General features: G+C 46.8%; 2 protein-coding genes across 2 annotated transcripts in view; one reads left to right on the forward strand and one right to left on the reverse strand.

Moving 5' to 3' along the window:
- The window catches only part of Cog3 (component of oligomeric golgi complex 3), a 53,781-nt gene extending 48,948 nt beyond the window's left edge, over positions 1 to 4,833 (forward strand). Inside the window, exon 23 of the mRNA XM_052190934.1 lies at positions 3,143 to 4,833. Within this exon, the coding sequence (XP_052046894.1) occupies positions 3,143 to 3,172 (30 nt within the window). The 3' untranslated portion in view covers positions 3,173 to 4,833. The remainder of the gene's footprint in view (positions 1 to 3,142) is intronic.
- Positions 4,834 to 10,318: 5,485 nt separating this feature from the next.
- Erich6b (glutamate rich 6B) lies at positions 10,319 to 50,673 on the reverse strand. Its single transcript, XM_052190256.1, has 12 exons — positions 50,325 to 50,673; positions 46,303 to 46,348; positions 43,871 to 44,037; positions 37,547 to 37,621; positions 32,243 to 32,319; positions 26,357 to 26,493; positions 25,381 to 25,442; positions 22,056 to 22,210; positions 17,659 to 17,744; positions 17,344 to 17,496; positions 15,466 to 15,694; positions 10,319 to 10,528 (listed from the first exon to the last, which is right to left on the reverse strand). Exons 1-12 carry the CDS (start codon positions 50,671 to 50,673, stop codon positions 10,319 to 10,321), a joined length of 1,746 nt encoding a protein of 581 aa, XP_052046216.1.
- Positions 50,674 to 71,439: the final 20,766 nt, after the last annotated feature.

The following is a 71,439-nucleotide window of genomic DNA, read 5'->3' on the forward strand; positions in this document are numbered from 1 at the left end:
GTTGTAGCGTATGCTTTTTTTAAAAAGATTTATTTATTATGATATGTAAGTACACACACTGTAGCTGTCTTCAGACACACCAGAGAGGGCGCTAGATCTCCTTACGGATGGTTGTGAGCCACCATGTGGTTGCTGGGATTTGAACTCAGGACCTTCAGAAGAGCAGTCAGTGCTCTTAACCGCTGAGCCATCTTACCAGCCCCGCAGCATATGCTTTTTAACCCTTTGTCTTAGACTTAAGTTTTGAAAATTTTAAATTATTTGTATATGTCTGGGTCTTTCCCTCCCCCTCTCTTCCTCTCTCCTTCCCTCTCCCCTTCTTTCTCTCTCCCCTTTCCCCTTTTCCCTCTCCTTCTCTCTCTCTCTCTGTATGTTTGTGTGTGTGTGTGTGTGTGTGTGTGTGTGTGTGTGTGTGTGTGTGTGTAGGTGTCTGTGGAGGCCAGAAGAGGGTGACTAGATTTGCTGGAGCTGGAGTGGTGTTGTAAACTGCAGGATGGGGTGCTGGGAACTGAACTTGGGTTGTCTATAAGAGTAGCAAGAATGCTTAGCCGCTGAGCCATCTCCCCAGTCTGTCCTCCCTCCCTCCCTCCCTCCCTCCCTCCCTCCCTCCCTCCCTTCCTTTCTTATAGCTGTGTATGTGTGGATAGTTGGGATCATATTGGTAAAAGATTTTAGAATGCTTCTTCTAGTGTTCTTCAGTTTTTGAGACAGGGTTTCTCTGTGTAGCCCTGGCTGTCCTGGAACTCACTCTGTAGACCAGACTGGCCTTGAACTCAGAAATCCGCCTGCCTCTGCTTCTCAGGTTCTCAGATTAAAGGCAGGTGCCACCACTGCCAAGCTAAATCTTTTAAATTTTTAAAAAATTGTTTAAAATTGTGTGTGTGTGTGTGTGTGTGTGTGTGTGTGTGTGTACATGAGTCCCTATAGAGGCCATAGGTGTTAGATCCCTTGAAGCTGGAATTACAGTTGTTGTGAACCACCTGATGTGGGTGCTAGGATAGAACTCAGAAATTCTAGAAGAGCAGTCTGTGTTGTTAGCCACTGAGCTTCTCTCTAGCCTCTAAATGTTTATAAAAATAATTCATTTGAGGTGATCATTTTCTGTGTGAGTATACCACTAAACTTAGACTTTAGTAGTTAGAAAGCTTCCCCACTTTAAGTTTGCTTATTTTTATAATATTTTTATTACATTTATTGTGTATTTTGTGTGTGTGTGTGTCACAGCATGTATGTGGAGGTCAGAGGACAACCTAGGCAAGGTGATCCTTTTATTGTGTGGTCTCTGGGGTCAAACCTTGGTCGTCAGGTTTGAGGACAGGCACCTACTGAGCCATCTCGATGGCCTTAATTTTGCCTTTGAATTATATAAAGTATCTTGTGGTTTCCAGGTGAGACTGATAGAACGTGGAATTCCTGTTCTGCTTTTTAGAGCTGTCAGGGGGTGTTACGTAGAGACTGTCTCAGAAGCAGTCCGAGTAGTGTGGCTCATAGTCGTAGATGTCAAGGAAGCGCAGCAGTGTGAGGGATGCCCGAGTGGGTGGCACAGGTTGGGGTACTGAGCTGATGGCTCATGGAGGTGCTCAGCCCACTGCTACTTCCTGTTTCTGAGTAAAGAAGTAGTCATGGTGGGGAGGCTGTGAGAGCTATGAGGATGAAGGCTCAGTTAACTGCAGTGATTAGGAGTCTGAACGGAGCTCTCTACCTGTGTTTGTTCTGTAGTCATTGTTGATTGCATGGACGTAGGTGTGGTCAGTCCTCCGTCGCTTTGACAAAGCAAAGCCTGTTTGCCATGGTTTGTGGGCTGTGGTCCGTGGGTGTCTGGCCTCATTGCTTTTGGACAGTTGGCGCAGCTGTGGGGGAAGCATGTGGGGCAGTTAGGCTGCTTTTGTTGTGGCCAGTGATGGAAAAGGAAGAGGAAGAGGCTGGCCACTTCAGAACTGAGGGGCTGGGACCAAGCTTTGAACACACAGGCCTTTGGGGGAACATTCCAGACAATCTGCAGCTCCAACATGTAGCAGGAAAGATGCAGGAATGGTGGAAGAGACTCCTTTGCATTCTTTACCCCATTCCTGTCTTCTCTGTAGGTTTTAACTTCACACTTTTAGCTTCCCTCCAGTCCTTTCTTTGAGAGGAAGTAGAGAGATGCCTGCTTGGTACTCCTGAAGACAGAAGGAAGCCTCCTAGGCCCCTTCCTGTCAGTCTGCAGAGGCTCTCGGGCCGGCGGCATTGGCATTCCCAGCAGGAGTGGCGGGTGATTTGTCTTCTTTCTCCTGGAAGCGCAGAGAGGAGGTGACTAACAGCAGAGCAGCTGTCTGTGTGGAAGGGAGTCAGCTGCTCACCACTGGGCTCCAGGCCTGCGGAGCTCCTCCCTCTGAGTTGCCACCAGGGCCTGGCTCTGGGGTCTCAGGCCTCCATTGCCTATTGGCTCATTGCCTCCTTGACAAGTAGGATTCGCACTGTGAGGAGAAAGTTACTTCATACGCCACAGCCCACCTAGCATGCCTGCTTCAGGCATTTACAAAGCCCGGGAGGACTGCGACGCTCACTTGGTAGGGTGCTTTCCTCAGGTGCAGAAGGCCTTGGGTTCAATCTCCTGTACCCTGTAGTGCAGAGGCCTTGGGTTCGATCTCCTGTACCCTGTAAACTGTGACCTGCCTAGTGCATGCCTGTAACCTGAGCACCTGGGAGAGGAAGGTCAGAAAGTAAAGGTCGCCTTCAGCTAAGTGGGTCTGCACCTAACGGAAACTACCTGACTCCATCTTGAAAAAGACAAAACATGCCATTTACATTCTAACACTAAGGAACTTGAAATGGAGGGTGTTGAGTTTAGGGCTAGCCTGGGCTATACCTTAAATAAACAAAACAAAATCATCATTGAAAGGATTCAGCTTACAATGGTGCTTTCCAAAATACTGGGTAGAAAGGGTGGCCTGGATGGTGTGGTGCATTTGTTTATTATGATTATTGCTTTGCTGTCACCATCATTGTACTGTGAATGACTTGCGGCTTGGCTTTGGCCGTGGAGTGCAGGACCTCCAGTGGCTGTAAACAGCTCAGGCTTTTCTCCCGTCATGCTTTTGAGACTGGAGAGTTCCGGAAAGTCCACAGTGCAACTAACCCAGGCCTCCCCATTGCCTTTCAGCTGAACCTCCTGCTGTCAGTTTCTAAGTAGTCCTGGTGGAGCACAGTCGGGGCTGTCCCACGGGAGAGGCCTGAGGAGACCTGCAGCCACGGAGCCTGAGGAACATGGGCGTGTGCCTGCAGAAGGAAACCTGGGGAAGCAGGAGAAGATCAAAGATTGACAGCAGGGTAGCTGCCTCAGTGAACTGCTCTCTAGTGATGGAGAGACTGGACAGGGAGCCACGATTCCCAGGGACTTTTCCCTCACACAGATTGTGCAATAAAGTCGGTTACTGTAGTAAACAGTGCAGCGCACTTCACAGGAACGCAGCCAGCCAGGAAGCTGCTGGCCCCAGCCGCTCCAAAGCACCCTGCACGGCATTTACCCGGGCATTCCACAGCCGCTGTTACTTGGAGAACTCTTACTTCTGTATCCGGATGCAGGCTCCGCCTGCTGGATCAAGGCTGAGTTGGAATAGAAGGGTTGCTGCCAAGAAGGCGTCTGACTTTTCCTGAACTCAGGCTGCCATCTTCCTGTGGGCTGATAGGAGGCAGAGGCAGTTGCAAGACGCCAAGGTCTCCTGTAAGGTCCTCTCCTTGATCTGCCTCCTCCTCACCAGATGGGTGTGTCTTCACCATGGGGGTCTTCACAGTACCGGCACGGCACCAGTGTGTGAGTGGGAGTTGCCCGTGAAGTGAAGGTGTTTTAGCCTGGCACAGCCTGGAGAGGGAGGGGCCTGGGGCAGTGGCTCTCATGGGCGGAGCTTAGTTGCGGACATTCTTTATAAAGTGAACACTCTTTGGTCGCCTGTGTTGTACTAGACACTAGCCTTCCGGGTGTCCCCAGTCCTGCCATAGCTGAGCACCTGGGTATGGCGAACTCTTTCCACACCTTACATATGACACCAGTGGAAAGGAAAGGACTTTGAGCATCTGCATTTTCCTACAAATTCCCCTTGAGTTTGGGATAGGAGTGGCTTTGACCCTGGTGTTGCAGTAAATGTAGCCCGTTTCTTGGTTCAGTTACTGAGACCTTCATCTGGAGGGTGGGATAGTGCTGAGGGCCCTGAAATAGGGCGGGTGACCCCTGGTGCAGGCGGAGGGCCGGGAGCAGCCTCTTGCACAGTGTGCACGTGGGTGACCCATCCTCATGCAACAGGCCCCTTGTTTCTTTGTTCAGTTTAAATTGGGGTGGCCGTTGCTTGGTAGAGCATATTACTCTATATTTTGGGAAACTCAAAGGTAAGAGGGTCCATATTTTTTCTTTGAAATGAATGAGTTAAGAAGATTGTACTTACTATTTTAAATACATGTCTTATGTGATAAACTATAATATCCAGTTCTGTGTATTATATGTACATTGGTTGTTCAGATAGCCTTTCCAAAGAAATGAGGGCGTAACCGTTGGACAGCACTGTGGCTCAGCAGTCTGATGTACAGAGCAGGACTTGTTTGGGGACTCTGGTTGTGCTTTGATTTTTTTTGTTTCTGAAAACACTCACATACCTTACCAACTGCTGGGAGGGTGATACTGATCCAATTTGTTTGCTGAATGAATATTTGTTTAAATCTGTACAGTTTCACGTGTTTACTTATACAGAGTGTACATACTTTGAAATAATTAATTTAAAATGCTTTATATTATTTAGCTAGAAATTGCTGTTTTTAATAAATAGATTTTTTAAAAAAATAAAGATCTTTGCTTCCTACTTTGCCGCGGTGTCTGTTTTATATGTGGATTCTTTAAAAATATTTTAATTGAGAACTTTATTGGGACAAGTTGTAGACAAGTTGAGTTTTTATAAGAAATAGTACCTGAGTTCCTTTATCCGGCTCTGCCCAGTGTTAACATTTACAAGCTGTGGTGTGTACTGTAACCAGGATTCTGACATCACAACGCTTGGCTAACCTTACCTTTCCCTTGCTTGATTGTGTAATAATTAATTGTGAAAAGAAGGACATTTTTGATATCTTCTCTCCCAGTCTCTGTCTCTGTCTCTCTCTGTCTTTGTTTCTTTTTAGTTTTTTTGAGACAAGGTTTCTCTGTGTAGCCCTGACTGTCCTGGAACTTGCTTTGGAGACCAGGTTGGCCTCAAACTCAGGTCTGCTAGCTTTGGCCTCCCAAATGCTGGGAGATGCGTGCTACCACCTCTAGCTTCTGGGATATTACGGTGCTTCACTAGTTAAAAGGGTGTTAATTTTCTGATACTGCAGTAAATACCTAAGATAGTCAACTTACAAGCTCACTTGGCTCTCAGATGATTTATTGATTGGAGACCGATAAATCTGATTTGTAGTCTGGAGAATGACCTATCATAGCCATTCTTGGTTTTGAGTGAGCAAGTTTATTAACTCTATAGCAAACACAAATAGAATAAGTAGCAAGTAGCAGATTAGGAGCCTCCGAAAGCAAAGCATCCTCAAATCAGGCATTCATAATATCTAGAACAAATTGGATCATCCTGATTGAGAACAAACAAAGGAAACATCATCAGTCGGGGTTCCAACACTGAGCAGAAATCAAGTAAAAGATGCTAATCTGAACTTCCTCTTCTTGGACTAGCTTTTGGCTTCCCCTTCCTGGGGAGACATTTTTAACATGGGACAAACAATAGTAACCTCTGCTGGAAGAGGTTCACCCCCTTGTTTTTCTCTGTCCTAGTCACAGAGCCAGAGGGACCAACCTGACTGGGCCAGCCAGACGCAGGACAGAGCCTTGGGGACTCTTGACATAAACAGGAGTCTGTGGGATGGCTTGCACGACACAGGACAGTTTACCATTAAAGTGTATATTCTAGTCCGCATTGCTTTGGGGCCTGTGGTAGAGCTGTACAGGCCATGGGCATGGGAAGAACGGTAAGCAAAGCTGTCCCCGCATGGCTGGGAACCAGATAAGGAACACAAGGGTGTGTGGATGTTACAACCCCTTCCAAGGCCCGCCTCCAACAGCAGTGCACACCTTTGAGTAGCAATGCGGGCTGGAGAACAAGCCTAAACGCGGCCATTTGGGAGACAGTTCAGATCCAAACTAGAATGAAAGGGGTTTTTCCTTTAAACCGTCAAAGTCAATTTCCCAGTACTGTCAGCACAGATGGTTTCATTGAAATTAAGTAGTGCTGTAATAATAATGCAAACGAATTTGTATTTCCCCTCTGATCTAACACCCTACATTTTAAAACTCTCTTCTGCTAGTGCCTTTTAAATAGAGCCTATAGTCAGTCTTTTAAAGGGGGTATCAGTTAAAGCAGTGATTTTCAACCTGTAGATCATGACTCTTTGGCAAACCTCTGTCTTACTGGATTAAAGGATAGACCCTATTCAGGACAGAGGGATTTGATCTTTGATCCCCCACCCCACCCCCCACCCTGGGTGCTTCCTGTTTTCTAGTTTGTCCTTTGTCTTTGATAGAGCCAGGGTTTCACTGTGTAGCCTAGGCTGGCCTTCAGCTCAGCAGTCATCTGCCTCAGCTCAGGCAGAGGTGGTGTTGCTGGTGTGTGTGCTGCACACCTTGCTGCAATGTGGTGTTCTGGAAAGGATAGGGCCGACAGCCACCAGTGCAGTGACAGCTATTACAGTTGTCTAACAAATGTCTATTCCCTTTAAAAAATAAAAATTAGAAAAAATTCAATTATACAAATATGTTCACTACTAGTCAGCTGTAGTGTTTGAATTTTGGAACAAAACATGAAAGGCTCATGAACGAGCTGTCTACCCTAAAGCCAGCCATTACGTGTTTAGGCATTGAACTTCAGATTTTTCTGTGTCTATCATAAGATAATTTTTCTTACCAGATTGAGCTCTTTTACACAGTTGAGTTTTAATTGGTGTGTAGTACCACACAGTTATTTACTGAAATGTTTTCAAGTTATAATTAAAACATTTTGCTCCTAAATACTTTAGCCTCAGTCTCTTAGAGAATAATATTCTTTTGCAAGTCCCAGTAGTAATATCACATCTAAAAAACAAATTCAGTTTCTAATATGTTATATATCCTCTTATTGTCCCTCTACTGCCTTACAGATTTTTCAGAGTCTGGATTTATGTTTTACTTGGTGGTCAAATCTCTTCAATCCATCCTCCCTCACTGTACACGCCTGTGTGTGGTAAAGTACCCATGCATGTGTATGCAGATACTTGTGTATAGGTGTGGGGGGGGCCCACACTTGACACTAGAAGCCTTCCTCAATCGCTGTCTGTCTTACATGCTGAGGCAGGGTCTCCTGCTTTAGCTCAGAGCTCCCTGATGTGGGCAGTCTAGCCACCAGCCTGCCTCAGGAATGCCCTCCCTGCCTCCTGAGTGCTGGGCATAGAGTCAGGCCACAACATCTGCTCAGCATTATTTGAGTGGTGGAGATCTGAACTTGGTTCCTCGTGCTTGCCAGTAAGCACTTTGCCTACCGGACCCCTCCCTGCCCCTCTTTAGTGCCTAATGATTTGACCATTCTCACCAGCTCTTCCAACCCCCTCAGGATTTTGTTTTTAAAGAAGCTAGCTTACATAATGAACCAAAGCCTGAATTTTCCTGAGTTTTCCCAATAGCAAATTGGATACTCTATAGAGTATATATGGTCTTCCCAAATGCATGAGATGTTTTTCAAGGCAGACATGCACTTGGCCATCACAAACGAAACAGTACCCCCTTCTCCACAGAACAAGCTGCCAGGGTGTCTACGGCACTAGCGTGAGTGGTGGTAATGGCTCCCTCCATCCATACCCCTCGTCTTCATCAGAGACAGAGGCAGCGCATGAATAGCTTTAGGCTGTCCTGACAAGTGTGTGTGGTCCAATGTAAAGGAGGAATTCTTTTGGTTCCCGGCTTCAGTTCATGCTTGCGCTGTCCCGTGTCTCTGGGGCTGAGTGTTATGGTGGCACATGAATGCTGAAGCAAAGGAAGCTACTTACTTTATACATCGAGGAAGGAAGAGGAGCAGCCAGGGTCTTCAGAGGATCTACCCCAGTTACCCAGCTTCCTTGGGCTGCGCCCACCTTTGGAAAGTTCCTCTCCCTTCCAATAGCGCCTCAGCCTGGGGACCTGGCCTTCTGTATACATGGAGCAGAGGCATAGTGTCATGAGGTCACTAAACCTTTGATGTTGTGCAAGGGATGTCAGCACGGTGCCACGTTTGTCCCAGCTCATTACTCTGCAACAGCGTTCTGATTCTACACTGACACCACTCACCAATAAGATGTGACAGCCCCACAGAAGTGACCCTGTGGCACCTCTGAGAGCCTTCTCTCTGGCTGAAGAGCTTCCCTTCAGCTGCTCAGGTGATGGTTTGGGGTTGGTGGCATTTGATGAGGATGGGTGGGAGCCAGTGGGAAATTATTAGGGGAGTAGGCCACAGGTGGCATTTGGGTATCATTGTTCACACTAGAGAATGGCTAACTCTTGGGCTGGACTGAGAAGGTGTTAGTTTTTTGTTTGTTTCTTTGTTTTGGTTAAGGCTTGGGTTAGGGTCATCCTGGGAAGAACAGGTACCCCATGTCTCTATAAAAGGCACCTTGTGGAAGGGCTGGGCAGCAAGCTCGACTCCTCCTTTTCTACAAACTACTCTGCCTGAAGACTGGGTTATCATGAAGCTTTGTTTACTACATAACTCCTTCCTCCCGAGCCACACTGGACTGGACCAAAAGCATCTAATGAAATAAGGGCGGATGAGAGACCACTAGGACCTTCAAGAGTGCTCAGGAGACGGACACCTGTGAACCGAGACATTACAGAAAGTCTCTAGGCCAGGCTGGGCATCCCAGGATGGGGCCTCCTGGGCTCTGGGCTCCTGAGCTCTGATCCAGAAGACACCACCACTTCTTTGGCTAAGGGTTTTAGCTAGGTGACCACACATTTACTGCTTTGGTCCTGCTAGCCAGTTGGTGATTGTTACTAGTGACCCAAAGAGCCACAGCTATCTGAGGAGTGAGCCTTGGGTCCTCCAGGACTTAGCTCATCTTCTGTCTTAGGGACCTAAGTGTGGGCTAGAGCTGGGATTCTGTCTAGGTTTGCTTTTGCTGTGACAGAGCTGGGCGGGCAATTGGCCATCTGTGATAGCTAGTGTTAGTGACAGCCTTGAAGGCAATGCAGAAACAGTGGGGGTCCTCAAGCGAGGGTTTTCTGATGCAATCCCAGCCTGGCATGAGCAAGAGTGTTCTGTACTGTTCCTCAGATGTGCCAAAACCTAGCGTAGAGCAAGACTTGTACAATGTCAGCGGCAGCCTAGTGGCTGAGAGTCTTCCGGAGGCCTCAGGATGAACTGCGATTGGTGTGAGTCTTGCGACAAAGTGCATGGGGGACAGAAGGGTTTGGGGGTAACCTTGGGGTTTGGAGATACTCTAAGGTGGGGATTCATACAAATAATAACCACGTAGTTATAAAGGTGATGTCTCTCAGTAGGCAGGTAGCTTATAGGATGTCCTGGAAGTCACTGTGCCTCTCTTGGACTCTGTGTCTTCAAGAAAAATACTACCTGTGTCACAGAACCCCATGAGATGGAGCGTGAACTGCCCTTAGCACAAGGCCAAACTAGCTCATGGCTCGGGCTTGGTAAATGGTGGTTAGAATCATGACAAAAAAGACCTAGAACAGAGGACGGGACTGATCCCATAAACCAAGGCAAATACAGCCAGCCGGCCTTAACTTAGGGGAGCACACTCATGGCGGGGCCGACAACTGGTAACTTCAGTGATGCTCGCCATATGGGTTCACTGTTTAAAGATACAACCTGCATGAATGAATTCAATAGTCTTGACTCTGTCATGGCAGGAACCATTTCCAGGCCCATTTTATAGATGGCAAAGCTGAGGCATATAGCCACTTGCCTAGAAACACACCGATAATGAAGGACAGAGCTTGGTGGTCTATGTCTTGAGTAAAAGCCAAGTGCTGGTACTGACAGTCATAGAAGACTCTCTGTACCACAGGGATGAGAGCAGGGGGACAGATAAATGTTGGCTAGGTTTACTTCATGAGATGATAATGTGTCTCTATGTGGTTAGGTCAGGGATAACCACTAAGCCCTCTCTGTGCCCAGCCTCAGATTCAGTTTAACTCCCCATCACAAACCTATTTTTTACCCCTAGGATGGAAGCTACGTTAGATCTGGGCTACAAGCTGACTGACTCTCAGTCTTTGTGTGTGACCTGCCCCGAGGTTTCTCCTTTCCCAAGCCATGCAGTGGAGGCCCGAGACCATTCGGAGGCTGCCTTAAGACCAGATTCGAGATTTCTTTGCACTGAGGTCCCTGAGCACCACCTGGACCACTGCTATGAAGTCTTCCAAATCAGACAGTGTCAGGAAACTCAGAGTCCTGGTTATTTTCTCCAGAAGGAACTGGATCTTCCATAATGTTGGGCGGGGGTCTGTCTCCAGGACCACCCTCTGCATCAAGGCTTCACGCACTTTTGAGTTAATATGCTGTGGGACAAGTAGAAGGCCGGGTGAGGATCAGTGCTGCTCCAGTGTGGTGTCCCACCCATGACTTAGCCCCACCGTAGCCATCATGCATGGCTCTAGAATGTCACCCTCGAGGGCAGATCTGATTCGGCAGCTCTGCCACCTGCAGCCTTCTCGCTGTGTCCCAGATGCTCACTTGGCCTTCTCCTGTGGTCACGTGATCTGCTGGTACACTCTGATACTGCTTTCCAACAAAACTAGTGTGTATGGGAGACTACTGTTCGGGAAGGACCTTGCATCTTGCCTTGACTGCTGACAGAGCTAAGCTCTTTGGGGCATTGGTTTCCCTGGTGTGCAAGCCTGAGGTGCTAGCATGTTACACAAATGCAAGTGAGGAAAAGAAAGGCAATATGGTTGTGGTGGTGGTTTGAATAAAAATGGCCCCCATAGGCTCACAGGAAGTGGCGTTATTAGGAAGTGTGGCCTTGTTGGAGTAGGTGTGGCCTTGTTGGAGTGGGTGTGGCCTTGTTGGAATAGGCGTGGCCTTGTTGGAGTGGGTGTGGCCTTGTTGGAGTAGGTGTGGCCTTGTTGGAATAGGCGTGGCCTTGTTGGAGTAGGCGTGGCCTTGTTGGAGTAGGTGTGGCCTTGTTGGAGTGGGTGTGGCCTTGTTGAAGTAGGTGTGGCCTTTTTGGAGGAAGTATGTCACTGAGAGTGGACTTCAAGGTTTCAGATGCTCAAGCCGGGCCTAGTGGCTCACTCTCTTCCTGCTGCCTGCCAAATCTTGATGTAGAAATCCTGGTTTCTCCAGCATCATGTCTGCACTAGTGCTGCCTTGCTTCCTGCCATGACTACGATGGACTAAACCTCTGAAAGTGGAAGCCAGTGCCCACTAAATGTTTTTGTTTTTGAGTTGCAATGTAAGAGCACTGACGGCTCTTCCAGAGGTCCCGAATTCAATTCCCAGAAACTACATGGCGGCTCACAACCATCTGTAATGGGATCCAATGTCCTTTTCTGATGTGCCTGAAGACAGTGACAGTGCAAACAAATCTTATTTTTAAAAAAATCTCGTGGTTCCTTTAAAAGCCCTTGCCTCTCCCCAGAGTTTGGTTTGTTGTTTTCTTTCCCTTCCTTTTCTCTTGAATCTCAGCACCCATGTAAATCGTGCTTCCAACCTTGTGTAGGTGTTGTCAGCTTGCCCAGAAGTGAGACCACTATCTGAGTGAGTGAGTGTGGAGTCCGCTGTGCGGCAGGATCCCAGCTCTAGAGCTGCAGGGCTGCCCTGTGGGGCGGTTCCTAAACTGATTTGGAACTCTGGGCTTTCTCCTTCAGGTTGTGTTGTTTAGTTTCCTTCTCCCCTTCTCTTCCTCTGTTGTAAAGGCGATTTACCAGACCCAGGACGGACCCTTCGGTTATATACGGTGGTTTTATGGAACGTGGTAGCTCCCGGTCGTGCTTTTTCTTACTCTTTGGACTGGTACCCGCAACTGAAGGACTCGTGTAATTGGCGGGCTGGAAGGGCCTGAGCAGTGCCTTGGTTTCACTTGTTTTATTTTATTTTTAAACTAAAGCTATATAGACTTTGTGGATTAAACAATACATTTCTAAATTAAAAAAAAAAAAAGGAGTTGCAGTGTTCATGGGATCTCTTCACAGCAATAAAAACCCTAAGACAACCTTGCTGGCTGTGCTGGGTGGTTTTGTGTCAGCACAGGCTGAAGTCTCTGAGAGGACGGAACCACAGTTGAGAAAATTGCCTCTGTATGAATAGGCTGTAGGCAAACCTGTAGGACATTTTCTTTTTTTCTTTTTAGAAAAGCAAGTTCTTTAATTGAAAAAGGAAGTAAAAACATTTTATGATAACATTGAAGAATTACATGGAAAATATTTCTGGTAAAATAGAAGAGATATATAGGAAAAACATGTTAAAATTAACAATTTTCATGGAAAATTAAAGAGTAAAATGGTAGACATAAAAACATTGCTAAATTAATTGAAAAGGAAGTAGAAACATTTTATGATAGAATTGAAGATTTACATGGAAAATATTTCTGATAAAATTTTAGAAAAATGTAGAAAAACATGTTAAAATTGAAGATTATCATGGAAATTTTATATAGATATTGTAAGCATAAAAGTATTTCTAAGTTGATTGAAAGTGGATTTATAAACATTTTCTGATAAAGTTGAAGATTTACATGGAAAATATTTCTGATAAAATTGAAGAAATATATAGAAAAACATGTTAAAATTGAAGATTATCATGAAAAATTATACAGATAAAATGGTAGGCATAAAAATAATTCTAAGTTGATTGAAAGTGGAATTATGAACATTTTCAGGTAAAATTGAAGATTTACATGGAAAACATTTCTGATAAAATTCAGGAAATATATAGAAAAACACATTAAAATGGACTATTTCATGGAAAATATACAGATAAAATGGTAGACATAAAAACCTTTCTAAATTAATTGAAGGTGGAATTAAAAACATTTTGTGATAAAATTAGAGATTTACATGGAAAATATTTCTGATAAAATAGAAGAAATATATAGAAAAACATGTTAAAATTGAAGATGATCATGAAAAAATAATGCAGATAAAATGGTAGACAAAAAACCCCTACTAAATTAATTGAAAGAGGAATTACAAACATTTTCTGATAAAACTGAAAATTTACATGAAAAATATTTCTGTTAATCTATATCTTTTTATTGGGGAATTGAGTCCATTGATGTTAAGAGATATTAAGGAATAGTGATTGTTGCTTCCTGTTATTTTTGATGTTATTTTTATGTTAGTGTGGTTATCTTCTTTTGGGTTTGTTGGAAGATTTCTTTCTTGCTTTTTCTTTGGTGTAGTTTCCCTCCTTGTGTTGGTGTTTTCCATTTATTATCCTTTGTAGGGCTGGATTGGTAGGAAGATATTGTGTAAATTTGGTTTTATCATGGAATATCTTAGTTTCTCCATCTATGATGATTGAGAGTTTTGCTGGGTATAGTAGCCTGAGCTGGCATTTGTGTTCTCTTAGGGTCTGTATGAGGTTTGTCCAGGATCTTCTAGCTTTCATGTTCTCTGATGAGAAGTCTGGTGTAATTCTGATAGCTTACCTTTATAAGTTACGCCCTTTCCCCCGTACTGCTTTTAATATTCTTTCTTTGTTTAGTGCATTTGGTGTTTTGATTATTGTGTGCCTGGAGGACTTTCTGTTCTGGTCCAGTCTGTTTGGAGTCCTGTAGGCTTCTTGTATGTTCGTGGGCATCTCTTTCTCTAGGCTAGGGAAGTTTTCTTTAATAATTTGTTGAAGATATTTACTGGCCCTTTAAGTTATAAATCTTCGCTCTCTTCTATACCTATAATCCTTAGGTTTGGTCTTCTCATTGTGTCCTGGAGTTCCTGGATGTTTTGGGCTATAAACTTTTTGCATTTTGCATTTTCTTTGACTGTTGGGTCAATGTTTTCTATGGTATCTTCAGCACCTGAGATTCTTTCTTCTATCTCTTGTATTCTGTTGTTGATGCTTGCATCTATGACTCCTGAATTCTTTCCAAGTTTTTCTATCTTCAGAGTTGTCTCCCTTTGTGATTTCTTCATTGTTTCTACTTCCACTTTTAGATCCTGGATGGTTTTGTTCAGTTCCTTCACTTGATTGTGTTTTCCTGTAATTCTTTAAGGTATATTTGTGTTTCTTCTTTAAGGGCTTTTACCTGTTGACCCATGTTCTCCTGTATTTCTTTTTGTTTTGTTTTGTTTTGTTTTGTTTTGTTTTCCGAGACAGGGTTTCTCTGTGTAGCCCTGGCTATCCTGGAACTCATTCTGTAGACCAGGCTGGCCTCGAACTCAGAAATCCGCCTGCCTCTGCTTCCTCTCCTGTATTTCTTTAAGGGAATTATTTATGTCCTTCTTGAAGTTCTGTTTCAGCATCATGAAATGCGATTTTAAATCCAACTCTTGCTTTTCCAGTGTGTTGAGGTATCCAGGACTTGCTGTGGTGGGAGAACTGAATTCTGATGTTGCCAAGTCGCCTTGGTTTCTGTTGGTAGTGTTCTTGTGCTTGCCTTTCACCATCTGGTTATATCTGGTGTTAGTTCGTCTTGTTGTCTCTGGCTGGAGCCTGTTCCTCCTGTGGGCCTGTAAGCCTGTGTCTGTACTTTTGGGAGACCAACTCTCTTCTGGCAGAGTCTGCGCACAGAAGGCTGTGGAGCTGCCTGGCTCCCTGGTGCAAATAGCGGCCTGAAAACTCGGGACATTTTCTTAATTAGTGATTGATGGGGGAGGACCCAATCCTCTGTGGATGGTGCCATCCCTGGGCTGGTGATCCTGGGTTCTACAAGAAAGCAGGCTGAGCAAACATGGAGAGGGATCCAGCAGCACCCCTCCATGACCTCTGCATCAGCTCTGGCCTCCATGTTCCTGCCCTGTTTGAGTTCCTGTCCTGTCCTGTTTTGTTTTGTTTTGTTTTGTTTTGTTTTGTTTTGTTTTGTTTTGTTTTTTCCGAGACAGGGTTTCTCTGTGTAGCCCTGGCTATCCTGGAACTCACTCTGTAGACCAGGCTGGCCTTGAACTCAGAAATCCACCTGCCTCTGCTTCAATAGTGATATGGAAATGTAAGTTGAATGAACCTTTTTCCTCTTCAACTTGCTTTGGTCATGGTATTTTGTTCCAGCAATAGAAACCCTAACCAAGACAATTGCCTGTCCTTATTGGAGTAAGAATCATCTTAGAGATCACTTAAGCACACTTCTATGTGTGGCAGTGTTTTTAGATGTAGGTTAATCCCTTGATAGATTCTGAATACAATGGCATTATTGTTGGGGACAATGGAAAATAGGAGGTACAGCCTAGCTAGAGGAGGTAGGTGATGTAGAGTGGGTCCTTGGGGCAATATATTCCACCCCCACTCCCATCTTATATTCCCTTTGTCTGATTTTTGGTGAGGGGAGTAAAGACTTTACCTTGAACTTGGTGCCCATGTTTAAACAAATCCGCCTCTGTTTGGGGGCAAAGAAGCAGAAGATGACCTTGTCCTGGCTCCTTATTTGTACATGGATGTACTTGTTGAGTTTCAGGGTGATGCACATGAAAGGGGGCGCATGCACGTGTACGCTCATGTCCCACCAGTTCCAGGCCTTCTGCCGCTTGCCTTTGGGGAAGTAATAGCCCAGGAGTTTGCTCAGGCTCAACCTAGGAGAAGGAGATGTGTCAGACACTACCATGCTGGAGCCAGGCTACAACCCTTTGGCTCCTCTCTGACCCTCCCGCTTCCCGTTCTCCTCCTGGACCCACAAAGTTTTGGTGGGACTGCTAGACCAACATGATGTAAGCTAAAGTCATCAAAGAGGAAGAATTAAGAAATTTAAAAAATGCCACCATAAGATCCAGCTTTGGGCATTTTCTTAACGAGTGATTGATGGGGGAGAGCCCAGCCTGCTCCAGATGGTGTCATCCCCTATGGGTTCCATAAGAAAGCAGGCTGAGCAGGCTGTGAGGAGAAACCCAGTAGCAGCACCCTCCATGGCCTCTGCCTCCAGGTTCCTCCCCTGCTTGAGTCCCTGTCCTGGACTTGCTTCCATGATAAACAGTGATGTGGAGATGTAAGCCTAATAAACCCTTCCCTCCTCAACTTGTTTTTTGGTCACTGAAGCATAGTAACCCTAAGATAGTGGGATAGAGAGGTTCCAACAAGGAATGTCCACCTAAGGGCAGGTTTTGTCTTCAGACTCAGGCATGGCCTCCCTTAGCCTCCCACAGCACAGCCTCCTCTCCCGTGCCTCTCTCCAGAGCTTCACGCTGTTCTTCTCTTCCCAATGGATCTAAGACCCAAAGAGCAGAAGCCTTGGGATGGGGCCAGCTCTCGCCTCTGCTCTGACCATCTCCCTGCCCTTTGGTTGTTGACAGACCTTGGGATTATAGCTACTATTTGATGACTTTTAGACCTTTTATATCAAGGAGAATAAATGCCCTAAGATCCCATGACTCTAATTTCATGCACAACTCAGGGCAAGTGACTGTCACCTTTGAGTCTGAGTTTCTTCATATATTTCTCTGAGTTCTCTTCTGGACTTACAACTTTAGAGAGAAGAGACCCTACCATATGTCACCAGACAAGAGTTCTGATCATTAACTACATTCCTGGCCTCAAGACCATGAGCTTCCTGTATCTGGGGCGTGACTCCTGCAGACAGCACATTCTACACACATGACCTTCAAGGCACAGTGGTTCGTACTCAGAGTAAAGAAGCCAACCGGGAAGTGATGTCTGAAAGCCAAGGCAAACTGGGTGAGAGGAGACTTTTAGAATTAAAAGTGAATTTGGTTTTGATGAAAATAAGTTAACTAACCCAAGCTAATATGCGTCTCCCACACCGTAGCCACTTCGTCTGGAACAGGAACTATTGAGGGATAGTTCTAAGGGGACCTAGTTACACTGAACTGTAAATGGAGGGCTTTCCCTATCACCAGAACTAGAGATTTAAGAAACAAGTTTGATTTTAATGAAATATTTAGAATATGCCTTTTGACTCTGAATTTCTTTATACGGCATGTCTCTAAAGCCCTACTCCAAAGCTTCTGGGACAGTGGGACCCAGGGCCTTCTGGGTCAGATCTCACAAGGTTGGACTTTGGGGAGGTGTTTGGAGGTGAAGCCAGTAGCCTGTGGTCTCAGAGGCCATGATTGCTCTTTTGCACTGGGGAATGCTAAGGCACCTGCTCTGAGGGCAGGGTCTACCCTAGTCCTTTGTGGGTGCCCCTCTCATGTTCCCAACATGTACAAACTTCCACCATACAGTTTCCGTGTGGTTCAGGTGTTGGGGTTTAAAGACCCAAACTTACCAGATCTCTCCATCCTCATTGTAGAAGGTGGCATGGCCAGAGTTAGTAACAAGGCCTCGGATCTTTCTACGTGCAGAGTCTTCCAGAACAATGTAAGTAAGTTTCTCCACTCCTTTGCAGGAGATGAGCAGAGCCAGGTTCCCTGATGGATAGCTGCAAGTTGGTTAAGACACAATCGGCTTTTTGAGACAGCCCCTTCCCATGGAAAGGTTAGACCCCGAAGAGGACACAGTTCCCAGTCAAAGCCCACATCCCATGCCAGAGTCCCAAACGTTTTAGGTATTAATATGAACACCCCTCTTCTTCAGTGGATACTATATCTGGCCTGTGCCATTAGGAAAGAAAATATGGAAGCTCTTCCCACTGTGGTAGGCAGTTATTTTTCCATCACTTTGATGTACCTGGGAGGAAGAAACAAGGAAAGCAGGCAGGTGACAGCTGTCTTCAAAGACAGGTGGAGTTATAGCATCCTCAGTTCCTGCATCTTTGCTCTGAGCACCCCATGCTGCCTGGCCTGTGACTCCTACCAACTCCATTTACTTGTTCATATGAACTGGATCCATGGTACACGTGTGTGCAGCTGGGGCATGCACAGGGAGATATAAACAATTAATTTAATCACCCTACCATCTCGTTCTAAAGAACTATTCTCGGGGCTGGAGAGGTGCCTTAGAAGTCAAGAGTACTAGTTGCTTTTGCAGAGGGCTGGGGTTTATTCCCAACACCCACACGATGGCTTACAACTATTTGTAACTCCAGTTCCAGGGCATCTAGTGTCCTCTTTTAACCTCCACAGGCACTTGACATGCACAAGGTACACATATGTACATATACGCGAACCACCCATACACATGAATAATCTCAAAAAAGAGAAATATATCCTCCCCCTTGAAGAGGCACCCTGTGTGAAATGAAGGTGTGGGTCTTTCAAACCTGGCTCCTGTTTCCCCTGAGTGCTTGGTGATGGGGCACCATCCTTGGCATGCCCAGGCTCTGCCTCTGTTTCCCTGTGTTAATCTGCATCCTCTGGCTTGAAAGTGGGTAGGGTGTGTTATCTTAGCCTTCCCTTCTCCAGTCTTCCCTCATCTGTGACTCATTATGTCCCTAGGGATGCTCTTTCCAGATGAGGCCACACTCTACAGTACTGGAGTTAGGACCTTAGCATGCCCTTGTACAGGAAGACAGCTCAACACATAACACTGGTAAATTTAGGATTTCAAAGCCTTGTTCTTGATTTCCCTTTAGTAAATTATATTTTTTCTAGGAAATTATCATTTTATGTAAATCTTTGCATTTATTGCCATACAAAGCAGCTTGCATATGGTGTTAAAAAAGTCTTGGCTTCCTCTGTTCATATGTCTTCCTTCCTTGTATTTATAACTTAAAAACGTTTTTACTCCCTTGGATCAGTGTTGCCAGGAGCCAGCTTGCTTTACTAGTTTTTCTGTAGACTGGTTTATGTTTTATTTATTCTATTTTTTTTTTCTGTCTTGTAAGTTTCTTTCCTAGCTCTGGATGCTAATTTACTCTTTGGATTTCCACCTTTCTTCTTTGTGATTTCCTCGTCTCCCTGTATTTCACGAGCAGATGAAACAGTGAGGTCCAATATTGTTTTAGCTGTTCCGTGAGAGTGAAGGTATCTTATTTTTGTCTTTAGTTCATTCTTAATACTTTCAAGGACTAATATGATTTCTTCTTTGACATGGAAATTATGTAAGTGTGCTGATATCTGGCAATGGTTGATACCTTTGGTGGCACCATCATCTTTACTCATATTAAATGCGCTGGAGGACATATTTTAAGTGATGTTGGCTGAGGTTTGTTTAGTGGGCTGGTGTGTGCCGTATCATCACAGAGGCCCCATGGGTGTTTAGAAAAGCTATGTGTCTCTAGTTGGTGAGGCTAGCTGGAGAATGTTTCCTTTAGTTTATTGGAAGTGAGGAAGGGTAAAGGTGGGGGTGGAGGTGGGGGTGATGTGACAGAGCCGAAATCTAGTGATGCTTCTAACCCTTACCATGATCTGTGTGACCTGGACCGCCCTTCCCTCTGTTTGCAGGGGTTTAGCTGGGTTGACTTGTCTTGATTTCCCATCTACACATAGGACTGAGAGATGGAGGGCGCTGAGCATATATAGAGACCAGAAGATCCATTGTGGTGACAGTGCTGGTTTCCTAATCTGTTCCACCTCACTGGAAACAAAGCCACTGGGGTCATCTGGGCACGGCTAGTTGATTTTCTTCTGAAGGCAAACTGATGCTATTCCTCCCAGGACACAACAGCTGGAGTCTTGCAGTCTTAGCTCCCTTGCAGCTAAGTGGGTGGTCATGGGCATTGCCCTCATTGAGTTTAAATGTGGCTTCCAGCTTTGTGGATTCTGTGCAGGCGAGCAGACAGCAGAACTCTGGGATGATAAAGAGCTCTGATAGAAGAGCTGAGATCTCTGAGATCCATCTCATAGGAAAACCACTCAAAAGAGCTTCGAGATTGAAGTAAGTGGACATAATGTGTTTGTTAAGGTCTTTACTTTCGGTAGCTAGGGAGCATTGTCCTGACTACCATGCCTTAGTGTCCTGGAGAAAGTGGCTCTGTGCGACCAGTGGATGCTAAGGTTTGGATCTTCCTCCCTCAGAAAGCTTACACACTGCAGGTGTGGTCCCCAAGGGATGGCACTGCTGGGAGCTGGTGGAGGCTTTGGGAGGTGTGGCCTTAACTGGAAGGAGTCATTCATGGAACTCAGGACCTTGGAGGTCAAATTGAGAGCCTGGCCCTTTCTGTGGCGTTTCTGCTTCCTGCTCACTGTGCAGAGGACGCTTTGCTCGGTCACAGACTTTCCACTGTGCCATGCACTCTCGCCACAGGCCTGGAGGCTCAGGGCCAAGCAACTGGAGACTGAGACCTCTGAGACTGTGAATCAAAAGAAACCTCCCGGGTTCTTAAGTTAAAGATCACAGTCTTTCAGTGTGGTGGCAGGAAATGGTCAGAGCAGATTCGCTGTTTGTGTCTCCCTGATTTATAGATGTTCTGGGGAAGAGATGCGGACCCTTTTGTGCTTGTTTGGATTGCATTTGCTGTTTGCCCCCCCCCAAACCCCACAAATCCCCCTGATACTGTCCCTACTCCAGACATGCTTTTGCTTGCAGGATGCTTGGTCCAAGAACCTTTCCCATTTGCCTTCGAGAGACAGGAGCATCCCTTCTTTCAGGCCCTCAACCCTGCTTTCTCCCAGTGACAAAGCACCAGATAGTATTTCTGTGGACCAGTTCTCTCAACTGGATCACAGTCTTACAGGAGTGGGGCCTGTTGTCTTGCACATCTCAGGAATTCTGGCAACAGGGGCACGTGTGTGCTCTGGGCACACGTTCACTAAAGGTGTAAAATCCATCTTTCAGGCCTCTGCTCAATGCCTCATTTTTTGAACTTCTGGGAGCACACTCGGTGACTGACATTTCAAGCACAGTTTCCATTCAGGGTTCAACGTCCCTCAGGTCCTGAGTAAGATGTCCTATCAGGATTCAAAAACACACTGTGTGCGGTCACTGTGTGCGGTGGAGCAGGCCAAAGCGAAGCTGGGTGGAAATGTGTCATTTCCAAGCCCCGGCCTTCCTGTCGGCGTCTCTCCTGAAGACCATCCATGAAGCTATGCTGGCACCACAGACTTCCTGCTTCCACAGTTCACACTGGGATCCGTTTTGGGGCCGCACCTTCTGTGGGTTTAGACACATGTACAATGGCATGTGTCTTGTCACTGTGGTGTCAGATAGAAGTCACTACAGAGCAGCTTCGTGACCCTGAAGACCGTCTGTTCTGTCTACTCCTTCCTCTGCATAGCCTCTGCGGACACCACAGTGTCACTGTGAGATGGGACAGATGTGAGAGAGCTGGACCATACAGTCTGCTGCCTTGCCAGCAAGGTGAACTCAAGTTTCTTTCACGTCTCGTCGCGGCTTGACAACTTTTCTCTTTTTCTCTTTTTCCTTCCTTTTCCTTTCCTTTCCCTTCCTCTCCCCTCTTTCCCTCCTTCCTCTCTTCCATCTTTCATTTCTTCCATCTCTCCTTCCCTCTTTTTCCTCCCATTGCCCCTCATTCTTTCTGTCAGGTCTTGATATATAAACCAGGCTGATTTCTTACAGATGATCCTCCTGCCTCAGCCTTCTAGCTCCAATCTATGCTTGTCCCATAGTTTATGTATCTATTCATGCGTGTAACTGATTTTTAAAGTATTGATTCTAATTTATCACCAAGGAAACTGTTAACAATATGTAGTTTATTGTTAAAGATTATTTATTTTAAAGTGTGTGTGTGTCATATGTGTGGTTGCCTAACACACCGCCAGAGGTGCCAGATCCCCAGAATTGGAGTTACAGGTGTTATAGCTGCCTAACAGGAGTACTGGGATTTGAACTCAGGTCCTGTAGAAGAGCCCTACATTCTCTGTCATGTTTCTAGCCCTGCTATGCAGGTTTTTGTGTGTTTGTTTGTTTTTTATTCTTTTCCCCCACATTACTTAATACAGGCCCTACAGGGAGAAGACTCAACTAAAGCCCTAATCACTGTTCCAACAACCCACACTGGCAGCTGTGTCTTGACGTATTGAGAGCACTTTTCTTGGCGTCCATTTCTTACATTGACCCTGGCAGCGTTCCTCACCTGACCCAAAAGCAAAGACGGAAAGCCCCCTCACAGTGGACTCACCCACACACGGCCATCTTTACCTTCATCCTTGCCTGTGTCCATTTGTGGTCTAGATGTAATCTCCACGTGAGGGAATGACGGCTTACGACTATCTTTTCCTCAGGCTTCTCGGGTGGTTGCAGAGTGGATATTAAGTATGTAATGGTGATGGCCCTCTCTGGGATCCTCTGGCCAGCTGTTTTCAACAAGTGATGATAACTGTTTTCAGTAGGGCGACTGCGCCAGTTGTGACATGGTGGGGAATTAAGCTACACTCCATCTGTCAAGGTGCTACAGGGTTTTGAGGACTCAGCTGCAATCCAGGTAAGGGGAAGGGATGGGGGGGAGGGGAGCAAGACCTCTGGAAATGGAAAAGAGGGGGCTGAACTCCCAGATGGCTGTCCTGTCTGTTTTTCATTGATTCATTCAACAAATATCCTTAAATGCCTGTCGTGTGCCAGCCCAGCGCTGGCCCAGAGGCAGAGGCGAGCCTCGGCCAGCACAGCCTTGAGAATGCAGGGGTGCGGCTGCGTGCTCGCTCACTGAGAGCACAGACACTGCGCTCAGCACAGTGCATGGCTGCTAAGTGAAAACTCGGGCTAACTCAAGGCCTAGCTTTTCAAAACAAAGGAAACGTACCTTGGACATGTTATTTTAATTTAAAATATAAATGATACTGTGTTATTTAAGATGTAGGAGAAAGCTTTTCTTTTGAGGTCTGATGACTGGGGCTCTGTGATCACTTCTATATATTTATTCATTTTTTGAGCTAGGATCTCATGTAGATCAGGCTGGCATTGGTCCCCTGATTCTCCCTCCACCCCCCCCCCCCCCCCCGCCCCGACTCTCTCTGGACGGCTACAATTACAGGCGCAGGCTTTAGCTCCTGGTTCATGCAGTGCTGGGGTTTGAACCTAGGACCTAGTATGTGTGAAGCTAGGACTCTGCCAACTGAGCTGTCACCAGCTCCACAGTTTATTTCTTCCTCTTCAGTTTTGGCAGTTTCTAAATAGATTAAACGCAGATTCACATAATCTTTAAAAAATGTCCTACCCGGGCTCTGGATCTTTTGTACATTTGATTCAGATTGTATCAAAATTAAGTTTTTTAAAAGTTATTTTCTTTTTGAGCATCGCAAAGACCATTTAACTTAGTTCTCATTGAAATGCAGTTCTATATTAATTGTTTTGCCTGTTTTTCTAACAGCAGAGCTGCAGGGTCAAGCTCTCTCCCATGCTTCGAGGTGAGCTGAACACAGTACTAGAGACTGCAGTGAGGACCTGCTGCTGTCTGTGACATCTTTCATGATGCTCTTGGTGGTGGCAAGGAGCCTGGCTTACTTGGCACCTTGGTCGGGGGAGGTCAGTATAGTCTGCCAGGAGCGTTCACAGGAGAACATAATCCAGGCTTTCAAGCCCAAGTGCCTTCTTCAGGAAGACATGCTGTAGGCAATGCATGATGGGGCTCTGGCATAAGTATTGGGTGTCTGAAGGTTTGAGTGGGAATGAGTTAGCAGAGACTTGGGAGAGGCAGGCGCTGCTGGGCCATTAGTCTGTTTGCATTCTCAGTAAACATCCCCAGTACAAGGAACTGTTCTAAACATCCAGGGGGCTACGGTCCCTGTTGTCTCTTGTAATATGCCAGATGGTTACAAGTACTATGAAGAGCTACTATGTGGAGAAAGAGGGACGCCTAGTGGTGTGTGCAAACACTGCTTTGTAAAGGGTAGCAAAGTGGTGTGTGCAAACACTGCATTGTAAAGGGTAGCCTAGGAAGATATTTCTGAGAAGGGAACATTTAAGCAGAGTCCCAGTTGAAGGGAGGGAGGGAGCCACTGGACATTGGAGACAAGAGTGTCCCAATCATAAGCAGCAGAAAATAATAAGGCTCTACAGCAGGGGGGCCTTGGCTGAGGTCATGACATAACAAAAAGCCAGTGCAGCTGGAGAAGGGAAATCGAGGGCCTTGTAAATTATATGAAGAAGGTAGACGTCTCCTTAGAGACCATGGGGGTCTAGGGAAGAGTTTTAAGATTAATATGTGAAAATAATGTGAAGGAACAACCAAGAGACGGAAGGGAAACCTGAATCTCAAGGAAAAGATGAAGGAATCCCAGATTCCTTAAAACAGAAAAAAAGGTGCCTCTGACTATGTCAACCATGGCACTGCCACGAGACAGGGCGTGCATGGTGCCATCCAGCAGACGCCAGCTTTGTGGGTTGACTGGGTGTGTAGCTCAGCGGCAGATGCACAAAACTCTGGGGTTAAGCCCCAGTACTACAAAGGAAACCAAGAGCTTTCATGGCCTTTTGATGGCTTATAATGTAAGTTGTGTCATGTTTTTGTGTGTCTCTCCCTCCTCTTCTGCTTCCTCCTCTTCCTCCCCCACCCTCTCCTTTTTGGTTTTTTGAGATAGAATTTCTTTGTGTAGCTCTCTGCCTGTTCTGGAACTCATTCTGTAGCTGAGGCTGGCCTCGAACTCACAGAGTTCTGCCTGCCTCTGCCTCCCGAATGCTAGGACTAAAGATGTGTGCTACTGCTGCTGCCACCTCTTGTAGCCTATTCATTGCAAAAGATGGTTTTTGGATAGGAGACGCTATTTCATTTAATGATGCAAAATAAAACCACAAAGACTCTTGTTCTAAAATTACTGAGAATTTTGAGACAATGCCAGTAGGGCTTTAAAACAGGCACAGAGCCAATCTTGGTGTGACTCCCTCTATGATGGTGCATTAACTCAACTTTAGCTTGGAAATCAGTGTGTTCAGAGATATAGGCAGTCCATCAGGAAGGAATATGGGACAAAAGGTCACACAGAGGAAGCAAGTGAGTAGCTTCTCAAAGGAGCCTGCAGGCTTTCTTAGAACTGGCTACATCAGAACCACAGAGGGGAAGCGGCTCTTGAATTAGAACCATTGCTTTTCTGTGTCGATGGACCAAACCCTTTAGGCTTCCAAGAGAGACAGGGTGTAGGTAGGCATGATGGTGGTGCATTATGGTAAACTCAGCCTTATATTATTTTGTTTTCAAGTTACAAGTTGTACTCGTTTGTTTTAATGGTAAACTTGGCACAACTGAGGATCACATGGGAAGAGAGTCTTCATGAGAAATTATCCAGATCGGGTTGGCCTGTGGGCATGTCTGTGGGTCAGTCTTGATTGTGGGAATTGTCCTGAAGTTAACTGATGGCCTGGCATTGTGGGTGGCACTATTCCCTAGGCATTTCCTAGGTCCTGAATAGTAAGTATTAGAGAGGAGAAACCTAGCTGGAAGCAGGCAGGCAGGCAGGCAGGCAGGCAGAGAGCAGATGAAGGTAGAGACCAGAAGGCTGGTGACATGGGCGGAAATCAGAAGAATGGTTCTTACCTTCACGTTGTTTCATAATCCACATAATTGTTTCTCTGTACTTTTCAAAATTTTTCTTCAACCTGAATGGAATGTAAATCATCTTTAAAAGTCAAGCTTAATTCATGTTTGCATCTCACACTACGTGGCACTGTGGGGCTAGAGACTGTGAAATCTTACACCAGGGAAAGCGAGACAGAGGACTCTGCTGTGTGACCCAGATTCCCTTTCGGTCAGTGCGCTCAAGAATTAAGGATGGCACATGACATCTGCTCAGTGTTTCCCACATGGCTTGTAACTGATCAGTGTGGGTACTTGAATGGATCCAAAGTCTTTCAAAATGAGTCCAGTGAGGGTCATCTTGGGCCCAAGCGCAGACCAGGAGGTCCGGCTGCCAGGGTAGCTGGATGAGTTAAGTTGTTGCAACCATATTTTCTATGGCTTCCCTGAATCACATGGGGGTTACATGTGGACATTGCTTATAAAATAACATTGTCCACAAACTGGGCAGAGCTATTTGGAACCCCTTCAAACTCAAAATAACAAGATGCATTCATTCAGATTGCTAGATCCAACCAAATAAATATGACACTGATACCCAAGGAAGACGACAGAAAATCAGTCATGGTAGGAAAAATTTCAAGCAGGCTTAGCCAATGTGATTTATCTTGAAAGTTCAACCACGTACCACCTCCCACAATGGTCAACGCCTTTTACCCGCATCCACATCAACACACAAAGCGAAGACATTGTTTGCCTTTGTTCTTGTTTTGTGCTTTGCATCCATATGATTCCCTTCCTTTGGAACTTTGGGTCTTGTGTGCATGTGACTCCCGAGTGTTATCCATGTCCTTGCGCCTGGCCGGGGCTTGCTTCCTGACTCCGGGCTCCAGCCTGACCCTAGTTCAGTTCTCTTCCCCGCGCTGTGATGTTTACACCCAATTCCACGTCTGGCTTTCTGGAACCCACTGAGCAGCCACCCTTGTCGGTTACTTACAAAGCTCCCAGCTTCTTCTTGTTGTCACCTTCCATCAGCTTACTCAGGGGTATGTCCACGTCATCTTCCAGTTCACCCTGGATTGCCAGCTCCCGGAGTATCTCCCTAAACACAGACTGGTAGGTGCTGGGAAGAGACTACAAAAGGATCACAGAATGAAATGGCCCAGAAGCAGGATCAGTGATGCTGTCAGTCAATAACTTCCCTGATTCCATCTGTGCCAGGTGACATTTTCATATATGACTAAGAAATGCCCACTGTGTGTGTGTGTGTGTGTGTGTGTGTGTGTGAGAGAGAGAGAGAGAGAGAGAGAGAGAGAGAGAGAGAGAGAGAGAGAGAGACTGCAGAGGAGCTGGAAGGATTCTCTTAAAGAAATCTCCCAGAACGAGGGTGATGACTACCTGAGTCCAATGACCCCAGTTTGTCTCCTAAAACTCGTATAAAAAGCCAGATGTGGCAACATGCACCTGTAATCCCAGCGTTCATATGGTGAGACAGGGGAATTACCCAGAAGCTTGAGACCACGAGCCTGGAGGATGCAGTGTGTCAGCAGCAAAGCAAGAGAGGGGACTGGAGAGATGGCTCAGCAGTTACGAGCACTGACTGCTCTTCCAGAGGTCCTGAGTTCAATTCCCAACTATATACACATGTGTAATTATATAATATGCATTAAAATATATAAAAAGATGTACAGAGCCATATTGGGAGTCATGCCACATGGTAGGAACTTGACATTGGCCAAGGATAATCCCTGGCTTCGGGCAGGAATCTGACATTAAGGCACCATAGGGAAGTAGGTTACAGCAGGAATTTTTATCCTAGGGTGGAGAAGCTCAGAGTGAAGGTTAAGCTCATTGTTCCTCCAGGTCTAGGAATTCCTGAATTAAGCCGGTGACCCACCCAGCTGCCTGAGCAGTAGAGCCAAGGACCACCAGGCGAAGCTAGACGACTTCTGCAGGAACTCAGCCTGGAGTCTGGGGGGAAGGCCTTGCCCAAACTGTTAAAAGGTCTGACTGACATTAAAGTTGGGGCCTCGATCGGTAAAATATCATCCTGGCCTTCTTTCTTTCTACCCCTTCTCCATCTATCTCTCAGCTTCTGTTCCACCAACCCAGTTCATAGTAGCTGCAGGCAGCTACGGAATACAACAAAAAGAAAAGTAAGAGAGACTCTGCTTTAATAAGTTAAGCAAGAAGACATGTCCTCTGACTTCTACACACATGTAGCATGAATGTATTCATGCACACGTGCACATGTACATGCTACATAAAAATACAAAAGGATAAAAATTAAAAAAATCTCCTATTACGGGGTAACCATAGCTGAGTCTCACAGCACTGGGGATATGGAACCTGAAGAGGTCACCTCCTGTAGCCAGGCAGGAACCCCAGCGATAGGGACACTAACCCACCCACAAAACTTTTGACCCAAATTTTATCCTGTCTATGAGACATGCAGGGACGAGGGATGAAGGAGAGACTATGGGAGTGGCCAACCAAGAACTGGCCCAACTTGAGATCCATCCCATGGGCAAGTACCAATCGCTGATTATTAGTGATTCTCTGTTATGCTTGCAGACAGGAGTCTAGCATGGCTGCTCTCTGAGAGGCTCCACCCAGCAGCTGACTCAGACAGATACAGACACCCACAGCCAAACAGTGGCTGGAGCTTGGGGACTCTTATGGAAGAGTTGAGGAAAGGATTGAGGACCCCAAAGGGGACAGGAACTTTACAGGAAGACCAACAGAATAAACTAGACTAGACCCTTTGGGTTCTCAGAATCTGAACCACCAACCAAAGAACACAAAAGGCTGGACTTAGGCCTCCCTGCACATGTGTAGCAGATGTGCAGCTTGGTCTTCATGTGAGTCCTGAACAACTGGAGTGGAAACTATCCTAAAAGCCGTTGCCTTCATATGGGATGTGTTCTAGCTGGGCTGCCTTGTCTGGCTGCAATGGGAGAGAGTGCACCTAGCCTTGCAGAGACTTAATGTGCCAGAGTAGGGGGATACCCAAGGGGGTGCCTCCACCCTGTCAGAGGAGAAGAGGGGGGTAGGGGAAGGATTGTGGAAGTGGGTGATGGAGGGCAGTGATCAGGATATAAAGTGAATAAATTAAAAGAAAAAAGAAATCCCCCATTACTATCAGACCCACTTCTTGTTTGCTCCCCTTGGAGAATCATATTTAGTATTTGTATGCTAAGAAATCTTTTGGGAACATAAAATCATGTTTTGGCTGGGAAGATAGTTCTAGACTATTTCACATTTGAAGCATGCAGCAAGCTTTCTGCACTCTACAAATGCCCGAGCTCCCAGGAATGGTTGCCTTACTCAGTGCCGAGGCTCTGCAATACCTAGAGCAGTTGTGATAATGTTAGCTGTCTGTGTGTTCACAAACGGGACCATTGTGCTCCACGGCTGTGCCGCTGTCCATGCCCACAGGTATGTCCTCACAGACTTTCTTTCTCACATGTCTTTTGTCAGATGACAAAGGTTGACCTGGAGAGGATCTAGGGATTGATCATACCTGTTCCCAGCTCATCTCTAAGTTGAGGTTACTGTGGTCGATAGTATTCAGTACATGATATTGGATTGGGTACCATTAACTTGTTAGCTTCCTACAGGGAGCGGGTGACTAACCTTGACCTTTCAATGTGACATCTGATGTGGGACAGTTACAAGAAGACAGCTTGTGGTTCAGAGTATTTCTAGGTTAAGGGGACAGCTTGGGGTCGGCTCTTCTGGTCCTCATCTCTGAGCACCTCTCTTCCCCACTGCTGACACTACTGCTTCAGGTAAGTTTGAGGTTAAACCCTTGTACTGGCATTTCTGCCTCCACGTTCCTGCTGACCGCCCTTCCCAGGGAGGGGATGAGTGCCTGGCCAGCTGTCTCTCAGCACAATTTACATTCCATATTCTGTTGGCCAGAAAATACAGTGTCCTCTGTAATTCCCCAGGCAATAGGCCCAAGCCAATGGCTTCCCTCAAGGTTCCCGCCCTCTCTAGGCTGTGCTGCTCCACTTGATTTAGCCAGCATGTGTACCTCCCAGGTAAACCTCTGGTTGTTAAAATAAGAAAATGTTTGTTTAGCAAGACTTGTAGTGCATGTATGTGTCCTAGTAATTAGAAGTAACAAGTGGATTTGGGGAATCAGGGTACCATTAGGAGGGTAAGCCCTCCATCAAGTTGTGCCCCAGTGGCTTTTGGGGTCCCCTCAGAAGTTTCCTCAGAAGTACTAGCAGTTGCCTGTACCACGTGACATCTTCTGGGCTGGCTAAACCTGCCCACACATGGTTTCCATCAGGTTGCTTGGAGAAATACTATCTTGCCTCACGATATTATTGAGAGCCACATTTTGGAGGTTGAATGTACCCGGAAAGGTCCACGTGTCAAGGCTGTAAGCTCCCCGACGGTCATGGAACCTTTAACATATGGGACTGAATGAGAGGTCCTTAGGCTGCTGGAGGCACGCGACCTAAACGGATTGTAGAACCTTCATCTCCGCCTGCCCCTTGCTTTTGGCTCAAGGTGTGGCAGAGGTCTGACATGCCTGGGGCTACCCCATCTTAGACAAGAACCCGCAGAGCAGTGAGCCAAGGTATGCATCCCTTTGTGGGGTGCTGTGCCTGGCGCTTTGTCATGTTGCTGTAGAGCTGTGGAGTACGCTGCTGGTCGGGAGACTCTGGTGTCCGAGCCCTGGTGCTGCCTCTGGGTCACAGGCATCCTGTCCTTGCGTGATGGCGTGGCACACGACTTTGTTGCCTAGCTCCCTTCTCTTTTTATTCCAGTCTAAGATAGCACAGTCCATGGAGAACTGTCCCTCACCGTTAGGGAGACAGAGTCCCTCCCTCTCTCTCTCTCTCTCTCTCACACACACACACACACACACACACACACACACACACACACACACGCTCACACGCTCACACACTCAGAGCTTTGTCTCCTAGGTGCCTCTAGATCCCGTCAAGCTGACCTTCAGTGTCCACTACCACAGCCTTCATTCCGTGTGACTTAGACTCAGGAAAGACACAGAGGGAAGATGACGGAAATTGACAGGAGAAGCAGCCATCTTTAAGGCTGAGAGAGGCCTGGGGCGGAGCTTTCCCTCAGAGCTCTCAGAAGGACCGAGGCTGCCGACACGCAGACTTTGGGCATCTGGCATCCAGACCCTGAAGTCAGCTTCTGCTGTTTAAGTCAATTCCTCCTTGTTACTTTGCTATAGAACTCTATAAACTAATGAAGATTCCATGCCAGCCTCCCCAAGCAAGATTGTTCTCCGAGGCTCAGGATGGACCATTCTTGGCTTTTTTGTTTTGTTTTGTTTTGTTTTGTTGTTTTTCAAGATCGGGTTTCTCTGTGACTAGCCTGGAACTCACTCTGTAGATCAGGCTTGCTTTGAACTCAGAGATCCGCCTGCCTTTGCCTCCTGAGTTCTGAGATTAAAGGTTATGCAAGCACTGTCCAGTTTACTCTTGGATTTTAATTGGACTTTATCTGGATATCTTACAGGCACTCAGAACTCAGCACTCAGTGTGGGAGCTTCAGACTTAACCTGCAAGCACGACTTTCTCCTCTTTACCCTCCCAGTCTGCCGGTGTCACTGCATCTCATGTCATGTCCTTAAGGAACCAGACATCAGTGCAGTTCACCTGCACTGACATCATGAAGTTGCCTTTCTCCTTGTCCTCAGTTTCCCCACCATCTATAAAGAGTGACTTTTAAAAATGCAAATGTAGATATAAGGCATGCACATGGTATGTAGACATTGCATGCAGACAATGCACACACACACACACACACACACACATCACACACACATCACACACACACATCACGTCACACTAAATACAATTTAAAAAAGAAGTTCCTACAAACCAGGAAGGAAACGACGTACGTAAACATCATGGTGGGAGACTGGCAGAAAGACACCAGCTAAGGTCTCTTAGAGGAGACCCATGAGGCTCATGAGCAGGGAAAGCACCCCATTCTCACGCAGCCTGAGTGCACACGGCAACACATCACTACTTCCACTCTGACAGATGGGTCCTGGTGATGACCCTCATGGAGGGGCGTTCTCTGTCTCTTGGGAAAAGGAGAACAGCCCAACATATTGGAACAGAAACTTGCTGTGGGAGGGGGTCCACGGGGCTTTACAATGTAGCCCAGGCTGACTCAAACTCACAGTCATCTTCCTCACTCCCCCAAGTGCTGGGATTACAGGTGTAGGCTATCACATACAGCTATCATTATCTTTTGAGTCAAGGATGCAGATTCTCTCTCTTTCTTTTGTGTGTGTGTATGTGTGTGTGTGTGTATTATATACTGTATATACTGGAAAAACACCCAATGATAGGGATAGGTATCAGTTAAATACATGTATAAGGTATGCAATGAAATACAGACTTCCAAAATATATTATTAAGGGAAAAGTGAGGCGCAGACAGAGCGTATATTCTGGTCTCCTGGTGGCTAGTTGTGCTATTGTAATGAACAATGTACTTACTATGTGTTAACATTTCCAGACGTGCCTATAAAGTACACTACCTAAGAGCTATTTCAGGGAGGTAAGGGTTGAAACATTTATTTTATTGAATTCTCACTGTTTCAATATTTAAAAATCATGTGTGCTGGGTAGTTTCAAGACTCAGAATCTAGGTTGAATCAGACTACCTAAGGCAATGAGTAAGTCTGGGTGTGTTTCGTGTCCTCTGGTGGCAAAGCCCTGGGGTGGCGAGGGGCTTGCCGTAGGAGATTCCTGCTCCACCATTTGTCCCCAGGAATGCTCTGGAAGGATGCAAGTATGGCCTGCTATTCCTGAGTCTTATGCTGCCGCGAAAGCCATGTCTCCTTGGAGGTAGGGGACCGTAGCTCTTCACCCACTTACCTCAAAGGTTCCCTCTTCCTGCTTGTCGAAAGGTTCATTCATGAGTGTGTCCCAGAAGGCCCCTTGATGGAAGCTGTCTGATTCTTTCAATTTGGAGAGGAACATCAAAGGGAAGCACATTTGGAGGGAGAAAAACAAGCCGGAGAGAGAAAAGAAAACAAGGATAAAAAGAAAAAGAGATTTATGACCTCATCATTAAAAAAAAAAAAAAAAAAAAACCCCAAAAAACAAAACTAACCAACCAAACAAAAAACTCACAGGCGCCCCCTAGTGACGCACACTCATCAAATTATTCAGCAGGAGGTCATAATAAAACAGGCATGGAATAAGCCATTCCAGTGGCCGATTTAAGGAAGCTGCTGTGGTCCTGGTGTCTGGTGATGCTTGGATGAAGTAGGTGGAGAACAGGCAGGTGGCTGGGGGATGGATGGTACTACCCTGTCCCTTGCCCCTGCCCCTCCCCTGCCCCTCCCGCACCCCACCCCCACCCCGTGGTGAGACTGGCAACACATGTTGAAAAACTGCAAAAGCACGGGATACCTGGTGTGGAGCAGGTATCTGGTGACTGTGGAGCCAACAGAGGAGATGGGGGAGGGGCTAGCTGTCAGAGTTCTTTGGGGACTGGCAGAGGGACTTTGTATTCTCAAGGGTGATTTAGTCTGAATGTGATTCTATTGTCAGAAATTCCAAGAACTGTATCTATCTCCCAGTAGTACTCTCACATTTGCTACTTTCTGGGCCTGCCTATCATCAGCGTTGCAAGTCAAGGCAGGAGAGGATTCCCCAGTCCAAACGGTCCAAGAGGCTCTACCAGAAACACTGCATATATTTGCATTTAGTGTCAGCCCTAGCCGGTGGCTCAGGAAAAGGAAAAGGGCCTCAGGCCTTCAGGGTGATGGGGGTGAAAATTGAATTGTGGAACTGATAATTAGAACTCTGGGCTCTCTCCCTCCTCCCGGGAAGAAGTGGCTGGCTCCTAAGGTGTGGCTCTAACTGGATAACTGGGTCTCTAGGGAAGTGACCATGGCTTGCTGCCTCACTTTCAGGATGTCTGGGACACCCAGAGAGCCCGGGGAACCCAGTAGGGAGCACAGGACTGGCTTAATTCATTTAATTCTGAGCCCTTATTATGCGCTTGGAGTGGGGGGTGGGGGGATGGGGTGGGGGTGGGGTGGAGGTTGGGTGGGGGGTAGGGTGGGGGTGTTCTTGTGATCCTCACCTGCTTATTTTGGGTCCAGTGGAAAAAGCCCCACCTCTTGTCAGGGTGACTGACTAGGTCCCCTCTGACTGCAGACCTCACATGCATATCTATGGTTTGATCTAGACAACATTGCGTCAGCTGAGAATTCACAGGTGGCCATTTTCCCCGTTCTTACTGGGGTGCATGTGCGGCCAGCACCACTGGGGCGCTTGACATAGCAAAGTTGACAGTACTTGAAGTGTGATTCTAAAAACACAATGTGTTCCTACAGTAGTTCTGAAAAGCCATTTAGGTGCACCCAACGAGAACCTGCGGGCTTCAAGCAAGCAGTCAGGAGCTCCTTGTGGCTAACATCAGAGAGGAACAGAAATCCAACAGGCACAAAGGAGCCCAAGGGACTGTGAGGCTAACAGCAAAGACAAGATGGTCTGGGTTGTGATGTCCCTGCCTCCTGGGGCTGCCAGAGATGGAGTCTGTGCCTGGTTGGGGCCCGACAGATCAGCAAAACCTCATCACTGGTGACTCCTTATTTTACTGGTTTTACCAAAGAATTCCTTGGGGGAGAAAGTAAGTGTTCACTGCAAGATGGAAGTGAGGTGGCACCCCGGATACAGAGCAGTGGGTGCTCCGTAGCGCTGGGTTCCCTGTGATCACAGAGCTTCTTAGCATCACTGGGCTCTGCGCACAAGTCAGGGGGAGCACTGTCCCACAAGCAGCCTCCAGAGCTGGGACTCGGCTGAATAAGAAGAACTTCATTTCTGGTTAATGATTCCTTTGGAGGTTTCCTATGGCCTTTGGTTCTGATCTGTTGAGAACATTGTATGTGCCCTGGAGGGTGGGGACAGGGCTGTACCAGGCCAGGAGCAAGAGGTGGATCTGTCTTATAAGGCCTGTGCCTCCTGCAATGTCACCAGCCCTGTTCACACCCCAGCCCTGCTCACACCTTAGCCCTATTCACACCCTAGCTCTGCTCACATCCTAGCCCTGCTCACACCCTAGCTCTGTTCACACCCTAGCTCTGTTCACACCCTAGCTCTGTTCACGCCCTAGCCCTGTTCATGCCCTATCCCTGTTTGCATCCTAACTTTGTTCACATCCTAACTGTTCACACCCTAACTGTTCACACCCTATCTCTGCTTACACCTTAGCCCTGCTCACTCTAGCCCTGCTCATACCCTAGCCCTGTTCACACCCTATCTCTGTTCACACCCTATCTCTGCTCACACCCTAGCTCTACTCACACCCTAGCCCTGCTCACACCCTAGCCCTGCTCATACCCTAGCCCTATTTACATTCTAGCTCTGTCACACTCTAGTCCTGCTCACACCCTAGCTCTGTTTATACCCTACCTCTGTTCACACCCTAGCCCTGCTCATACCTTAGCCCTGCTCACACCCTATCTCTGATCACACCCTATCTCTGTTCACACCCCATCTCTGCTTACACCTTAGCCATGCTCACTCTAGCCCTGCTCATACCCTAGCCCTGTTCACACCCTATCTCTGCTTACACCCTATCTCTGCTCACACTCTAGCCCTGTTCACACTCTAGCCCTGCTCACACCTTAGCCCTGTTCACACCCTAGCTCTGTTCACACCCTATCTCTGCTCACACCCTAGCTCTACTCACACCCAAGTCCTGCTCACAGTCTAGCCCTGTTCACACTCTAGCCCTGTTCACAACCTAGTTCTTCACTGGTGCCATGAGGAAAAGAAGGCTCATCTTTACAGTGGCTCAGAGGCAAGGGCTGATGGAGGCCAAGGGCCGGTCGGTACACACAGTTCCCTATAGCACATCTCCCTTGACTCCCACTCCTGTATCTGATTAAGGGCCAATTTTGATTCCATTTTATTTGATGCATCTCTTCTATGGCTCTTCCTGATAGAACTGAACACTTGAATTTGTGATAAATATTTGAGCCGTGTATATTCCCACACAGAGTCAAAGCAATGATCCCCATATTCCACTGAGAGAAACTGGGCTTTGTGTGGTCAAAGCTTACTCACCTCCTGAGTCATCTCCTTGACTGACCTGTCCCCTTCTTTCTGAAACCTGGTTGTAGCCAGTGCCTTGCTAAGCCCATTAGTAGGAGCTTCACAACCTGAGGCCCTAGCATCTCGACCCTGGGCCTGGTTCCTCAGTGGTCCAGAACCATCAAACTGGGTGTCTGATCACTCTGGCTTGCCTTTGGTGTGAATCCCCTTCCCGTGATATTGCTTCACAGACATTTCTACCCAATCACCTCTTCCTGCCCTTTGGATGTGATTCCCACCTGTCAAGGCTGTGTTTGTGATTGAGTGTCATCTCTGTCTCATTACAAGAGTCTCATCCCATTGCCAAGGTCCTTTCTATATCTCCTTACTGCACTGTAAGGCTTGTCTGGCTGTGTCACTGAAGGTTTTGTTTGACAGCAGATGAGGGAAAGGGGGCAGAAATTAGTGGTAATCTAGGACCAGCTCTGCACAATAGGCAGCCCTACCCTGGAGATCCATGAACAGTCAAACAAAATTCAGATCGGTTTCAACTCCTCTACTCCTCTTGTTGGCCTATGTAGTGAGGCCAAGAGCTAGGCTGGACTGGCCACTGTGACGCAAATCTACACGCTGTCCTAAAGTCTGACTACCTGGACTATGATCCAAGGATCATCAGAAATAACCGAGAGCCCACTAGAAAGCCAACGTTCTCCAGACCCTGCCATTGAGAATCTGCACTCAAACAGGACTCCCATTACGAGGGAAGAATTCTTCCACTGGAGTGTATTTCCAATACAACTGTGTTGCACATTGACATTTGAACAGTGTTTCTCCAAAACAGCCGTGGCAGTGGACTCAGACAGAGGAAGCCATATTTAGTGGCTAGTTATCTGGAGTAGCAGAGGGGTGACAGTCTGTAGTTGGAAAGAGTTTGTTGGACAGGCTACGGGGTCTGGGTGAGTACAGAATAGGTCGTGAGCTCAGATCAGAACATCTCGACCCCTTCCCTTCAGTTAAGGCCCTAAATTGCTTTCTGGTGAGCATGGCTCTTGGTCATTGTTCACGTTTGGTGATGAAGGGGTGCTGTGCAGGCTGGGATGCTCCACGCATTGGATCTTCCCCTGTCTTCATCTTTCATGGGAGTCAGCTTAGCTTTAATTGACAAACACTTAATAAAGTGAGGGAGTCATGTGTAGACTACTCTTTTTTGTAGTGCCAAACTATTTTTTTCTACCAAGATGGCACTGGATTAGTGTATGATGAGACACATCAGACCTCAGGAAAGCTGTTTCTTTTACCTCACAAACTCAGCCACAGCCTAGGCCCATTTTAAATGGTTCCTTCTTGTACCAAGGCTGTTGAATATGGAGACAGACTTCTAGCCCTGTCCCAGGTGGGCCATTTTGTCTCACTCTGGAGACTCTGTCTGTTTAATCTCCCTTCTGTGAGAGGTTTCGGGGCTCTCAAAGCATGTGACAGCATGTGCCCAGATTCCCCTCCAGGATTTGGTATAAACTGGATTAACAAGGGAGCCACCACCTGGGTCTATTCCCAGCCCACAGTACTCTGCAAGAAATCTCTAAATAATGGGTTAAGTTGACTCTTATTATAACCTTCCTCTGTCTTTCTCTGTTTCAATTGCTGAAATGCCTGAGGGAACTGATTTTAAAATCACTTCTTAAGTAGCTGAGGGGTAAGAGGAGGTAATGGTGAGAGAGGCCACCCAGGCAGAGAGAGGTTTCCTAGGCCCACCACAGGGCAGGTGGGGCTGTAGTGTGCGCTCCCTAAGTTCCAGGTGCCCTTTCCTCGGTCCTATTTCTTCTTTCTCATTAGGGTTTGGATCAGGTTTTGTTAATTTCAATATCCTGCACAGTGCACAAAAGATGTCGCTGGATGAGCTATGTATAACAACCATTATCTTCCCTCCTGCCTCCAATCACGGGTACTGTTTCCTTTCCTTTCAAAAGATCCATGCCCCTGCCTCTGATTTGGTGTCTTTCCTTGCTGCTATGTTGGGGGATGATGCCTTGGCGGTGGGCCTGGACTGAGGCTGCCTGGCTAAGGGAGTGCTTTCATGGGGGGGGGGGAGGGGGGCACCTTCTACAGTCATTTAAAATTAGCAGGCATTACCTTCCAAGTCAGATTTCGAATAGATTAACAGGGAGGAGTCTTGATCCAGTCTTGTTTTGGATCTTAAGGATAGTCCTGTGGAAAGATAAGAGTGGCCGATCTGAGTTTAGTCTTGGGCTTTGCCGTGGGTCCATGTTTTGCACATGGGGCCTGCGGTTCTTGGCACCTAAGGGCTGAGCTGGGAGGAGGCCTGAGGGTATGGCTGCCTTAACTTGGGTGCCCCCCAATTTTTCCTTTTCTAGTGACTTACTGAAAGACTGGAGTAAATCAGAGGGGTCCCCTGGCTGGAGACTCAGAGGAGAGGAATTCTAACTCTTGCTGTTGGGACTAGAGTAGGGCCAGGAGGTTCTGAGGCTGAGGGGCTGCACCCTGGGGCACTCCTGTCATCAAAGCAAAGAAGTCCTCTGCTTTCCTCATGCCAAGAGCTCCCCAGGAGACACACAGCAGGGGTTGTGGACACACGCAGCAGACACAGATGGACCTGCTGAGCTTGCATTTCGTTTCCTGTGTTTTCCTTTAACACACTGTGGTCACTCTGGTTTATGTCTGCTGAAGCTTTTCTGTCCCTGCTCCTTTGTGCTGGAATCTCTTCTTATTCCTGAACAGGTGTGCACCCAAGTACATGCACACAAGCACACTCTTACACATGTACTCTTGCACACACACTCTTACACACATTCATACACATATACACTCTCTCACACACTCTCATACACACACATACTCTTACACACATACACACAAAACTTCCATTCTCTCTCTTATACACACGTTCTCTCTGTCTCTCTGTTTCTCTATCTCTGTCTGTCTCTCTGTGTCTGTCTGTCTCTCTCTTTCTCTTACACACACACACACACACACACACACACACACACTCATTCACAGTCTATGTTCCATCTTTGGCAGCAGAAGAGGAAGGGGGTCATGAGGCGAGAAGCAAATCTGCTGTCCCTTTCCAGGAGGGTTGGGTTTACATCAGGGCCCCAGTGCTCAGACTAGAGGTCTTGTAAGACTCAGAGGAGTCTTAACTTATGGGAGAGACCCCCCCCCCCAATGGACCACGCAGAGACGGGAATTGATGCAAAAAGCAAAAGGATTTTTATTCAATCCAGCATGCACATGAAGAGAGAACAACCACGTGCGAGCAGGCTTTATACAGTCCTCAGGGCAGTCGCCATTAGGCACAATGTGATTGGCAGAACAGCGTTACCTTTAAACTAATCGGTTGTTAGGGAATGAGGTAGGTGGTCAGTGGACTCTGGGCCTTCCCTAGCTGCAAGGACCTCACTGTGGTCTGAGGAATGTTTTTAGCTTCTCCCTCCTGGGAGGGGCAAGTGTTCCATGACGTTTCCAAAGTTCCAGAGTTAACCCTTTCAGTCTCACGCATGTGCATTGACAGCATCACTTTTTTTTTTTTCATTTTGAGCCCCAGCACTCCCATAGGGAAAGGCCACCAAGCTCAGAAACGTATCCGTCTCGGTTAGGGTTACTACTGCTGTGGTGAAACACCATGAGCAAAGCACCTTGGGGTGGAAAGGGTTTATTTGGCTTACCCTTCAACACTGCAGTCCGTCACTGGAGGAAGTCAGGACAGGAACCCACGCAGGGCAGGAACCTGGAGGCAGAGCAGATGCAGAGGCCACGAGGGCACGCGCACGCGCGCGCTGCTTACGGGCTCGCTCCCTGTGGCTCGCTCAGCCTGCTTTCCCATAGGACCCAGCACCAGCAGCCAGGGGTAGCGCGGTTCTGTCATTGCTTCATCGTCTTGCTTCCGCTTCCGGTTCTTACTGCTCTGTCTTGTCCCCGAACACGGAGAAGCCATCGGGCATTAGAGGCCTGGTGGAATTTGGTGCTGCAGGATTATTACATTTGACTATGGCTGTTTTGCCAAGAAATGACAACCAACATTAAGTGACTGTCCCTGCTAGCTGTGTAGTGGTCTATTGAGGGCATCTTTACTCTCAACATCAGCATTTTACTCTCAACATGAGGCACAAACTCATCTCCCTGCTTCCTTCTGATTCCTCTTACTCAGTTTACTGTGCTTTTTTCTATTCTGAAGATGATTTTCTTTGCCAGTGAAGTAAAAAATGAAACGGTGGCTGGAGGATGGGCCTCTGTGCCATCCAGCAGCACTGGCAGTGCAGGCCGGGCTGTCATAACCTTCTTTGTGCTCTAGTTACATTGTAACAGGGCCCCTGCGGCTGGAGACTGCGGCTGTTCAGGGATCCACCGCCCGTGCTGCTGTTGCAGAGGACCTGGATGCTGTTTGCAGCACCCGTATCAGGTGGCTCACAACCGCCTAAAACTGCTGTTGTAGGGGATCCACTGCCCTCTTCTGGCTTCTGTGAGTACTGCAACATGGCACACATAGAGACGAGCAGGTCTATAAATGAAATAGCCACTGTTTTTTATTTCTATTGTTACCGTCACTATTGGACAGAAATATTTATCCTGGAATTCGGTTTTCCTGACCACATTCTTAAAGTTAAGAATCATTTTCTTCATTCATGCTTGGTAATTTTCTCTTTTCTTTTTCTTTTTCTTTCTTTTACCTCTGTACATGATTCTTTGGAATCCCAGACCATTGACCTGGGATGTGACTTTGGTGGAGTACATTCAGGATGCTCAAGTCACTGGGTTTCATTTTCAGCACTGAAAACAAAATCCAAGCTCATGTCCACCAGAGCACACACTGTACACGTACACACACACACACACACACAGAGGTTCACACTCTGGGGAGTTTCCCAACCCTCACATCTCTCTTGCCAGGCAGCTTGGAGAATCAGTCCCTAGCTTATCCACATTTTAAAACACAGTGTTTTTGTTATATACAATTCTGTTTCTTCGGAGTAAGATGTGCTGTTATACCAGCACAATCTAATCTTGAATCAGGAGTGGGGTTCAGTCATCTTGTCAAAAGCATTTAACAAGTAAGTACAGTTGGCAGCTGCATGCCAGGCACCAAGCTTGGTTTCTTGGAGCATAGGTGTAAGGTTAGGATTTCTGGTCTCCTTTGTTTGTGATCTGCCATATGTTTAGATAGACAGTCTTTTAGGGGCTGTAAATAGTCTTTCTGGTCCTCCCAGACCTCCTCTGGACCAGGAGTCTTTTCCTGCTCTTTAGTATTCTTTCCATGTCAGACTTGCCAGCCTCTGGGAGAACTAGTTTCAAGGATTTATCTGTGTAGTTTTGTGAGTGAAATCCGTGCCATCTGAGACACTGTTTCTGACCTGTGGGCACTGAACAATCTCACAACACAGAGATCCTTAGATTACAAGAGCCTTGGTCCCGAGAGATTCTTCCCGAACTAGGTAAAGGTCCTCAGGCCTCCACTGTTCATGTTGCTAAATCTCCCAGGGACTGTGTTAACAATGAAGATTTCAGGTCATCACAGGCAAGGTTCAATAAGGACTAGAAATCAGCATCTTTGCTGAGTCTGGTGTAGAGGACACTCAGGTCTCTACCTGAGTCTCACCTCCACCCTCCCCTGCTGGCCTTCAGTCCCGAGTCCTCAGCCCCTGTGGCTGTCATGTTTCTGCAATAGGTGGAAGATGCTTTCTCCCTACGTATATCCCCCACGGATCCTTATCTGTCCCTGCCCTGTGTCGGGATCTTCAGTAAAGTGTGCCACGGTGGCAGGGATCTTTCTCTTCTCAGAGTGTGTTTCTGGGCCCCTCTCTTCCCTACCTCTGATATTGAGCTTCTTCACCATCCTGGATCCGTCCTGGACCCGTGCTTCTGTCTCTTACCTGCATCCCTCACATATCCCCTTTGGGGAAGTCACAAACTCTCTCATCTTTCTTTCTAGCTTGTGATGCCACCGGTGTGAAGGTGAGCATGTCTGCATCATTTGGGACTTTGGTCTCTGCACACACTATGATGATGAGGCTGAGGATGGGAGGTCATTTGAAATCATTTCACAGGATGCTGCAGAAAGCAGGAGGCGTGATGGGCTTGCCTCTGCAAGCCGCCTCCATGGTTAGCCTGGTCACGTGACCTCAGAGGCTGCCCTTGGGAAGGACAGCCTTCCTCAGCCAGCTTGGCTTTTTGGAACATTACTGTGTCCCTTGGTATTTGGCAGCACAGCAGGCCTGAGAGATGCTAAATCTCTCCACGCCTTGTCCCATTTGCGCTGTTCACTGGCCGTACAGTCATGTGCCTGTTGCCATCAGAGATTATAGTTCACAGGCAAAGAGGAAAGAGGATCCTCATGAATTCTTGGTAACGTCTCGTTCTTCCTCATGCTTCGTCTCTGCCGCAATAACTAATGGGGAGAGGGAAAGGCTCCCCCTTCCTAAGGTTTGCTGGGATGAACTAACATGAGACAAACTAAGTAGAACTGATAGAGAAACATGTGGTGCTTGGAGGCCCCCACAAAGCGTTATCACTTCAGAAGCTTCCCTGATATGGGGGTCACGGGGGCAGGATCAGAACTACAGACAGGTTTTATAAGAACAGTACATGATGTTTCAGGGTGTCCATAGGCTCATATGATACACAGTGACCTGGGGCAAAGTCCATTGGATGTGTAGCACAGACGAAGAATGGGAAGAATGGCTAGTGATTGTTTGGAATGTTAGGTGAGACGAAATGGAAGACAAGAGTGACATAACAAAAGCCTTTTGAGGCCTGTGGACAGATGGGAGTGCCTTTTCTGGCACTATGAGTTTAGTAACTGAAAACACAGAGGATGTATGAGAGGTAATTGGTGTCTTCTGTAGTGGCCATAGAATGTTTCCAGTCCGTGTTGCCACCTAGGAACCTTTGATTTAGAACCATATGTGAGTCCATGGTCCCTGGACTCATTCATGATCCTCTCCCCAAGTAACTGTAGGGCTTTGGTTGTACTGTCATGGAGCCTGGCTGGGAGGTGGTCACACAGTCCACACCTGAGACTCTGGCAGCTGATGTCGTTTGATCAGTAGACATTTGCTACTGGATGCTTGACTGACCGTCAGTGTTTCCTCAGCAGTAGATGGCTTTAAGGACTTCAGTCTTGGGAAGATGCAGAGCTGCAGCCTGTGCCCACACACATCAGAGGTGCATGACGCTTACAACCTGAATGTGGACACAGGAGGGCTATTCCTTAAGCACGGATTGTGAAATGACTGTGGATGAAGAACACACAACGCTCTTCGCATGGTCTTTCTGGTGCGTGTCCACATTGGTGTGGTCAGGCCTTGGGTCTTTCCTTCCCACACCCGGCCTCTTCATCTCCTTCTCTCCCACGTTCTTTCAAGCTTAATGCTGACACTTCTTAGGCAGTTAGTGAGTCCTTTTAGAGTCTTGCTTATGACTATTCAGATAAAATCTCAGCTTTCTCAGCAGATGTCACTGAGTCCACGATGGTTCCATCTCTCAGAGATTGGAGAGAACCAAATGAGCCCCGTAAGCCTGGAAACCCCCTCCTACCACCCACCGGCTTCTGTGGGCCTGTCCTCTATGTCTCCACCATCTTTTGAAGGGCTTCTGGCTTCTAATTTTGTTTAGCCAACCTTGAGCCACAAAGTTTAGCAGGCACAGGTTGGGGGAGGTAGATGAACAGGGAATCCAATTTACTGCTGTAATGATTAAAGATGGGAACTAAATCTGCGACTCAGCCATGGGTCAATACCACCAAGGCTGGCCTTTGATGATTAAAAATGGCAAGAAATACTGTTCAGATTTCCATCTCTAGGACCAAGAGGGAAGAGCCGTTGATCTTAATTAGGTAGAGCTGAGACCCTTGATGCCACCTCTCTGAAATCTCTTCTGTATCTTTTATTGTATGGTGGTTTTGTCTGGATTTGAGATGGAGCTAGCTTCAACTGCATGCCAAGACACAGTCTGAGGTGGCCTGAGGGTTGTTGACTATTCTCCACAGATAATTACTCAGACATAGTCTATTGCCTCAAAGAACTGGTGCTTGTCCTGTGGAGGGAATACCTTTGCCCCTGAGGGAAATATTGCTTGTGTTCATATAGCAATGGACAGGAAGGCTAACAAGGGGAAAACAGGAGACAGGAGGGCAATATTGGCTCTTTGCAGATATTTCTGGGAGGGCCTGGGATGTGAGGTGGTGTGTGGTAGGGCTGCCAGAAAGTTAGTTCACTTCTTACCCAAATATGTTTGACTTGACATTCTGTCACCCAGGACTGTGTCACAGGTATGGGAGCGACTGTACTCAAGCCTCAGTATCAGTACATGATGTACACACATACAATGCAGGCATACAGACATGCACACACACACACACACACACACACACACACACACACACACACACACACGATCGTAGTGCCTGGCCAGAGGGTCCTGGAAGGGTAGAGTGTCCCTTACCCGACTTGCTCTTGTAGGCCCATTCTGTCTGACTGCTCTGATCTCTTAGGGCGACAGAGACTCCTGGCAAACTGTAGTAGGAAGATGTGGCAAACTTGAGGTCATGTGTGGAGCCGGTAGAAGAGATAGTCAGATGGGTTCCTTGAGAGGGACTTAGAACTGGGCTCCTGTCAAAGGGGAGCAAAGGGTTAATTTCCATGCAGAAGTCAGGCTAGGATCCCAGATGCATGGCACAGTGGGGTTGGGGAGACAGGGGCTGCTCTTGTCCTGTAGACTCCTGCCTGTTCCAGGTAGCAGAGGCCCAGAACACTAGGAGGCACCAGCCTGTGGGTCACAGAGAATAGGCCTGGGTGGCCCTCCATGTGGCCAGCTGCTGTTTCACTAAAATCTGAAAGGAACTATGGGCGCCTTCACTGGCAGCAGAACATTCTAGAACATTACCCATCGGTCCTGGCTCAGAACCCTGCTCATACTCTCTAGAGGCTTCTCCTGCCTTACAGTCGCTTTAGGAGTGTGAAAATCACAGAAGTACATGCCACAGTAATTTAGAACCAAGCATGGAGGTATGTATGTCTGTAAGTGGTCCACTGCTGTCACATGTGTTGCAGATGGTGGGGTGTTAGGAAAGAAGTGTGGACTCTCCACACACAGCTTAGGGTCTGGAAGGACAGTTCCAAGAACCATGTACTCTCTTCGGAATCTCTGGATTTTTACTGGGTCCAACCTACAATTCTACAGAGTGAAAGGAAGTGCCCGCCCTGAAATTACTTTATACCCATTGGCTACGTGGCAGAGACAGGCCCAAAGAGAAATGTCTGGAAGATCCTGGGGTGGTGGCTATGTCTGGTAAATAATTAGGATACTTTTCTGAGGGACTCAGGCCAAATGGCACATAGATGCCCTCTCCCCTAGGCCTCTCTGGTCCTCAGCGTTCTCCCTAGGGCCACAGGGAGTTGAACAAGTCCTCAATGAAATGTGGATAAAGATGGGTGGGTGTGTGCTCACCTAATGGCCTGGGATCATGACTTGTGTCCCAGGCCTGCTAAGTGTCTACCTAGTGGCCCAGGAGGATCGGGATGAAGAGGACCCTCCGTACTTGACAAACCTGTCCTGTGTGTGTGGAGTACTTTCCCCGGGCTAATGACAATCTCATCTCCCTATGCCTCCTGGTTGAAGTGCCTCCTCCCAGGTAAAGACGGAGCTGCCAGGAGACAGAGCAGCTGCTCTGTGTTTCCTGTCTGGCGGTGAGTGTATTTCCTGAGGGAAGCTGTGAGTCACGCGTGGCAGACTGGCTGTCAGTCCCCTTTGCAGCTGGTACCCCAGGCAAATTAAGGGGTAATTAAAAAGAATTGGCCTTTGATATCCCACTCAGTGTGTATCTATATCTGTGTGTGTCTGTGTGTGTCTGTATGTGTCTGTGTGTGTGTGTCTGTGTTTGTGTGTGTGTGTGTGTGTGTGTGTGTGTGTGTGTGTGTGTGTGTCTGTGTCTGTGCTACCCATCAAATCCACCATTTCCGGCCCCTAGGGTATGGAGTATAGACCAGAAGGGCAGTGTAGAGTAGAACTGGAGGGTTGCCTTGCCAATAGCTGCCCACCGCTCTGACCTATAATGTGTACTAAGGCAGGGGTTACAGATCTACCCCTTACCACCACCAAACTGGCCTTGTGAGTTTTGTACCTCCCATTCACATCATCATAGGGAAAGGTGACCACCCATCTGGGCCCTCCAAGAACACCTGTGGGAAATTATAGGGTACACGACACGGAGACAAGGAGAGCATGCTGGGAAATCTGGCTGCCTCACTACTGGTTTTCTTTAGAGCTGGGTATATAGATGGATGTGCTTAATGACCTCAGGTCATTACGTTCGAAGAGAATGCACCCACCCCATCTCTATCTATATTTTTATTGAAGTCATGTTCAGTTCCCCAGGGTCTTACAGAGAATCCTGAGGACCAGAGAGGCCTGGAGAAGGGGGTGCTTAGATGTTCATTTGTTATTGCATGGATGTTTTTATTTCTTTGCCGTCTAGGGCACATGAGTCACGGTTGCAGTACTTCAGTCGCTAGTGACTGTAAGCCTTGGGAATATGCTCAGGCTGGTGTTTTCCCCCATATGGCTTGCAATATCTCTTTGGCCATCCACTCTTCCGTCCACAGAGAGCATTGCCTGTTAGCCCTCTGCTGACTGCCTCTTGTTACTGCCTGTCCATGACCAAGGCTTTTACCAAAACTCGGAAGGCCCGGCTCTTTCATTGCTGAACACTCTTGGTACCCAGACAGCCCTCCTCCGTGAGTGACAGTGTGACACAGGTGAACACTGTGGTGACTTTCAGGTGCTCCTTACTCAACACCCTTCCTCGGGGACTTACTCTCCTCTCCACCCCTCCCCATCTCTGGATTTCCACCTGGCTTTTCCCAAAAGATTATTACCTTACATTAACGTCGAGCAGGCTTGATGTGGTGTCTATCTTGAGTTCTATTGGGCGTGGGGAGGATAACAGAAAGACATTATCGATCCCTACAAAGCACTTGTGTTTGTATTAAAATTTTCTTGTTAAGTCTCTGATGGTGAGGATGAGAGGGTCTGGGCTATAGAAGTTTCCTCCTTCTGCCTTACTTCAGTGTTCTCTCTCTTAGTGGTTCTTTCTTTCTTTCTTTCTTTCTTTCTTTCTTTCTTTCTTTCTTTCTTTCTTTCTTCCTTCCTTCCTTCCTTTCTCTCTCTCTCTCTCTCTTTCTCTCTCTCTCTTTCCTTCTTTCTTTCTTTCTTTCTTTCTTTCTTTCTTTCTTTCTTTCTTTCTTTCTTTCTTTCTTTCTTTCTTTCTTCTTCCCTCCCTCCCTGCCTCCCTCCCTCCCTTCTTCTTTCCTTCCTTTCTTTTTCTTTTTCTTTCTTTTTTGTTTTGTTTTGTTTTGTTTTGTTTTTTTGAGACAGGGTTTCTTTGTGTAGTCCTGGCTGTCCTGGAACTCACAATGTAGATCAGACTAGCCTCAAACTTGCAGAGGTCTGCCTGCCTCTGCCTCTGCCTCTGCCTCTGCCTCTGGGGTGCTGGGATTCAAGGCATGCAATAGAATTCTAATCATTTGGGGCACTTAAACATCTGATTGTATTTAAGGCTATGACATCAAGAGCTTCAGATACAGTTGTCATTAACTCAAGTGATAAAGAATTACTGGAGCCCGGCATAGTACCCAGGGGCATCTCTGATGCTGACCTGTCTTCCATGCCCTGCTTCACTGCCTCACGATTTATTTATTTATTTATTTTTTGATACATCCATTTCACAAAGCAGAAAAATGTGGCCATGGAAGACTGGCCACTCATAAGCCAGTGGTATGGGACATATATTTACAGCTAACCTTCACACTGGCTCAAAATACCGTGTGTTTGATGCACCCTGTGAGAGTCTATGGCTAGTCCCCAATTAAGAGATGATACCAAGACAAAAGAGATTAAAGAACTTGTCTGAGTTCAGACAAATTAGTAAGAGAGAGCTGGGATCCAGACCTAAGAAGCTGAACCACTAAGAAAGTCCTTCTTTATGGCAGACTCCTGTTCGAATAAACAAAGAGCAGTCAGCTTCGTCTTCACTCCCTGATTCTATGGGAGACATTACTAGCTGATAACAGATTCTTCCCTGATGTGCCTAGGTAGGGCCCACGATCCTCCTCAAGATCGTGACCTGCCTCTAACTCCTAGAAATTAACCTAGCAGAATGAGAGATGATAGTTCATATGCTCTTTCTAAGGTTCATTTTATAAATGCCAGTTAATTCACTAAAAATAAGTGTGTATGTGTGTGTGTGCACACGTGTACATGCACATATTTGTGAGTGTATCCATGTATATACACATATGTTTTTATAAAATAAATCTGTTTGGTTGATTCAATTTGCTGTATATCTGTATGGGTTAGGAAGGCATTTTTGTTCAATACTGTGCTCCACACTAGTTATTTCAAAGATATTTGGAGAATGCTCTACATTAAAACCCTTGATATAAATTCTTTTAAAAGACAAAGAAGTCTCTTGATAACCCCCACCCCCGTAACCTGTTTTACATACTCTAGTGTGGTGTTGGAGTTTGTAAGGCCCAAGAAGCGCTTCTCTGTGCCTTTAAAAGCGTTCCAACATCTCCCCGCAGGGTGTTCAGTGCTTTCTCAATTTTTTGCTAGCAGGTCATTTATTTTCAAAGCCTGTGCTTTATACACAGTTCCATTCGCTTGACAGCACTGTGTTTGTCCTACTCCAGTGGGTAATATATTTACAGAGATCCGGCACACAGAGAGGACATGTTAAGAATGCTTGATCCCTACTGTGCAGAAGAAAAGCCCGTGCTGCTAGTTTTCAGTATTAGCATTACACTCAGTATTTGGACAATGGAGATCTTAGAATCCCCAGAGGGAGCATGGTGGTAGGGGCACACAGAAGAGAGTCTCCCAGCAGTCATCTCTGCAATGCTCTGTATCTGGAGCGACCCAAGTGAATGGAAAGATAAAAGCCGAGGGTAGCAGACCTGGTCCCAGGAAGATAATTTAGTTCTTAATTTAGGTCCACATCCGGATGATGCAGATGACTTGGAGATTTTAGTACCTGATTGGATACGATCATGCAGTTGGGACATCCTGGGAAGATGCCACATGAACCTCTGTGCCAGGACACATTAGCTAGAGCAAACAGTGCAGTGGCTGCTGTTGCCAGAATAAAACCCAACTTTAGGCAATACTGACAATCCCAGGAATGAGGCTGTAGAAAAATGGCCGTCCTTGGCTGAGAGCCATCACTCAGCAGTGTAGGAAGAAGATCCTTACACTGCTGAGTCTGGGAAGCAGAGTCTGGTGGCCTGGTGTCAGATTGTAGGTCTGTGTTCTAGGAAATACTTGTTATGTGTTTGAGGATGGCAGAATGTTGTGATCACCAGCAGGCACCAACACATCCAGTGTATGTGGTGTAAGGGGTCAACCCTAGGGCCTCATGGAGGCTAAGAAACACACTACCAAATAAGCTACTTCCCAGTCTCAAAGGGCTGTTTATAAAAGTAACCCCAAACAAGGGTTGGCGAGTACACTGCAATCCCAGCGCTCAGAAGGCCTAGGCATTGGGATGCCCTGAAGTTGAGGCCAGCCTGGGTTATATAGTAAATACCACACTCACCAGGGCTACACAGGCAGAGCCTGCCAACATAACAAAACAAAAATGAGACAAAAACGCATAAGGCTTTACAATGTAGCCCAGGCTGACTCAAACTCACAGTCATCTTCCTTCACTCCCCCCAAGTGCTGGGATTACAGGTGTAGGCTATCACATACAGCTATCATTATCTTTTGAGTCAAGGATGCAGATTCTCTCTCTTGTGTGTGTGTGTGTGTGTGTGTGTGTTATATACTGTATATACTGGAAAAATACCCAATGATAGGGATAGGTATCAGTTAAATACATGTATAAGATATGCAATGAAATACAGATTTCCAAAATATATTATTAAGGGAAAAGTGAGGAGCAGACAGAGAGTATATTCTGGTCTCCTGCTGGCTAGTTGTGCTGTTGTAATGACCAGTGTACTTACTATGTGTTAACATTTCCAGATGTGCCTATAAAGTACACTACCTAAGAGCTATTTCAGGGAGGTAAGGGTTGAAACATTTATTTTATTGACTTCTCTCTGTTTCAATATTTAAAAATCATGTGTGTTGGGTAGTTTCAAGACTCAGAATCTAGGTTGAATCAGACTACCTAAGGCAATGAGTAAATCTAGGTGTGTTTCGTGTCCTCTGGTGGCAAAGCCCTGGGGTGGCGAGGGGCTTGCCATAGGAGATTCCTGCTCCACCATTTGTCCCCAGGAATGCTCTGGAAGGATGCAAGTGTGGCCTGCTATTCCCGAGTCATGAGGCAGAGGCAGGGGGAGCAGTTGTTCTAGGTCACCCCAGGCTGCAGGGTGAATTTGAGGCCCTTTGGGGGTAAATGAAACCCCGTCTCAGTAAATAAATGAGCAAAAGAACAGATGGGAAACAGAACCAAACTAGCACATTGCGCTCCTCAAGTCTCTCTGACTGCTCTCTATTCAGGGCGCCCCAACCCCCGTAGACATTCTAAGCAGAATCGTCTGAAGAGCATTCTGTCTGTCAGCATTATGGACAGGGTAGTCAGCGAGCAAGAAGTTTCTTCCTACCTCTTATCCTTGCTGTTCGTACCTGAGTAACCAGGGAACCAGAGCTACCGTGTCCTTCAACCCTGCCCACTGCCTAATGCTTTGTGTCATAAAACCACTGTCTCCCTGCCAGATGCCTCTCTAGATACCCTTCCCAGGGAGACACCCTCTTCCAGATGCTTCTCTAGACATCCGTTCCTTGCAGATACTCACCATCTTCCAGATACTTCTCAAGACATCCATTCCATGCAGATAGATACTCACCATCTTCCAAATGCTTCTCAAGACATCCATTCCCTGCAGATACTCACCATCTTCCAGATGCTTCTGAAGCTTCTTTTCTCTTAGAAATGCATTCTCTTCCATACATGTTGCTTGAAACAGATACGTTTCCCTCTGCAATAATGCTTCTTCATCCCAAAACTCGTCTTCCTTCAGGTACTCCTCCTCAGAGTCCCCATCCTCAAAGTCTAGAAACTCTAAGTCGTCCATAGACTCTGAAGACTCATCCTCAACATCAGACAGAGATTCGTTCTGCGAACTCTCATCTTCCTGTGATTTGCCATCCTCCACCGAGGAGGAAGGTGTCAGTATGGAGTGCTCGGAAGCCTTGGGAAGGCCAGGACGTGAGGGTCTTGGTGACAAATTATCATCGGACATGATGGAGAAGCCTGCACAGATGAATCCTTTCAGCAGCACGTAGTGTTAATTTATCATCCTGGCTGTCAAGAAAGGAATAAAACACCATTAGCAAGTAGAAGCTCACCAAATAGGGTGGAATCTGGTCTTGTTCACTGGTTTCCTTTAAAAGCCTCTGGAAGGCCTTTGTGTGTACACATCAGTACACGGTAGCATGAGGGCCTGCCTCTGCCCCAAACAGAAGGACCAGACGCTTCACCCTCAGTAGCTGGTGGAGAAGGCACATGGTCCAACATGAAGTAAACAGGCCGGAAAGAGAAGGTGTGGCAGGGACTGGTGACATGATCACTTGGAGAATCTTTGTATTTATTTGCTGAGAAATACTTAGCCACAACGAACAAAATAGATTATGTTTTAAGAGCTTGAAATCTGGAGGGGGAAAGGAACTAGGCAGACCCATGTCTACACAGTGACAAGGATGGAACAGGGGCAGTGACTGGGGTCTCCGGTAAGTTAGGGCCCCTGTGGTTAAGGTCCTGAGGCACATTCTCATGAGTAACAGCTGTCCAAAGCACTGCCTCCTGCTAGCTTGTGGGACAGTTCCTTAGGATTTCATCCCAGCTGCCATGGTCCTGTGGGCATTGTGACTCCCCCAGGAAGCCTTCTAAGATGGAGCCTGTATTCTGCCTGGGGCCTGTGTGCTTTCACTGAGTGACTGTTTTGCTGTGTTAGTTGGTTTTCAGGTCTGTTTTCAGGACTGTTTCAGGTCTGTTTTGCTGTGTTAGTTGGTTTTCAGGTCTGCCTTTCCAGTGGTGTGAGCCTCTTTAAAGGAGGCTTGAATTCTGGACTGCACGGAAAGGAGAGAGAATAAGCTTTTCTCTCCCTTGGCTTCCTGGCTTTGGATGCGTGTGGCCTGCAGCCTCAAGCTCCTGTGGCGGTGGCGTCCCTGTTATAATGAAAAATTATGCAACGTACAGGAGGAGGCATGGACTCTGGCTCACAGTTTCTGTAAGTTGCTTTGGTTAAGTTACTTTTTTTTTCTTACAGAAATAGGAAAAGAAACTAATACAGAAGCTCTCACGGGTGGCTTAGTTGGTAGGAGTAACTAGGGTAGACAGGGGCAGAGGCGGGGTGACGAGTACTACAGAGAGATGACAGTGACTATAAAGTAAAGGGAGGCTTTGAAGCTCATTAAGAATTTTGTGGCTAGGCATAGTGGCTCATGCCTTTAATCTCAGCACTTGGGAGGTTGAGGCATGGATCTCTGTGAGTTTGAGGCCAGCCTGGTCTACAGAGTGAGTTCTAGGACAGCCAGGGATATGTAGAGAGAACCTGTCTCAAAAAGTTAATCAAACAAACAAACAAAAAGGATTTTATGTGAGCCAGTTAGTTATCCAATTCCAAATGGCCAGCCCTGAAATATACACACAAGGAATATTAAACAGAGTAAGCAGGTTGTATTTATGTATTTGGGAATATATGTGTTTATACAAATACATACAAATACACTCTCTTGCTCCTTACACCTTCAGCCAAAGCTGTGGATGGCCAGAACAATTAGAAATAAAAGAATCCTTATTTGACCACACTTTACTTGGGCTCCAGGCCTTTGTTTTAGGTTCATTCACTCGTGCTCTTGTAAAATTTAACCATAGTAAGAATGTTAAGGGTTGGTCTGGTGCTGCTGTGTATTCAAATGCTAAATACTGGCCTCCAAGATCTGGATGCCCTCATGAGCAGTCCCTCATGTGCACAGAATAATGCTATGTAAACTTTGTTCCCTAATTTAAAAAGCTATTGATTAAATTAAAGTGACTACAACCAGTTACTGGGGAGAATAGAAGTAGGTGGTGCTTCAGTTACCAGGCTGAGGATTACAAGTAGGGAGCACCAGGAGGGGGAGGAGGGAAGGAGAAGGAGAAGGAGAAGGAGAGAGTGAAATGGAGCAGAAATAATCCCAGTGAGATTCAAACAGCAAGTAACAAGGGGCACATGGCTGGGATGTAAGCTAGACTAGCTCACACCTACCCAGTCTAGTCTTACAGCTTGTAAGTAAAATACCAGGATTTTGTGTCTTTTATTCTGGCTAGCTGGAATAAATAATTCATTTACACAAGAACTCTTCAAGAGTCTCTACTCTTGAGATCCTATCATTGCTAATATCAGGTTGGAGTCCACATCCTCCGTCTTTCCAGGTCACATCTGATCTTCAGGAAGAATCATACCAAATCAATTTCATTATAATCCTCTCACACCTAGCGTTTAACTTTCCACCCACCCATATGCCATCCTGATGTTACACTTCCTGTTCTGCCCTGGCCCACTGCAGTGAATTTCATTGTATGTTGAACTGAGCCCAGGTTTGCCCCGAGGTCCCTCACTCTTACTTCGATTTTTCTACATAAAATCCATGCTTACTACTTCAGGGCCAGTTCAGTTTTGGGTTTGTGTTTTGACAGCGGAGCTGTCCAGCCCGATGGCTTACAAGCTCATGGACACAGGTTCATGGAATGCTCATCTTTCAGATTTCTTCTTAGCTGCTTAAGAAATCAAAATCATCTGGGATCCTGGACTGACCAGATTGTGTTTATCAACAGCTTGCTGTTACTCAGGGTTACTAACATCTTTTCTTTCCACTCCCATACCTGCCCAACCACTGGGGAGAAAAAGAAAAAAGAAGAGAGAGAGAGAGAGAGAGAGAGAGAGAGAGAGAGAGAGAGAGAGAGAGAAAGAAGGAAGGAAAGAAGGAAAGAAGGAAAGGGAAAACAATCCAGTCAGCTGCACTCTTATTTCAAAGGCCAGGAAGGAAATTATTTTCAACACCTCACTCTAGTTATCTTAGAAATAAGAGCCCACAGCAGATTTAAATCATATCAGCAGCCTGAGGCTTGGTGTCTGAGACAACTTGTGGCTCTGGCTTGCCTGACAGACTGTGGGTTAGTGCCTACGGCTACAGTAGGACCAGCAACTTTATAATGGGTAGTTGTAGTTTATTGGTAGCTAGACTAACTTTCCCAGGATGTCAGCATTCATCCAAGGCAGCTAGCAGTTTTTATTCAGTTTAAATAATGATTTCCGAACCCAGATGTCCCTCAACGGAGGAATGGCTATAGAAAATGTTGTATATATACACAATGGAGTACTATTCAGCCATTAGAAACAACGAATTCATGAAATTCTTTGACAAATGGATGGAGCTCTAGAACATCATCCTAAGTGAGGTAACCCAGACTCAAAAGAACACTCATGGTATGCACTCATTGATAAACGGATATTAGCCTAGAAGCTTGGAATACCCAAGACACAATTCACATATCAAATGATGCCCAAGAAGAAGGAAGGAGTGGCTCCTGGTCCTGGAAAGGCTCAGTGCAGCAGTGTAGGGGAATACCAGGAACAGGGAAGTGGGAAGGAGTGGATTGGGGAACAGGGGAAGGGAAGAGGGCTTATGGGACTTTCGGAGAGGGGAGATCCATGAAAGGGAAAATCACTTGAAATGTAAATAAAGAATATATTGAATAAAAAAGATAAAATTTAAAAAAAATAAAGAAAAAAAATAATGATTTCCTAAAAGTTGGAGCAAATATTTACAGTTCCAGAACTGACGGGAAGCTGAGAATTCTGGCTTCTTTGGATGCAGGGTTCCACCTTTCCCTCATGTAATAGACGCTGAATGAAGGCAGGTTCTTTGAAGAGACTGCTCTTCCAGTCTCTGTCCTCACTGCTGTTTGCATTTATTCAGTAAGCAGGAGGGTCGAGCATCACCTGAGTCCTGCTGTGTGCCCACTAACAGCCTCCCATTCTCACATTTCTGACCACACTGAGGAAACAAAAGATACACAAGGAGGTCTGATTCCTGACTGTCTGCTCATGTCCTGGCTTTAGGGTTCTGGTCCCCATAGAGAAATGGATCCTACATACCCAACAGCCTATTCTGACCTCTGCATATGTGCAGATGAGCACCACAGGCTGTGTGACACTAGTCCCAGAGAAATGAAAACAAACATTTGCTCACCCCAAATAGTGAACCAATGACAGATCAAAGCATGGATACATAGATACCACCCAAATTCAGCTCGTTAAACCGATGAGTTTTATTGAGGTTGCTTACAGGACTATGGGTGAGAGGTTACTTACAGGAGCAGACATACCTCAAGTGACAGCTACATCACCAAAGCCCACCAAAAGCTGGAACTCACTGCACGCCTTGCAGGCGGCTCCATAGGCAGCTTGCCTGCTCTCTCTGCCTTTCCCAGGCTGTGGTCTGAAAATGTCTCTCAGCAGTGGTCCTTACTGCTAATAACATGCTTGGCGGATGGAAGTGGTCTAGTGAATCTGATTAGTTTCAGGGCATTCCTGAGTTGTCTACTTCCCGAACTTGAAGCTTCCCCACAGGGTGGACTGTTCATCTTCACTTAGAACATCCTATAAAGAGATTCCTTCCAAGATGGAATGTCTTGTCTTAGAGGATGTTGCTATATCCCATCTTCACATATACACATGGACAACTCAATTTTGTGCATTTAATAGGTACTCAGCAAAATCTGAATGAATGAATGAATGGATGGATGGATGGATGAATGAGCAAAGAGGGTATCAGCTATGTGCTGCTATGTGCTTTGCCTAACTTACTTCCTAGTTGTCTGTATGTATGAAATAAACTGTGTGACACTCTATCAAGGTCAGTGCTTTGGCACAGAACTTGCACACTGCAGAGCAAATGAATAGATGATGGATCTCCTCTCCATAAAGTTTAATTTTAGATCTCATTTTTTCCCCTTAAAGTGAACATTCTTGGTGGAAATAAATGAAGACCTAAGTAGCTAAGACAAACAAACAAGCAGAACAGAATACTCCCTCTGTAGATAGCTGGGTCAATCTTGGCCTGAGAAGAAGAATAGCTTGTTTTACAGTGTAATGATCTCAGAGACCTCTGTGTGCTGACTATGGTGTTTGTAGGTTAAAGGCCCTTAGGGTTCTCTCCATGAACAGAGAGACATATGGCGCCTGAGCTGTTTCTCACTGGGGCCCACAGCTTTAAAAAGCTTGCTGTAATACCTTATACTTTGAAGAACAAATGAAGACAAAAATATTTCAAGTTGGGTGGCAACAAAGCCCTGGGGGTAAGGGAAAGGGGTAAGAAGTTGCAATGTCTATTTTCTGTCCAGAAGGTGAGTGGCTGAGGGCAGGGGTGGGCACTGGCTTTAGTTATCCCATGGCTGACTTCACATATCTTAGCTAACCAACCATTCACCCAGATAAAGGGAGTAAGGGAGTAAGAACAGTAGAGGCAGATACTGTTTACCGAACACAAAGTACCTACAACATTGTTTGCTTTGTTATTCTTTTTCATTTAGAAATTTACATCCATCTGATAAAGAGGAAGAAAAAAAAAACCCAGGACTTTCAGGAGTTGGGTTGACTGATGTAGGCTATAACTACTAAGAACCCATATTTGCGATTCTATTCTGGCTGTGTCTAATCCCAAAGTCTAGATAAGCTCTCAGTTTCTGAGTAGATAAGTAAAATCTAACAGCTCAAACTGTTAGGGACAGTAGTGTTGCTATGTGTTCTGTATTGAAACATTAGGGGGGAGGGAAACTCATAAAACTAAGGAAGTTCACTAAACTTACAAGTCTCAGGATGCTGAGAAAGTTACAAGACTCTGAAGGATCCTCTCTAAGGCTATATAAGCAGTGAAAAATGTCTGAAGAAGACCCTTTGGAAGTGCTACCTGCAAGGTGGAGTTTTTGTGAGTTGTCACCCACACTGGGTTGTCTTTTTGGAGGAACTGCCTTTGAGTTATCCATGCTCTCACAAATAAGCCCTCACCCGTGCTTCTGTGAGAGTCCCCACTACATCCGTTGGTTCTCTATGCCAGACTTGGGTGGAGTAGTTTATGTGATCTGGTTTCAATTCCTGGTCTGGAGTGAGTGGATATTTGTTCCTGCCTTCCCAGGAAAAGCCACACAACAGGGATTCCTTCAGATAGCTAGAAGCTTTCCTGGTAATTATTTAAAAGAACAAACAAATACTGTACACAGAGTTCCTACTTGCCAAAAGGAAACCCATTCATGTGAAAACACATCTTTAGCTAGACAGTTACTAGACTAATTTTCAAGAGTCCCTAGAGAGCCTTCTAATTAACCTTTTCTAACATCTCATGATATCAGCAACAAAGTAGCATTGCTCATTGTGTTGTAGCAAGTAGCATAGTCAGTTCCTGATAGCTCACTTTGAGTCTGTGTTAGGATGATATTTTGGGAGTGTATCATGTCCACAACCACCAGCATGATATGTCAAAGTTAAAACACCAGCAGACATCCTGGCCACTGTGTCTCTCACAGGTGATAAGACAGGGTTGGAAGAGAAATCCTGGCTGGACTCCAATCCAAATATGTAATTTTGAACATAAGTCTTCCCCTGCTTTTGCTATACATGACTCCAGGCTTTTACTCCTTTGTAATATTATAGATTAGAAGGCTAACTCCTTTTGTCTGAAACCCATGTGGTCAGCTGAGCTGTGGAATTCAGATGTATCAGATATACTGTAAATGTGGGACAACCCTAGAAAAGTTGTTCAGGGCTGGGCTCCTGAGTAGCTCTTATTTATATTTCTGCAACAAACATATAAGTATTCTCAGTAAGTAGGGTTAAAAAAGAACTTTACATGGTCCCATGTAGGTTCAGGTTGGAATTTGCTTCCAGGTGAGCTATAGTGGTTAATTGTTCACATGGCCAGTTGATTTTCTGCCAATTCACCAAAAATTTCCAGTTTTCAGACCTTCGCAGATGTCAGAATTTGTAGGATGTCAGAATTTGTAAATAAAGGACTTTAATTCCATGTGAACATTTCTTTGGCCAACCTGTTGGTAGTAACGTCTACGTTGTATCTAATACCATGCCCTTAATGGGTGACACACTTAAATGTTTTCCCTGTAGGGAAATAAAATCCACTTCATGAAGAACCATTCGGGCATTGCTGTTTCTAAGATCCAGTGTGTCTAACACAGAGGACAATGAGAATTAGTCAAGGCTGTGCCTGTGGAGTCTGTGATCACTGGAACAACATACGGCAGCTGGGCTCACTGCTTAGTACTTACGGTGCTGGGGAGGGAGTTGGATCCAAGCAGGAGACCTCGTAGCAATGGCAACTGACAGGAAACAGTCTTCCAGTTACTTATTCAGAAAACGGACAGAAAAAACTGTACTTATTAGAAATGCTGGACAATAGATAATTTTTTTCTGTACTACTATTGGATAGGTTTTTAGTACAACATAGCACTTCTTACATTTCCGTGATGATTTGAATGAGAATATTTGTATGAGAATAGCCACATAGGTTCATATGTTTTAATACTTGGTCCCCAGTTGGTAGAACTGTTTAGGGTGGATTTGGAGGCCTGGCCTTGCTGGAGAGAGTATGTCAGTGGAGGTGGTCTAGAGATTTCAGAAGACTTGTGCTGCTCCCAGTGTGCTCTCTGTGTCCTGCTTGCTGTTAGAGATGTGAGTTGCAGAAATTCCTACCACATGCCTTAACCCTGTCATCTTGGATTCTAGCCCTTTGGGACCCTAATCCAATAGACATTTTCCTTCATAGGTTGCCTTGGTCATGGTGTCTTATCAAGAGCAAAGTAACAAAGGCAATTTCCCCTGTTGGTAGCTGTGTTTGCAAGTCCAACAAGCCAAGCAAACCTAGACAGCTCTCTCTCACCCTCATCCCTGTCAGTTGTCAACATTTCTTGCTCCCATGTGGTAGAATCAATGCCTGACATTGCAGAGAATTCATGAGATGAATGCCACTGCATAACTTAAGGTTCTTCGAGAAGCAGAATAGTCAGCATTTGCCAGTCATCATGGGAACTAGTGATGTTAGGTAAATGCTGCTCTTCATTTTAGGAATAACATATTTTGCAAAAATGGGTTTTGGAAGTTGCTGAGATTAACACCTCTCCCCCCCTCAAACCCAAGCACCATGCAAAAATCAGTATGGAAGCCTGGAAGGATGGCTCAGTGGTTAAGAGCCCTTAACTGCTCTTTCAGAGGACAAGTTTATTTCCCAGCACCACCCTGGGTACCTTACAGCTACCCATCACTCCAGCTCCAGGGGATCTGGTGCCCTTTTCTGGCCTTCTTGGGTACCTGCATAGACAAAGAAAACATCCCCTAACACACACACATGAACAAAAATAAAAATAAGCCTGAAAATTTTTAGGATGAGGCTAGAGAGATGGTTCAGTGGTTAAGAGCACCGACTGCTCTTCCCAAGGTCCTGAGTTCGATTCCCAGCAATGCCATGGTGTCTCACAACCATATGCAATGGATTGTGATGCTCTCTTCTGAAGACAGTGACAGTGTATCCACATACATGAAATAAATAAATAAATCTTTAAAAAAATTTTAGAATGATTTGAGTGGAGAATGACTTTAATACTTTTGCTTGGGAGACAGAGGCGGGTGGAACCCTGTGAGCCTTAAGCCAGCCTGGTCTCACATAATGAGGTTCTTTGGATGTAAATACTTGTGTGTTTATGCATATTCCTGTGTGCGTGAGCATAGATGTGGGTGCATGTCCACATATGTGATGTGTGTGGAGTCCAGGGGATACTATTGCTATTGTTCAGGCACCATCTGCCCACCTTAGTTTTGAGGCGGAGTCTCTCACTGGCCTGTAACTCACCAGGTCAGGTAAGATGTCCATCGACCCCATGGACTTGCCCATGTCTCCCTCTCCCAACCCTGGGATTATAAATACATGCCATCATGAACAGATTTGTTATTATTATTTTTTCAATGTGGGTTCTGAGTATTGAACTCAGGTCCCAGGGCTTCCCTTGCTACCAACTGAGCCAGCCCACTGGAAGGCTGAACTTGACCACTGATTATTCCCTTTCTCCTTTCCAAACTACTTAGTATGTCCTCCATATCCTATCTCCTCCAAATTACCCAGGATCCACTCTTACCACCACCATCACTAGCCCCATTTCCTACCATCACCACCACCACCAGCACCACCAGCACTAGCAGCACCCCCCCCCCCGACACCAGCACCAGCACCAGCACCACCAGCACCACCAGCATCACCTCCACCAACACCATCACCACCACCAGCAGCACTACCCCCACCATCACCACCACCACCAGCACTACCAGCATTACCTCCACCACCACCACCACCAGCACCACCTCCACCACCACCACCACCCTCACCCCCCCACCAGCACCAGCAGCAGCACCACCACCAGCACTACCACCAGTACCACCACCACCAGCACCACCATCACCACCACCACCACCACCAGCACCACCACCACCACCATCACCACCACCACCACTACTACCACCATCAGCACCACCAGCACCAGCACCACCACCACCAGCACCAGCACCACCACCACCACCAGCACCACCACCACTACCACCAGCACCAGCACCATCACCACCACCACCAGCACCACCAGCACCACCACCACCAGCACCAGCAGCAGCACCACCATCACCACCACCACCACCACCACCACCACCTCCACCAGCACCACCACCAGCAGCACCAGCAGCAGCACCACCATCACCACCACAACCACCACCACCACCTCCACCATCACCACCACCACCAGCAGCACCATCACCACCACCACTAGCACCACCAGCACCAGCAGCAGCACCATCATCACCACCACCATCACCACCACCACCACCTCCACCATCACCACCACCACCACTACCACCACAAGCACCAGCACCACCACCACCATCACCACCACCAGCACCAGCACCACCACCACCACCAGCGCCAGCACCACCACCACCACCATGATCACCCACATAATCCGATAAATTTCTCTACACTTGTCTTTGCTTTGGCTCTTGCACTCCATGAATCAGAGGTGGAGTTTAAAAACCAAAGTTAGGTTATATTACTCCTTTGCTTCAAATCTTCTCAACATCTTCCACTTCCAAGGCTGGCCAGGGTTGGCCTTGTTCCTTGGAACCTGCCCTCCTGTGAGCCCTTTCTCCCCTTGCTGCAGTCTGTTCCTGCCCTAGGTCTCTGCACTTTCTCCACTCTCTAGAAAAACTGATGCACCAGAAGAGGGCATCAGATCTCATTACAGATGGTTGTGAGCCACCATGTGGTTGCTGGGATTTGAACTCAGGACCTCTGGAAGAGCAGTCAAGGCTCTTCACAGCTGAGCCATCTCTCCAGCATTCTAGAAAAGTTTTTAAACTCAAAGATTGAGTGCTTGGTTCTCCCTCATATTCCAGCCCAAATCCATCTTCTCAGTGAGGACTTCTCTCAGCAGCTGACAGGAGACCGTGCTAGCTCCTCCTAGTCCCTATGTAACTCATGTTTTGATTGCCTCAAGACATACGCCACTCTTGAAAGTATTGTGTCTATGTGCCTGTGCGGTCAGTGATAGAAACCCTGCTTTCTTGTTTGCCCTTGTTGTTAGTCACCACTTGGGTCAGACCATAGTAGGTGTGTGATCGCTCACTGAGGGCTCCTCTAGGAGGGGATTCCAAGGTACACCTGGAGGATGGAGCCAATAATTTCAACTCCACGCACATGCGCATGCGTGCACACACACCCACACACGCACATACACACAAAGGAGGTAGATTATTCAGTCAAGGACAAGGTTTCATACATATAGCAAGACACGGCAGCTGTTTATCATGTATGAACCCCATGTTCCTAAGCGATACTGATGTTTCATCATAAGCAATTATATTAAATTGCTTACTTACTAAAGCAGCTTTCTTCTATTACGTATTATTCTTCATACCAAGCAAGTTTTCCTTGTCCTTTCTCTCCCCCCCTGCAACCCCCCCGACTTTACTTATTTATTTTAAAGAAACAGAGGCAAAGACTTGAAAAGGAACCTCTTGTACCTATGGCATTAAACCAAAACAAGCCTGCCACTGTCCGTTCTCAGCTTGCTGACGCGCTCGCTTCTCAATAGCGAATCCAGGAAGGGGCGCGCGGCAGAGCGGTGATAGGAACAGGTGCAGAATTATTCAACATCTCCGGGAAACAGCGGTGGGGATTAAACAGAGCTTTCTTTAATAAGATTAATTCCGAAATATGAAGCGCAGTTTGGCATGTCCCCAGAGATACAAGGCATTTGTATCCATACGAGATTAAAGGAGCTTTTACACAAGGCAATTTTCCTTTTCAACATCAAAGAGCCGCTTCGAAGGGGCAGCTTGAAGGAGCCACGCGGCAGCGGCCCAGTGCGAGATGCTTGGCGGAGGGTGGCTTGCTCAGCGAGGGGGTGTACACATGCCTTTCACTAACCAGGACATCCGGGGGCGGGGAGCAGGGGGGCTATTGTTCCCCGGATCATAGGATTTCAGAATAAGGGAAGCTGTGGTCAGGAATCAAGTCCACAAACACTCCAGACAGGTGGCTCCCTGGTGATAAGGCTGCATTTTCAGAGATGGCGGCTCAGTACCTCTGGAGATGGGTCTCACAAACAATAAATAATGACCTTGATACTGAAAGAACAGAGACGGCGGCGAAGATCACAGCCCCCATCTGCGTGGCAGACACTGCACTTAGAGAGTAACAAACCTCCAACCACTAACTGTCCCCTTGGGCTTGCAGCCGCCCACCCTGGGTCCACTCTGCAGCCATGCACAGCATGCGCGCTCTGCACTGGGCTGCAGATCCTTGGGGTGCGATCTTTCTTTCTTCCTCTGTTCTCTTTGTTTCCTGACCTACATTCATGTTTGCCTTTTTGATCGCAACACAGGTATTGACAGGAATTGGTCTCACACTGCAGCCTGCTGGCTTGGCCTCACCGGGCCCAAACTGCTCAAAAACCTGTGGGTTGGGAGTGTATCACGCGGTAGGTTAGTCAGGCCCTGCAAAACGTGCTCCTGGAAGTGATGAACTGCGGGTTTCTTCTACCCCCTTTCCCTTTCTTATCTTCCTTTCTTCCTACAAACACTTCCTGCAGGTGTCTCACATGCCAGACATTCTCTTGGCTAATGCCAGACACCTGCGGGTGAATACCACGAAAGCCACTTGCTTATTAAACTTATCATGTTTATTACGTAGAAATTAAAATAATTTAAAATGCAGCACAGTGCAATTATACAATGGGTAAAAAGAATTCTACCATGAATTAAAAGCATAATATTTGCAAAAGGAGACACTGAGAACCAGTGGACAGCCAGCCCCAGCCCTGGCTTCTGGGCTCAGAGCCTACCAGGGAAGTGCAACTCCTACTTTAGTTGAGAGCTTGCCATGGGCTACCCTGGAGAGCTCCTTTATGGAAGGGGCTGGGCCGCTATTGCCCGTGTCCTAGCCATCCCCCCTCTGTGTGTGTGTGTGTGTCTCCGTGCCTGACTAGGGCATTTCCTCCCTCTACTTCATTCTGAAGAGTCGAGAGCAGCTAACTTAGTTGAAGGGTCTAAACTTGGGCAGGGCGGGAGGCACAAGTCCATCCTGTTGGGATTTAAGAGAGTAGGGAAGACGGAGTCAGAAAGGGCTGGGTCTTTTTTAAATCTGATATTGTACATTTAGTCTTTGGGAAGGCAGGTAGAAGAATCCTGTGCTGGGGGCTCTGCATTTAGAATGGCTCCTGAGTCTTTTTCACGTGTAATTACCCAGGTTTCCTAAAAGCCATTCTTGTGCTGGGAATACAGCTCACTTGGTAGTATGTTTGTCTAGCATGCAGGATACCCTAGGTTTGATTCCCCAGAGTTGCAGAAAGTCTGTCACATGCTTTCAGTCTTGGCGCTCTGGAGGTGGAGGACTAGGTCAGCGTTATCCTTGGCTCCACAGTAAGTTTGAGACCAGCCTGGGACATGTAAATCTGTTTTTAAAAGCTGTTCTTCCCTGGTCTCCAGGCAGGCTAGCTTGTGTGTGCTGGAGACCGTGGAGTGGGTGCAGAGTCTGAAAGCTCTCAGAGTCGGGCATTTGAAGAACTGAGAGTGAATGACCTTGGTAGACCCATCTTCCCATGCCCTTGCTCAGTGAGGGACACCCTCTTGGCTGTAAGCCCCCTCTGAAGAAAGAAAAACTTAAAAGTCATGAAGACAAGTTCTGGAAACTATTTGGTTCTGGGCCAAGTGCCTTGTTTCACTTGGGATCTTCTTCCCTGGTGCCTTCTCTAAAAAGCTGACTTCACAGACTGGTTTGATTGGGTCTGCTGATCCCTTCCTGTTGTAGAGTTTCAGCAATGAGATCTGGGTGAGTAATACTGATCTTGTGACCAGGACTATGGCCATAGGCTGCCTTCCCCTCGGGCGAGTGTAGGCCACACACGCAGCTGACCTCTGAACGCATGACAGAAAGTTGTGAACCGGCATGGAGCTGCAAATGCAGGACAAGAGATCTATGGATTTGGGGTTGAGGACAGGCTCAGGATTTGAGGTAGGCCACCAAGCATCTTCCTCTTCTAAAAGGGTAAGGCATCAGTAAAGAGGGCCATAGGTTCTAAGTTCCACATTGGAGCTCAGAGTGTGTCTAAGTCAGGGCTCGGCAGAGAAACAGTCAGTAGAAGGTAAATGTGTCTCCACATAGAGAGGCACAGGCAGACATAACACATATTTGTAAGAAGAGACGAGAAGACTGTGTACAACCAGAGACCACATGGCTTCAAACAGGCATGGAGAGCCTTAGAAACAGGAGTTGAAAGCAGGAGTGGTGGGGGGAGTGGGAGAGGGGAGAGAGACAGAGAGAAAGAGAGAGACGGGGAGACAGAGACAGAGGGAGACAGAGAGAAAGAGAGAGACAGAGAGACAGAGAAAGAGAGAGACAGGGAGACAGAGACAGTGAGAAAGAGAGAGATGGGGAGACAGAGACAAAGGGAGACAGAGAGAAAGAGACAGGGAAACAGAGAGACAGAGAAAGAGAGAGACGGAGACAGAGAAACAGAAAGACAGAGAGAGAGACAGAGACAGAGATAGGGAGACAGAGAGAGAGAGAGAGAGACCAAGAGACAGGGAGAGACAGAGAGATCTCACTCCCTGTGCAAGCACCACCATAAGTGTGCATTCAGAACCTGAAGACCTGGGAGTCTGCTGTCCACTGGAGGCAGCAGCAGAGAAGTGCATCTACTGGGAAATCAGGGGAGGAGCAGAGCTGCCTTTGCCTTCTGCAGGTCTAAGGGCCTCCAGCCTATTGGATGTGGGTGCAGACACCCAAAAGTAGGGTTTTCTCTGTTTACATCACTGGCTGGCATTCAATTGCTCTGTGGAAACGTCCTCGTAGACACAGAAGGATGCTTTATCATCTCTTGGAGTTTCTTAATGTGGGAAAGTTGACGACTATCATTAGTTAATCATCACAGAGGAACTGCATAGCAAGATAATAAAATTAGCCTCTTTTTGGTGGGGCAGGAAGAACCCAGGTGGGTTGTGAGTAGTGCCTCCAGAGATGAATGGATCAAATGAAAGGAATGAAACAGGATTGGTTTGATCCACACCATTGGCTGAGATCTAGGGAGGGTGAAGGATTTTCTGCTCAGGGCCCTCTTAATAGATGTATCAGGAGAGATAGGGGTTAGATCTTCTCCCTGGCTCAGTGCAGAAGAAACTTTGAGCATGCCAGTTTGAGATGAGCCAGTTAATTAAAAATGCTGCCTGAGTCCTTCCTGTCAGACTTGACGTGCCCATCAGGGATGACTTAGCCACCTTTCTCATTGCTGTAACAAAATACACAGTAGAAGTAAATTAGGGGAAGATTTATCTTGGCTCATGGTTTCAGAGGGATCAGTCCACTGTGGTAAGGTAGGCGTGACAGAGAGTCCCACAGCAGTAGGGATGCTTGGCCAGTTGTTCATGCAGAGCTAGGAGCAGGAAGTAGAGAACACAGACTGGGAACAGAAGCAAGTAAAACCTCGAGGGATCCTGTGTCCCAAAGGTTCCCCAACTCCCAGATCAGGGCTACCATCTGGGACGCAAGTGTTCAAACACAGGAACTTGTGGGGGACATTTAACATTTAAGCCACAGCACAGTCTCTGTTATGAGTGCGACATCATTCGCTACTAAGAGTCAAACTGGCCCATGCTTAGTCATCAGAGGCCAAGAATTCAGGCAATGGAATCACATGACATTGGCACTGCAGAACTAGAGTAAGGCTTGGTCACATGATCAGTACTTCACCGGTCCTTCAGGGCCTGCTCCCCCAGGCTCTTCTAGGCCCATGTAGAGAGAGCATGTCTTTACCCTCGACTCTCACACTGTACTTCTGCAAGGCTCACATCTGTAGGCACATTTGCCTCACTCACAGAACACCATTCCACCATAATGCCAGGGTCTACTCTGGGGTCTCAGCAGAGGTTTGCACTGAACTGATGAGCTGCAGAATAGAGTCATGCAGGAGGCTGACTGTAAACGGTTTGGATGCTTCATCTACTTAACCTCCCCAGTGGTGTGATGGACGCAGACAGTGAAACCAGGAGCTGAGGAAGACGAAGACATTGAGTGGACCATTGGACCCTTGGGAAACACTGGGCTTTTAGAAAACCTGGCTGGAACAAGGGAGGAGATCTCACTTCTGTAATGGACTGGGGAGTCTTACAGAGTCTGGAACTGCTGTTTATAAGACCTTTTATTTAGTTCTCTGGCAGGGCCCTTGCTGGAAGGCAGCTGCTTTCCCTCTGGAAGGGAACTACTGAGGGCCTACTTTTGTTTTGCTGATCTGGATTCAAACAGGCCAGGGACAAACTCTAGATCCCCAAAGCTTCACTGATACGCCCTCGGGCACTGATTGCTGTAGCCTTTACAAAAGATGCCCAGTGCTCTGTTAAGCATATTTTCTAGGGCTTATTTATTTATTTGGTTGGTTTCTTTTTATAAATAGGATTTCAAATATATTGGAATTTGGCCTTTGAAAGAGGGTGACTTTGGGCCTGCAATCGGTACAGAACACTTATTAAAACCAACCTTGGGTGTTGCTCCCTCTTGCCTCTCCCCCAGGCTAGGTAGGGGTGGCTGTTTCCCTCACACCTCACAAAGGCTCCAGGCAGGGGTGGGTGGGTGGGTGGATGGTGGTGGAAAAAAACCCCGAGTGACCTGCCTTGAGACCTAGGGGTAAATCTGGGCAAGACAAGTTTTAATTTGAGTTTTTTTTTTCTTTCAGGGCCTGGGTTTTCTGGAGGGGACGAACCCACCCCTTTATTTGTAGAGGACCAGTAGAATACCACCCTTCACAGGGGGGGAATGGAATGAAGACAGGAGACAGAAAGATCAAGGTAGTGCAGGACCAGGAAAAGAAAAGCAACAAGGGGGTCTGGGTACTTGGCATATCCCGGTGCTATTCTTAGACTCTCTGCCATCCTGGGCTCTCCCTCCCCCTTGCTTCTGCCTTTCCAGAGCCCACAGACTTGAGGAACCCAGGCCTGGCTTCAGAGCTCTTACCTAATCCTGGATCCTGCCCACGAGTCGACTTCACCCTTCCAATCTCGAGTTAAGTCTCTATCCGTTACCATGGGGACGGAACACACACATCTCTACCTCGGCTCTGTTTCAGGCATTCTATACCTCGGACCCTCAGCTTCCCGTTCCCAGCCAAAGGAGGAAAGGGAAGAAAAGGGGGCTTCGAAGGTGAAGAGATGGTAGGAGTGCCTCTCAGGGCACCCTATGTGGACTCACTGGAACCCAGGATGCACATCTCTAAGCACCTGGTATCACCGTCTGCCCATCTGCCCCACTGAGTGCTGTCCATGGGGCAGAGAGTTGCCTTTGGGAACATGCATGGGCCTGATCTGGAGTCAGGGGACGGGACACGGGTGAAATTCACTGGCCGTGACTCTGAATGGACTAGCTGGTGTTGCAGGGTGGCTTGGGATGGATAGGGAGGTCAGACCAGCTGATTCGGGATCAGGGGTGGGCTTTTCTGGTACTTGTGCAGATGTTTCATCAGAAAAGAGCTGGGCGTTTGAAGTGTGATGCTTTGCTTGCTCTCCCGTTCTAAACAAGCAATCATGTTTGCACCTAAGTTTGTAATTCAAATTCTTTCTTTTCTGAGGGAGTCTGTCAGGCTGTATAAGCTTCAGGCTTCTGTGAAGCTTGAGGAATCATGAGGACTGTGTGCTTACCGTGTGTGTTCCTGGTTCTTAGTGTCTCTTGGTGGCCTGGGCTAGACTCCTGGGAAGAGCTGGAAGCAGCAACAACAAAAGAAACTGCTGGAAAAATTAGGGGCACAGACCCATATGGAAATCAGTAAATGGTGAGCGGTTGGCTGGCCATTTCTGCTCCTCTACACCAAGATATGGAAAAGATGGAAGAAAACCGGAAAGGGGGAATTCAAAACAGGATCTTAAGGTTTAGAGATCTGAGGGGCCAGGAGACAGAGGACCCTTTCTGTATGTATTAAGAGTTCTAGGAATCATCTCCCAAGGATCCCCGCAGCGATGAGGAGACTCAGGCGAGGTTCATACAGGATTTGCAGGGCAGGAGAGTGGAGAACTGATCTGACTACTTTGGTTATCGGGTATACTCAAGGGCTGGCCTGTGAGAATGGTTATAGACTCCCATCCCCATCATCTCCAGCTTCGTGTTACACACAGCTTCAAGGAAAGTTTTCAAGTCTGTCACTTCAAGCAGTGTCCTTAGCTCACTCACTTCAGGGTCCCTGTCATAGTTCACTGCTGATCAATCTGGTGTCTGGAATCGGGGACGTTGTTATGCTAAAGTCATACACAAGATGGCGCCCATAGGTTTTTATCTAGATGGATGGCGTCATTCCTTTGTGGAGTTTTTTTTTTTTTTTTTTTTTAAGATTTATTTATGTATATGCGTGCTCTATCTACATGCCAGAAGAGGACAACAGATCCCAGTATAGATGCTTGTGAGCCACCATGAGGTTGCTGGGAATTGAACTTAGGACCTCTGCAAGAGTAACTGGTGCTTTTTAACTGCTTGAGGCATCTCACCAACCCCATGTGGAGATTTTCTTAAACACCTACTACATACCTATATTGTAACAGGAGGTGTTGGAAGCATAGATGGAATGAGACAGAAACATTCCAGGTTTTAAGTTATTTTGAAATCTCCACAGGGGCTAGTATCCTAGTGACTAGCCTCCAAATAATACTGAGTTGGTCATTGATTGGGGTGGGAATTTATCAGTCTCGTTTCCTTTTGTAGTAATTATCAATGGTTCTGCTACTGGGTCATCTGCTCCAGAGAAGAAAATGCAACCACAATGCTCACTCTTGGCAAAGGCAAGCCTAGGTTTGTAGTGGAGAGAGGCAGAGACGCAGAAACACAGAGACGCAGGCGGAGGTCCTTGCAAGAGCTGCCTGCCTCTCTGGGTTTGGTAAAGCAAGCCATTAGGTGTCTGAACAAAGCCTCTTTTCAGACATTTCCTACCTCACAAGGCTGCTTCTAGAAACGCCTTGCTCAGCCATCATGGAAGACTATGCTCTTTAGTTTTATTATAAGTTGATAGGAAAATGGTGGTAAGACAAATGGTTTAATAATTTTGCCATAAGCATTCAATAAAGACAAGTTCACTTTTCTATGGCCCTCTGCTTGGCATGGCCTTTTACCTGGGTGTCCAGAAGGAACATCCCATGTGGCCCGGACTCTGGGTTGCCCCTCCCTGTAGCCATCCTTCCTCTAGTCTCTGTCATTTAGTAAACAGCTGCTTCACTGCTCAGACCAAGCACTAGAGACACCTTGGATACTCTCCTGTCTCCCAGATGCACGTGATTCTGACATCTATCTCCTCTATCCAAACACATATCTGGAAGCTGATCATTCTTATGCCTTCCTCATCTCTGGGAAATTCCACAAGGCTTTTAGTTGGTCTTCTAATTCCCTCCACCCGCAGCTAACAGAGAGAGTAATTCTTTAAAACACATCAGGTCATATTTCCCATGGCTGTCCTTCTCCAGGCCTCCATTCCCATCCCTCCACTACAATCCCAACCCTGTTCTGCGACTTCCAGAAGGCTTGGCTTCAGTTTCCCAGGCACCTAAGCTGGCTCACTGTTTGCTGACCCCCACGTGGGACAGCCCAGGAACTGACCTCACTTCTCTTCCTGTTGTCTGTCCCCTGTCTGCCCCTCTGATCCCCAAAGCAGACTTTCTGTCTTCTCTAGCCATTGGCCACCAGGTCTCATTCAAAAGCCAGTTCCTTAGGCTGCTTTTGGCAATAAGAGAACTCACAGCCTAATAGAGGCTCTAGGGACATCATCTATTGCTTTCTTGCACCTGCCTACCACTTAACACGCAGTCAGAGGAGTCTGGGCGGTGACTTCCTTTTATCACTTCTTGTCCAGGTGACTGCAAATGGACTTAGTGGAATCTGCCTTAACATCTTTCAGAGACTACGGTTTTGAAGGGGCACTTAGCAAACGCTAGGCGTGTTTTTTCTTCTTATGTAGCAGGGCCTTCATTTAAGGAAGCTTCTCATTTAAGGAAGGAGCTGCAGGACATGGCTTCAGCCCTTGGTAGGATTCTCATTTCCACTGGCCTTGGTGTCTCGTACCCTGCCTACTTTATTTATTACCTATGCATTTATTTACTTGTGCGTGTGTGTATACAAATACTTTTGTGTGCATATTCATGTGGAGTCCAGAGGAATCCTCTGGTATTATTTTTCATATTTTGAGACAAGGACCCTCACTGGCCTTAGACTCACTAAGCCCTGCTGGTCAGCAAGCCTCAGGGATCCCTCTCTGCCTCCCAAGCATGTGCTACCCCTGCCTGGCACCTTTTATGTGGGCTCTGGGGATCTCGCCCTGGTCCTCACTCTTGCAAAGCACACACTTACTGTCTTAGCTACACTCCAGCCCTCATTGCTTCTTGAGTCTCCTCCTCTGAATTTTTCTGTCTTCCTTCCTAGGGCAGGTGGCTTTGATGACAGACCCTCAGGACTTGTAAAGGTTCAGATGGGTGAAGTGACAGCTTGAGCTGCCAGTCTCTTCCTTTTGAATGTCTTTTTCTCCTACCCTTGGAGGCTCTTCAAAAGAAGAACATAAGAACTTCTTTGACCTGGGAAGGCTCCTTTGTACATCTTGGGGTTCTAAACCCCCAGGCTGGCCATAACGAATTGTCCTGTAGGGTGGCAGAGGCTAGGGGTGTTTTCCTACTCAGACCTAGAGGAACAAATGAATAATCAAGTCAGTGTGATTCTCTCTTGCCTCTACCATGCAGAATCCCTGATCACATCTCAAGATGTGAAGGGAAAAAAAAATTCAAGGAGATGTGCTGTGGTACGAGGGGGAGAAGGACTGACGGCTGTAGCTACATCTGCCTCTTTGGTGGCAGAACATATCTAATTCTGCTTCATCTGGTGACTGAGATGGATTTGGTGGTTGGATTCTTGTGTTATTTTTGGGATGAACATTTTTGGCAGAGCACCTGGCTTGTAGTTGTGACACTCATAAGTTATATCTACATTTGCAAGGGACCAATTGTAATAATGGCTCTTAGGGCCTAGGCCCAAGTCTCCACCTCGGGGCCATTGATGATATCCCTTGGACAGGACAGATCAATGTTAACCTAAGAACATTTTTTTTTTCTGGACACTGATGTGTGGGGGTGCTTGTTCTGTAGCAAGCTTGGCCACTTTCCCAGAGTCTTCTGTTGTCTCCCTGGATGGACATCAGATTTGCTGAGGATAATCCTGACGCGCCCCACTGCTGGGTGACAGTTGATGCAGAGTCCTTCTCATAGCTCCTCTGAGATCCTTTCAAAACTCTTCCTGGGAGCTGCTGGAAGCAACTCCCCTTTGTGGTACCTGCTTATTGCAGGGCTTCAGGCTTTCTACATGTGCAGGGATCTGGAGTAGTGGGATTCACATGTTTGGTCTCTGTAGCACAA

This window comes from Apodemus sylvaticus, chromosome 8, assembly GCF_947179515.1.
Source record: "Apodemus sylvaticus chromosome 8, mApoSyl1.1, whole genome shotgun sequence".
Taxonomy (NCBI): Eukaryota; Metazoa; Chordata; class Mammalia; order Rodentia; family Muridae; genus Apodemus; species Apodemus sylvaticus.

Excerpts from the sequence above, each read along its gene's own strand:
- Erich6b (XM_052190256.1), bottom strand. The coding sequence starts at position 50,673 with ATGTCCGATGATAATTTGTCACCAAGACCCTCACGTCCTGGCCTTCCC. Across the intron at positions 46,349-50,324 it reads TCAGAAGCATCTGGAAGATG|AACTCAAGATAGACACCACA; the intron begins GTGAGTATCTGC and ends CACGCCCAATAG. Across the intron at positions 17,497-17,658 it reads AATGGCACAGGCCAGATATA|CTATCCATCAGGGAACCTGG; the intron begins GTATCCACTGAA and ends ACCAACTTGCAG.